At 37.2% G+C, this 72089-nt stretch overlaps 1 long non-coding RNA gene across 1 annotated transcript; it reads right to left on the bottom strand.

Moving 5' to 3' along the window:
• Positions 1 to 41050: 41050 nt before the first annotated feature.
• On the bottom strand, positions 41051 to 46479 carry LOC112635795. Its single transcript, XR_003122089.1, has 2 exons — positions 46428 to 46479; positions 41051 to 42131 (listed from the first exon to the last, which is right to left on the bottom strand). It is a non-coding gene; the product is annotated as an uncharacterized LOC112635795 (long non-coding RNA).
• Positions 46480 to 72089: the final 25610 nt, after the last annotated feature.

Consider the following 72089-nt stretch of genomic DNA (forward strand, 5'->3'; position numbering starts at 1 on the left):
TCTGCCTTACTTGCTTAGAAAACACTTGCTCTGAAACCACTCCTTACTTGTCTTTCTGCTCACTGAGAATGAGAACAAGAGAATTCCCTTGGAAGCTACACTGGAGATGACAGAACTGCCTTTCTGTCCAAGGCATGGCTTCCTGAAATAGAAGCCACCTTCCTGCTCTGTGCCATGAAGAGACACAAAATAAACTTTCGTTTGGCTTAACCATCATCTTTGGGTCTCCTTGTTTCATCAACTCAGATTTCATTCTAGTGGCTACAACATAATTGATTGAAATCTTATAATTACTCATTGGTTAACAGATCCAAATATTTCTCATTTTTTCTATGGTTTGGGTAGCTTTTTGAAGGCCAATTGTATTTAAATGAGACATAATTAAAATACTGCATATGCTAGAAATCAGTCAAACTTCTGCTTTGTTATTTGCCTCTCTTTGCTACTTCTTTCTCAGTAGGTAGGGTAGGGGACAGGGGAAACCTTAGGTGACACCTGTGCTTCATGGGCTGCAGTCAATTTTATCTTCCAGATATAATAATGATTGATTATCACTCAATTTTCAAGATGTGGCAATATGCTGACATGAGAAGCAAATCACTTGTTAAAGGAATCTGATTGACCATATTGCATTCTCACGGACAGATAGTGCATACATAATTTTCACAGCAACTGCTTGCATTTTTTTTAGGCAGCAGACATTGAATTAAACTGAAGAAGAAAGTACAGAAAGTGGCAAATGTCTAAGGCAAATGTCAAAGTAATCTGAGCCAATTATTATTCTAAAGGCTTCATGATTTTTAGACAATGATGTTCTTAGAAAGAATATAAGGAAATTCTCTATTAATGGTTCCTACTCTGTTCAAGACCACAGGCTGCCCCACGAAGCTGATGAAAGTTTGGACCCTTTTCCTAGACAAATGTATAAGGTAACGAATTTTGCAAACAATGTGAGATGGCTCACAAACACCCACCAGCCCAGGTACATCCATGGATCACAGATTAAGAACATACTTTTATAGGGGAAACATAAAAGAATAAATAAATCAATTTCTTCCATTCAATCACAATAATATCAAACTAGCATTTATCAGGTATTTGTTTGCCAGCAAAACCTGGACCCAATGACGCTGAGAGAAATAAAAGAATACGTATGTCCTTGTCTTTGAGTAGTTGAAAGTCCAATGGAGAAAATAGACCTGACAATTGATATTCACAATGAAATGTGATGGAATGGATATGTGAGCAGCATGCAGAGACAACAGAGGACTGGTTGAAATCTGTACCCATGGCAGCTAGAGAAAGATTTCGTTTTGCACAATCAATGCTTGAGGAAGATCTGAAGAAACTGACCAGTCCTGCAGAAGCAATACTTCCAAATCATTGTTCATACATAGTAAAAACAACAATCTTAATGAGCCACTTATTATGTGTTTGATACTATTTTAAAATATGTTTAATCCTCACAACAATTCAAGTGATAGGTTCTCATCACCCAGCTACTAAATGAGGCCAAATTTAATCAGGCCTCTGGAACCATGAACCCATCATACTGTCTTAGATCCATACGTAAAACAGTGAACTGGAAGTCAGTGAGGAATATGCTATTTGTGTCGACTGATTATACAAATACAAAAAAAGAGCTGTTATGGACCAGGCATTTTATTGGAGCGCAGCACAGTGGCATGTATACTATTTTCCAAACTTTATCGATGAGGCATATAGACTTTAAATCAGTGATTCAAAGCCACATAGTCACAGAAGGGAAGGCCCATGTATGAACACCAGCCTTCTGATGTTTAGTGTGTTGTCATTGCTACTACATCCCATTGCTTTCAAGCACCAAGGGGAGCAGATACCATCTGGAGTTCTAAACCTTTATGACTAGTATGAGAATCAAAATGGTTGTACCAAATGCAGATGCAGAATTTAGATCCACATCTATATTGTGTAATTCAATTCTAGACATAATCATTTGCCCAATCTAAGAAGACATTTGACTTCCCATTCCTATCCTCCCCTAGCAAATATAAATGAAAATAAGAGAGGTGAGTAACAGGTGCAATGTGAGATAAAGTTCAACTTAGCTAAATAATAAAAATATATTATGACTAACAGATAAATTAAAGCAAGTTAAAAATTTGAAGCTCAGAAAATCAGGTTCCAGAATCCAGCAATAAAATGAGATATTAAAAATCTGCACAAGTCTTTTCTGCATAAACTGACAATCAGTCTTCATAAGGTCTCTATAATATATATATCTAACATTTAGGGAGTATTGTCAAGTTCTATTAAAATGATAATATAGTTAATAAGGAATGAATGATGCAGCATAAAATATAGGACACAGTCTTTTTAATTTTAAATTTGCACTCTCAGACTTGATGAGATATTCCTTATCATGTCACTGTGCTGTTTCAGAAATTATCATGGAAATAACATATATTTCTGTTTATCAAATCAACCACCTCATGATAAATACTTGTAGACTCCCTCTCATTTAACTCACAGTTTGGGTTTTAGACCAAACACACTATGCCCACACTGTTAAATGTACATTAACACTTGCAATAAAGAAACAAACATTAGTTGATCCAGTCATCTCCCATTGACAGACCGTCATCATTCTGGTACACAGAGAAGTATACACTTCAGAAGCTCATGGCATGTTTCCTCCTTGATTCAGGTTCCTTGTTTATTACCACATGAACACTTCTCTGGTATATTTTTAGTACAATGTGTTATCCTAGACTGATCATATGTTCACAGATTGTGAGGAGCCTGTGAAAGACTTTTTGCTGTACTTGCTATTGGGCAAAATCCCGTCTGCTACCTGGTATTCATGTAGAGTAAACTGCAATGTGGAAACAGATGGTATGACCAAGTGGGAGAGAGACTCTGTCTGCAAAACTGGGAGAGCTTCACTCTGGCTGGGGGTGGAAGAGGAATGAACAAGTCCACCCCAGTGTGAAAATAAGATGAAAATATAAAAGAATGTCAGCGTTGAAGGTTACTGCTTTTGATTTTGACAGTATCCCAGAACCGTGTGGGCACATGAACATTCCAAAGAAGATACTTCCAGGTTCTTCACATGGTAAGTGGAGCCTTAGTGTTCAAACCACTGCGGCTTAATACATGACACTTTGCATGAGATAATTTGACCAACTCAAGGCGCCCAATATATCCTTTTTTGCATTTGAGAATGAAAAGGAACAATGTGTTTCCCTACAGGTTGTCTGTCAAATTATAAATGAGACCTCACTCGTATTTTATATTTTGTGTTATCTTATTTTCATCTGGTCACTAAAATTAAGATAAAATTATTTTTATTCTATTGAATTTGAAAACTGAAATCAGTTTTCTCTTCACAGCCCAGAGTTCTGACTATGGTTTAGCACCTTCCACGTGGTGAGAGGAAGTTAGATAAATTGGAATTTGTTTCCTGTTCCCATGTGAACGACTACCTCTGTGCACGATTCTCCAGAATATTTACCTATTTTTATAGCTTTTGTCTATGCTTATGTTTATAAAACAGATGTGTTAATTGAATTTCTTAAATTTTTAAATTTTTTATTTTTGTGGGGACATAGTACGTGTACATATTTATTGAGATGTTTTGATATAGGAAGGTAATACATAATAATCACATATATTTTTATTTATTTTATTTTATTTTATTTTATTTAGAGAAAGGGTCTTGCTCTGTCACCAAAGCTGGAGTACAGTGGAGCAATTATAGCTCATTGAAGCCTTGAACTCCTGGCTCAAACAATCCTCCTGCTTCAGCCTCCCAAGTAGCTATTAGTGTGTGTTAATTGGATTTTTTTAAAAACACAAAAAAACACCTGACCAAAATTAGCCCAGTTCTAAAGAAGTCAATTATGTATTTAATCATTGTATTAGTCAGGGTTCTCTACAGGGACAGAATTAATGTAATGTGTATGTGTGTGTGTGTGTGTGTGTGTGTGTGTATGTATTTTATATATATATAAAATTAACTCACATGATCACAGGGTCCCACAATAAGCCATCTGCAGGCTGAGGAGCAAGGAGAGTCAGTCTGAGTTCCAAAACTGAAGAACTTGGAGTCAGATGTTTGAGGGCAAGAAGCATCCAGCATCGGAGAAAGATGCAGGCTCAGAGGCTAGGCCAGTCTCTCTTTTCACATTCTTCTGCCTATTTATATTCTAGCTGTACTGGCAGTCAATTAGATTATGTCCACTCAGATTAAGAGTGGGTCTGCCTTTCACAGCCCACTGACTCAAATGTTCATCTCCTTTGGCAACACCCTCACAGACACACCCAGGATCAGTACTTTGTATCCTTCAATCCAATCAAGTTGACATTCAATATTAACCATCACAATCATGCATCTTCAGTTCTCCCAATTATATGCCCAGGTCACCAACCTGACTGAATCTGGGTTATCTAACCAAGGTACCATGTTAATGGCTGAAAAACAAATAAATAAAAAACAAGGTTGAGAAAAAAAAATGTTTGCTTTGGTTACAGGTCATTATAAGCGAATGCTTATTGCTAGAATAATTTATAACTGAATTAAGTGTTGTCTCTTACACTCTCCAGTGACATACACAATGCTACATTATTCTTGGCATCAGGAAGCCGCTAAAGTTTCAGATTCAGCCAATGGACTGATACTCCTAGAGCAGGCCTGGCACACTGGAAACAGCTCCAGGGCCTGCTGGAGTACCTTGCCCTGGTTATCCTGGAAGCAGCTAGAGTGGATGCTGATTCTACTCATGCCACCTTCATCTGTGAACCCCCAAAGATCTTGCAATGTAACTGATACACAGTTAGCACTAAGTAAACATACATACTCTGACTGTATGCCACTGGTTCAAAGGGCATTAAAATTATTGCATTAAGATGAAACAAATGTATAGGTTCAGGATGTCATTGGCTTCTGCTTTTCTGTGCAGATGCATAGAATAGCAGGGAGTGTGAAGAACTGCTAACTCTGTTGTCTTATGGGATCATCCAGGTTAGTGGAATGGTCTGGTTATTTGGAAGTTATCCAAAGATGCAGTCTTGAACAGCAGAAATAGCCAAGATAAAGAGGCAAGATCCTACGTGTCAAATTGTGCTCTCCCTTGCTTAGCTTTCTAGTGCGGGGCCTTTCTCTTTCTGGTGCACCTTTATTCCTTCATCTTTCTAGGCAGAGGGAGGAACATACACATCTATTCCTTCATCCATAAGTGATGACTTGCTCTGTTTTCAGAGATTTTCTGAGGACATATGTTTACAATATAGTGAATGTTAGTGTGCCCCAAAATTTGTATGTTGAAACCCTCATCTCATTATGATGGTATTTGGATGGGGAGCTGTTGGGAGATAACTAGGACGTGAGGCTGGAGCCCTCGTGAATCGCATTAGTCCCTTTATACGAAGAGGCCAGAGAGCTAGCTGGTTCCTTCCACCACGTGAGGCTAGGACAACTCACCAGTCTCCAATTTGGAAAAAGAGCCCTCACCAGAACCTGACCATACCAGTACCATGACCTTGGACTTTCACACTGCAAAACTGTGAGAAATAAATTTCTATAATTTATACCCATCTGGTCTATAATTTGTTATAGCAACCTGAACTAAGATGGCGTTCTCACCGTACTTAAACAATTAGACTTATTTTTTTAGACGGAGTCTCATCCTGTCACCCAAGCTGGAGTACACTGGTACCATCTCAGCTCACTGAAACCTCCAACTCCCTGGTTCAAGCAATTCTCCTGCCTCAGCCTCCCAAGTAGCTGGAATTACAGGCATGTGCCACCACGCCCAGATAATTTTTGTATATTTAGTAGAGATGGGGGTTTCACCATGTTAGTCAGGATGGTCTCGATCTCCTGACCTCGTGATCCACCCACCTCAGCCTCTCAAAGTGCTGAGATTACAGGCATGAGCCACTGCACTTGGCTACCAATTAAGCTTTTAAAGAATGTTTATCTTTAATCATAAAAATAAATATTCATTATGAAATGCAAGAGAAACAGAAAAACATAAAGTAGATGATAAAATTCATATTGTATCTTATTGTCCAGAAGTAGCCAATATCAAATAAGTAAAGGTTAAATTCCTGAAATAATTTCTTTTACAGTAACTTTTCTTTTCTGTGTATAAATTTTCTTATTTGAGAAAGTTAGGATTATACCAACCATACATTTTTAATCCTGCTTATTTCATTTTCCCAGCTCTGTAAGTTTTCTCTAAAGTCTGATATTTTAATGCCAGAATGATATTTGACATTAGTTGATGTACTATTTCTCTGATTTATCTGTTAATACCTTTAGTTCATATTATTTCCCTATGAGTTTTAATTTATAAAAAATACATTAAACGAACATGATTCCTTCATTATGTTTTGTTTGTTTGTTTGTTTGTTTTTGAGACGGAGTCTAGCTCTGTCGCCCAGGCTGGAGTGCAGTGGCCAGATCTCAGCTCACTGCAAGCTCTGCCTCCCAGGTTTACACCATTCTCCTGGCTCAGCCTCCCGAGTAGCTGGGACTACAGGCGTCCGCCACCTCGCCCGGCTAGTTTTTTGTATTTTTTAGTAGAGACGGGGTTTCACCGTGTTAACCAGGATGGTCTCGATCTCCTGACCTTGTGATCCGCCCGTCTCGGCCTCCCAAAGTGCTGGGATTACAGGCTTGAGCCACCGCGCCCGGCCCATTATGATTTTTATATACTGTATGTATTTTAACTAACAACTTGAAAGTCTTTTATTCAGCCTTATTTCAAGACTTACTATAAGGCCACCATAATAAAAACAGTGCAGCACTGGCAAGGAATCAACAAATAAATCAATGAAATAAAATAGAGAGCCTAGAAATATATTCACATTACATGATCATTTGATATTCACCAAAGGGACAAAACAATCTTACAAGAAAAGGAAAAGCTTTTAAACAAATGATCCTGGAACAACTAGCTATGCAAATTAAAAAATAAACTTTGACCCCTATCTCACACTATGTACAAACATTAATTTGAGATGGATTCGAGATCTCAACATATTAGCTAAAACTATAAGCTTTAATAAATAGTATATTTTTGTGGATTCCAAATAGACAAAAGTTTCTTTAAAAAACATAGAAAACAATATCAGTAAAATAAAAATACATAAGGTGGCGGGCGCCTGTAGTCCCAGCTACTCGGGAGGCTGAGGCAGGAGAATGGTGTAAACCCGGGAGGCGGAGCTTGCAGTGAGCTGAGATCTGGCCACTGCACTCCAGCCCGGGCAACAGAGTGAGACTCCATCTCAAAAAAAAAATAAAATAAAATAAAATAAAAAAATAAAATAAAAATACATATAAAATATATTTTTTAAAAATTAACAACTTTGGTTCATCTAAAGACATCAAGTAAATGAACAGGCAAGCTGTAGACTGAGACATACTTGAAGTTTACACACCTGACTTAGGACTGGTAACTAGCATACATTTTCAGAAACAAAAAATAATAAAGTTTATAAGGCAATCATAAAAAGAAAAAAATGGAAAAAAGATTTGAACATGCACAACAAAGGCTAATTTATAATTAACCAATAAGCACATGAAGAAGCACCGAATATTATTAGATATTAGGAAAATTAAAATTGAAACCCCAATGAGATATCAAATATCCACTGAAGTAGCTAAAATCAAAAGAGAAATACTGTTAAATGTTGATGAAGACTTGTGGCAACCAGAACTTTCACATATTGTTAATGGCAGTGAAAATGCTGCAATTTTAGAGAAAGCTCCCTTAGCATCTTAAAAAAGTGGATCAACCTCTCGTGTAAGACCTGGTGATTCCAAAGAAACATATTTCTACAAACAGGCTTGTACAAAATCATTTATTGGAGCCATATTTATAATAACCCCCAAAAAGAAATAGCCTAGATACCCAGCAATAAGAGACTGGATAAATAAAATATACTTTATTTTTACACTGGGATATTAGGCAGCAATAAAAAGAATAAATTACTGATATATACGATAACATGGATGAATTGCAAAAGCCTTATATAGAGTGAAAGAAGTCTTACACATTAACACACACTATGATTCTACCTGTGGAAACTTCTAGATCAGCAAAATTAATTCATGGTGTAAAACAATCAGAACAATGAATGCGTCTGTGGAAATGGGGGTAAGGATTTATTGGGAAGGAACTTTCTGGAGTGACCATCATATTTTGTTTATTAATAGTAGGTTGGTTTTCTCAGGTAATCAAGTGGTCGCATGATTTGAGTACTTTAGTGTATGTAAATATTACTTGAAAAGAAAAAACTCATAAATAAATGTTGCATTCTAATGATATGTATGCTGAAGTATTTATAACATGTAGTAAAGTCTACAACTTATTTTCAAATACATTTTCAGAAAAGGAAGGAGAGATACATGTGTGATAAAAACAAGTATAGCAAAATGTTAATTGTAGAGACTAGTTAGTGGGCATATGGGTGTCCCTTCTGAAATTCTCTCAACTTTTCTACATGTTTGCAAATTTTCATCATGAAACAGGACGGGTAAAAGGAACCTAGCAGAATGGGAGAGAGGATCTATTTCCACCTTTTTTTGTGTGGACAGTGTAACAGGTTGGAATTCAGTATAAAAACCAAATATAAGGAATAGGTTTATACATTAAAAACTTTGTAGCCGGGTGTGGTGACTCACACCTGTAATCCCAGCACTTTGGGAGGCTGAGGCGGGCAGATCATGAGGTCAGGAGTTTGAGACCAATTTGGCCAACATAGTGAAAGCCCGTCTCTACTAAAAATACAAAAATTAGCCAGGCGTGGTGGCATGTGCCTGTAGTCCCAGCTACTTGGGAGGCTGAGGTAGGAGAATTGCTTGAACCAGGGGGCGGAGGTTGCAGTGAGCCAAGAATGTGCCACTGCACTTTCCAGCCTGGGCTACAGAGCAAGATTCTGTCTCAAACATAAAACAAACAAACAAACAAACAAACACAACAACAACAATTACTGCAGCACTATTCACAATGGCAAAGACTTGGAACCAACCCAAATGTCCATCAATGATAGACTGAATTAAGAAAATGTGGCACATATATACCATGGAAAATTACACAGCCATAAAAAAGGATGAGTTCATGTCCTTCGTAGGGACATGATGAAGCTGGAAACCATCATTCTCAGCAAACTATCGCAAGGACAAAAAACTGAACACTGCATGTTCTCACTCATAGGTGGGAATTGAACAATGAGAACACTTGGACACAGGAAGGGGAACATCACACAAAGGGGCCTGTTGTGGAGTGGGGGGAGGGGGAAGGGATAGCATTAGGAGATATACCTAATGTAAATGATGAGTTAATGGGTGCAGCACACCGACATGGCACATGTATACATATGTAACAAACCTGCACGTTGTGCACCTGTACCCTAGAACTTAAAATATTAAATAAATAAATAAATAAATAAATAAATAATACTTTAGGGCATTCAATAGATTTTGTTAGTTCTAAGATTTTAGGGTTTTTTGATTTAAATATAGTTCCTATAAAAAATCATATTATCAACTAATATGATAATATTGTTCTTACCATTTATTAAGCACACATATATATTTCATAGATTTTAGTGCATTATCTAGAACTTGCAAAACAATATTAAATAGTAATGCTAGTATTGCTATCCTTTTTTCCTCAAAAATATCGCTAGTATATAAACAATATTAAATAGTAGCTCTGCTATTGATAACCTTTTCTCTTTGAGAAGAACACGGCTAATTGTTGACCATTAAGTACAAAGCTGACTATTGTTCAATGTATTTAATCCAGATAATCTTTGCCCTTCAATAGATTAGGACAATATTTAGTGTGATAACTAATACTTTGAAATTATTCTTACCATTTTATGGTGTGTTTTCTTTTTACTACCTCTTTCACTTTCTACCTCCCTAGTATCTATTTTATTAATAATATTTATTTTATTTCTGTTTCAAGACAAAAATTATATTTTTTAGTATTTCGTTTCTCTATCAATTTTAAATACACACTTAAATTATACCAACAAAATGTATTCAGTATTTTGATTCTTTACCTTAAAATGTTTCTCAGACTGTTCCTTTTACATATTCTCTTGAAAACCTTATTTCTGTTATTATTGTCAGAATGCTAAATGCAAAATTGATCAAGATGAATTATTTTAATATCATTGGTGATATTTATAAATACAGTTTACCAATATCTTTGCTTACCTCTTTTTCTCTGATTTTTCTTTTTGGTATTTGTGTTAGAAAAGACCAGTAGGGGCCGGGTGCGGTGGCTCACTCCTGTAATCCCAGCACTTTGGGAGGCCGAGGTGAGCAATTCACAAGGTCAGGAGATTAAGACCATCCTGGCTAACACAGTGAAACCCCATCTCTACTAAAAATAAGGAAAATTAGCCGGGTGTGGTGGTGGCAGCCTGTAGTCCCAGCTACTCGGGAGGCTGAGGCAGAAGAATGGTGTGAACTCAGGAGACAGAGCTTGCAGTGAGCCAAGATCGCACCACTGCACTCCATCCTGGGCAACAGAGCGAGACTCCATCCCCCTCCCCCGCCCAAAAAAAAAGAAAAAAAAGGAAAAAAAGAAAAGACCAGTAGGTAGTGACTTTATACTCTTTATATGCTTGAAAGTTTTTTAGGAAATCCGTTATGCTTTTTAATAACATTTACTATTATTTGTGTATACTCAGTGATCTATAGTTTAGTCTGGTATGAAGTTTAGATTTATTTGTATTTATTCTTCTCTAGATGGAATCTATTTTAATCTAAGGGCTTACGTTTTCTTTAATTACAGAAAATGTCTGCCAATATTCCTCTTCTGCCATTTCTTCTAGAATCTTCTGGTGGAGCACCTTCTGAAACTTTGTTGTGGTTTCCCATCTCAATTTCATGTCTTTTAACTGCTTTTTGAATACTTTTATCTCTTTATTTCAGTGGTTCTAACTGGGCGAGGGTTACTCACCTGGACATTGGACAATCCAGTTTTGGTTGTCAAAACTGGGGAGGGGGTGCTACAGGCATCTAGTGGGTAGAGGTTATAGATGCTGCTAAAATTCTGCAATGTACAGGACACTCCCCACAACAAATAATTATTTAGCCCCAAGTGACAAAAGTTCTGATGAGAAATCCTGCTTTATTTCTGTGCCCCACCTTCTAGTGAATTCTTGTGTTACTATTTTTCAGTTCACCAAATCTCCTTGCTGCTATCTTGAGAGTATTCCATATATTGACATTTTATTTGAAATTGAGATATTTTTAAATTTCCAGTCTTTCTCATTTTAATAACCCCTGGGTATCTCATATCTAGCCATGTTTGCTTCATAAATTCTTGTTCATTTACAGCATTCCAAGTTCTTTATTCATTACAGGATTTAAAGCACACACATTTCACAATTATTTTTGCACATTCTATTGTTTTCATTTTCCTTGGGGTGAATTAACCTTCAAATTGTTGGTTGTCTGTCTTAGCATTAGTTTACTTTTTGATTTTTAATAGTTTAGGTTGCAGGCTGATATTAAATGGAAATTTTAGTTCTCCTTTTCTTCCTCCATACTTTCACCCCACCCTTTTATTTTTTCCCTTTAACAATTTTTCACAGTTTCCTGAAGTCGGATAGTGGTCTGGGGCTAGATCTTATGCTGGTTATTGAGACTTTTCTCACAGTGATACTGAGAACAATGTTGATCAACTCACGAAACCAGAGGGCAGCTTGACCCAAGTCTTGGTTGCTAGGTAATGCCTGCTCCTTTGACGTCCCTGGTTTATAATTATAACTACAGTGTAGCTTCAGGCTCTAGTTAGACTTAGCTTGTTTTTTTCAACCTCTTTTCAAAGAGATGAGCTTCCTCAGCCTTCAGTTTTCAGTAAAGAGACTGCCTCACTGAACAATATTTATTCTGGTAATGCCACATGTATCATTTCAGAATCCCTGCATACTTGAAGCTTTAAGTTCATTTTATCTTTTTTCATCCACAGAAATATTTAACTTTTACTTGTGGCTCATATGAATAGTCATTTCTTCTTTTTATATTTTACCATTATGCTATACGTCTGGTGCAGATGGGGTCCTTAAATATCTGAAATTACATTATCCCAACTAGAAGTCTCCTTGCTCCTAGTTCAAATAATAAACTAATACTTAACTATTTGTATAGTTACTTTAAAGGTTTTATTTTTAATAACAAATATGAGTAGAATTATATCAGTTATCTTTCCAGTGACACTTAAGATTTTTTCCTTAATTAGCCTATTTAAATGAACTATAGTTTTATATAACCAGATATTGCTTTATAGTTACATTCCTGTCACAAATTCTCCTTGCTATTCCTATTTCAAAATATTATATTCAAAATTTTCAATGTAATATTTATACCAATATTTAAAATAGAGATTAGTTGTCATCTTTTATTTTACTCTATTTATTAAGTTTTATTTTAAACTTTTATTTATAAGATAAATTGATAGGTCCAATTGAAATATTTCTCTAGGTTATTGAAAAAAGTATGTTATATTTCTAAATACCAATTATTCAGAAATTTCGTGAATAAGTCTATCATTCAATCTGGCTCAGGACTATTTGGAGGATTTGTTCTTTTGAAATTATCTCAATGTTTTTGGCTATCTATTATAGGATTATTAAACCACAGTAATCTTTACCAAGTTATTCAAATATATTTCCCATATGTTATGGCATCGCTACTCATTGATTTCTTTTTTTTTTTAATCTCAGTATTTCCTCTTAGACTGTGTAGTAAACATTCTGAGGTATTTTATGCTATTATAACAGATTACATGCATATTTACATAATAATTTGGCTTGAAATAAAAGTGAGATAGAATTTCTTTTTCTTCATAATTTAAAAATATTTCTCTGTTTCTATTTTATACCCAGCATTGGTATTGAAAAATTTGGCATCAATCTGACTATATTGTTTTGCCGTGATTTATTCTTCCTCTATAGAGACTTCTAGAGTAATTTATTTCCCTCCAATGTTTTAAAATATTGCTGCAATATATCAAGATGTAGGTTTTTAATTCTCTCCAAATTGATACTCTAGGAGCCTTTTTAATGCAAGGTATGTAATCTTTGAAATTTTTAAAATGTATATTCATTATTTCTAAAGACATATTCTTTTTTCTGTTTTTTTCCTTCTTTTCTGAGACTCCCATTAACATATGTTGATTCTTTCTCCACCTTCTAGCCTGGCTTATTATTTTATTTTTCTTCATCAATTTCTGTTCCTATGGAGTTTTTCCATATGACTTTTCAGCTGGATAATTCCCAGCTTTTTCTTTAGCTGTATCCATCCTGGTGTTTATCCTTTCTATGCGTTCTTTGTGTTAAGTATTATCTTTTATTCCTAATAAAGTCACAGGGAGATTACACACACATACACACATATATCTGTCCATTTTCTCGTATCTCTTTGTGCGTATTTGTTATATTTCTTGGTTTACCTGTTCCAAAGTTCCGCTCTATTTTATATGTGTGTGTATATACACACACACACACACACACACATATATGTACATACATCTGAATATTTGTCTGTTTAATGATTGTACTCCACAGGTGTCTATTAATTTTAGTATTCCTGATAACATGTTTTGGGGTAGACCCAAAGGCTAGGCCCTTTCCTGTGTCTCTCCATTGTCTTTATAAAGAGGGGAAGGGACGTGCCCCAGGGCAGAGAAACCCAGGCCCCACAGAATCATGTTAACCACTACATAAGTCTCCTAGTCAAAGATTCATTTTTAAACTACTTTGAATAAGCAATTTCCTGTTTGGTTTATAAACCCAGTCTGGGGGTTTGGAGGAAGAGGACATGAAAAACGAAGGCCGGAGAGCAGCAGCAGTCCAGACGCACTGTCATCTGCAAATCTACCATTTGATAGCTTCCGTGGCCTGGGCTGTCCTATATGTTTCATGGCAAAGAAACTGAGTATGCCAAGGTGACATAGAAAGGGAAAAACAAAACTAAACAACTTTCCCCCAAACTACTCACCTTTATCTACCTCCTATTATCCTGTGCCCGTGCTGCAGACACACCACAGCCCTCTCCACACAGAGACTGTTTCCTGGTAGTCTTCAATCTCAACTTGTTTTATTGTCTTAATTATTGTTATTTTCCTTTAACTATGCTTTCCTTGAGCTTCTGTGGTCTCTCTAGGATTTATTCAGAAGAATAAAGTGTGCGGTCCATTCAAATTCACCATTATAGCAGGTACTAGAAACTTTTATAGCATTCTATGTCCGGTTATTTAGATTTTTTTCCTACTTATAACCTTTCTTACAAACTGAAATGTATCATATTTGCAAAATTTTTCATAAGTAAATAATTTAAGATATATTAAACCAAGTATATCTTTTTTAAAAAACTGTACTTATTTTCACTTTTTATTGGTGCTTTGTTTTGTCCTCCTTAAGACTTTGAGAGGATTCTTTGGTTACAGGCTTACTTTACATGTTCTCTATTTTTCTGTATGGGTTATTCAACTTATACAGAATTTGACACTATGAATTTTCCTCTGAATACTTCAGACAGATTTTCTGGGTTTTAGTATGTGCTATTTCTTTTATCATAAATAACTTGTTCTTTTTATTACTAGACACCTCAATTTGTACACCCCTCATGCCCCCACTGCCAAATAATAAAACATTTTGCTGATTAAAAAAAAAAAACTTCCAAGGCACTTATGGCTGGGGTGCCAGCCTTTATATAGACGCTCAGAAACCACCAATAACTAGGCATAACCAGGAAAAGAAAATTAATCACCACAGAGCTGAAACTGCCTGACTAGATAATTTTCTAACACCGCTGATTTTCCTCCTAAGTCACTTTTCCTATTTTAGCACAATAAGCAGCTTTTCACAAGGGATCTGTAGTGTTGTGTTCAAGCAAGCACGGCTGTATGAAACACTTCCTCTCTAGTTGCAATGTGTCAATCACTTCATGTAATTAATTTCCTAATGATCCTGAAACATTTGCTTTCTACCTGAATGATCTCATTCTGGCACCAGGCAATTTTCTGGAACATTTTAAATATAAAATTTATAGGTAAACCCAAGCAAATACCTTGTAGACAACGTGCAGAGGAAAAACTCAGGATCAAACCTTTTGCCAACAAAGTGTATAATATTTTCTTTGACAGAAGCAAAGTGATATATAGCGTGCCACAGCTAAGCTGTAAAAATACCATGACCTTTCATCAGTCTCAATTATTAGGAGTAATAGCCTCAGGCTGAAACTACTTGAGAATCCCTGACGATATTTAAGACAGAAAAACTATAGAATCTAATGCAAAGTCCATGGCCAAACTGTGCTGGGATAGGGTTGCCTAGTGGTCCATTCATCATTTTTTTTTTCTGCTTACACTGGGGCTGACATCTACTTATTAAGTCTTTCCCTGGGTCATTTCACACTGCTGAAGAGGCAAAGTAGAAATCCCATCAGGAGGCCTGCATTTCCAGAGGGAAGGGAGGGATTTTATTTTTGGTGCCATCATTATCTTATTAGGCAAAAGGAAAACTGTTGGTCCTGATAGGTCCCTTCCTGTTCTTTCAAAAGTCATATCCAATGTGGATAAGTGGCCCAATGCACAGGAAAGATCTAAGAGAAATAAAAGAGAAAACTGCTGTCCTGGGAAATGGTAATATTTTTTAATAGCTAGGGATCACGCCTTGCTGATGAGGGAAGTCAGGCCGAACTGAGCATTGTAAACAGACTGTGACAATCTACCAGGAGAAAAGAAGGGATGGGAGGAATCAATAGACAGAAGATTCAAGCAAAGGGTAAATCTTTCATTAAATTCTATGGACTAAACCTTCTCAGTGGAATGACTAGCAATATTTCACTGCAACAGGTAGTGACAATATGCAAACAGACTGCTTTCTATCCAGGATGGAATTCAGAAACCTTTGTTTTCCCTGTTCTCTAACATTTGGCACTTTACTTAACTAGGAATTTATGAAACAAACTGCAACCGTATTTGCAACACCTCTAACTGTGTCACCAATGGAAATCATGTATGTCATATCACATATCACATTTCAATTGTAGCAGATAATATGGAATACCATTTTCATGGACCAATACTTCAAAAATATAATGTTCTTAGCCCTGACACTAACTCTTATATAATATAGAAACACATTTTGTTCATGCCAAGTGAAGGCAAAACAAAAAGAAGAAAAAAAGAGAAACAGACATTACTATATCACTTTTTAATTATTTTATAACTATACTTCAATATAATTTATTTCCTTTGGGATCATTTGCATTTTCTTTTATGCATTTAAAAAACATTTTTTTTTTTCTCAGAAAGGTCTATAGGCTTTACCATACTGCAAAGTCCATAGCACAAAAAGCTTAAGAATGTTTGTCCTACTCTAAATTTGTATTCATTAGGCAAAGTCACTCCCGTCATTCCTTCAGTGTTTGGGTGTGTGTGATCTCAGTACACAGGTACAGACACATTCAGATCACTCTGATGAACCCAGTCAGTTTCAAAGATGGTTTTACCTATTACCAAAGTCTAGATGCAACACTGGCATCTAAAAATAATGACATTTAAAATCGCCTTAAGATGTGTTTTTAAATATGTCAAATATTGTGACATACTATGTTTTTAAATATGTCCCAATATAAAATTTAGTCAAGGATGGAGGCTCAAAATAGACCTAAGACCCTTCCTAGGCCTCCTATCAGTCTGTAGAAACCTTGGCTCAGGAGAGAAAGGTTAAGAACTAGATTTTACTTCTCTTATAGTAATCTCTGAGTTACTGGTGAGCAGCAATCCCACCACACGCTCACCCCAGAATAAATATCCTAGGTCACGAACAACTAGATGTGTAATGAGATTCAACAGAGACAGTCTGTGAGGGGTGGGCAGTCACGAGGGGTGAATGGAAGGTGTGGCCTGCATCATTGCAGCACAGTCACTTTTTTTTCCATAGAAACCTCTGCATAAACCAGGTAGACATTTACAAAGCAAGAGACAGCTTGAAACACTTGCCAGACCCAGAGAGTGCAATACCATCATACAGCAATACTGGTCAAGGGATACCTTCCTTTCACCTGTATTTTTGCCCTTAGTTCCCACCACACTCCTGCTGCTAGGGTGGATCCGAACCCAGTTTCATTACGATGGGGAGAGAGAGATGGAGGTAATGAGGACCACATCTCCATTCCTGGCTTCCTGTTTGAGGCAGGCTCCAACTGGAGGAGGTGAGAAAATTTTACTTTAATCAAGTTTGGAGTTTTGCATATTAAATGCATTTGGATATTCTAATTTCTGAAGGAAGATTCTGTTTGGTGACTTAAGAATCCATGGTACTTATTTGCATAGTCATCTCATACCCCAAGATACAGCTCAGGCAGAGAAAGAAATCCCTCCAGTGAATTTTAAAGAGACAGAATACAAAATTAAGTGGCATTATGGTTACACTGCACGAATCCTATACATTCAGAATAAATCTTATACTGATTTTTGTCTTTTTTCTCAGCTGTACAAATCTTCTTCTGTGTTTAATTTACTTTATCCCAGATCCCCAGTCAGTTCCTAGTATTCATTCCCAGGTTTGTTCTTGTCCAGAAAGTCTCCTCATTTCATTCCCTTGCAATATAAGCCCTACCTACCCATCTAGTCTGGCTCAAACCCATTGCTTCAGCTATGTTATATCTAAATGCACAGTCCACATTGATTCCTTTCTAATTTCTATTGCTTTTTGCAGTACCACTTATTAACAATGGCCATATTCCATTTTTATATAATTCATTTTTTTCTTTTAAACTTTTTGGCTCATGGGGTACATGTATAGGTTTGTTACATGGGTAAATTGCATGTAGCTGAGGTTTGGTGTACAAATTATTTCATCACTCTGGTTGTGAACATAGTAACTGATAGGTAGTTTTTTGATCCTCACACTCTCCTTAGCCTCTACCCTGAAATAGACCCTGGTGTCTCTCATTCCTCTCTTTGTGTCTATGTGCACTCAATGTTTAGCTTTTACTTATAAGTGAGAACATTCATTGGTTTTCCGTTCCAGCGATAATTCGCTTAGGATAATGGCTTCTGGCTGCATCCATGTTGCTGCAAAAGACTGATTTTCCTCTTTTTTAATGGCTGTGAACAACATTTTCTTTACCCAGTTCACTGTTGTTGGGCATCTTGGTTGATTCCATGTCTTTGTTACTGTGAATAGTGCTGTGATGGACATATGAGTGCATGTATCTTTTTGGTAGAACAATTTACATTCCTTTGGGTAATGGGATTGCTGGATTGAATGGTTATTCTGCTTTAAGTTCTCTGAGAAAAGGCTTTCAATAAAATTCAACATCCCTTCATGTTAAAAACCTTCAACCGACTGGGCATTGAAGGAACATACTTCAGAATAATAAGAGCTGTCTATGACAAATGCACAGCCAACATCATACTGAACAGGCAAAAGCTGGAAGCATTCTCCTTGAGCACTGGAACAAGAATAAGAATGTCCACTGTCACCACTCCTACTTAACATAGTACTGAAAGTCCTAGTCAGGGTAATCAGGAAAGAGAAAGAAATAAAATGCATCCAGATAGGAAGAGAGGAAGCCAAACTATCTCTCTTCACATATGATATGATTCCATACCTAGAAAACCCCATAGTCTCTGCTCAAAGGCTCCTGCAGACTGATAAACTTCAGTAAAGTTTCAGGACACAAAATCAACGTAAAAGATCGTAATATTTCTATGCAGCAAAAATGTCCAAGCTGAGAGTCAAATCAAGAATGTAATCCCATTCACAATAGCTACAAAAAGAATATAATACCTAGGAATTCAGCTAATCAGCAAGGTAAGAGATCCCTACAATGAGAATTACAAAATGCTGCTGAAAGAAATCATAGATGACACAAACAGATGGAAGAACAGTCCACGCTTATGGATAGGAAGAATCAATAGTGTTAAAATAGTCATATTGCCCAAAATGATGTACAGATTCAATGTTATTCCTATCAAACTACTAACATCATTTTTTACAGAGTTAGAAAAATCTAATCTAAAATTCATATGGAACCTAAAAAGAGCCCGAATAGCCAAAGCAATTATAAGCAAAAAGATCGAAGCAGAAGGCATCACACTACCTGACTTTAAACTATAATACAAGGCTGCAGTAACCAAAACAGCATGGTACTAATACAGAAACAGACACATAGACCAATGAAATGGGTTAGAGAACCCAGAAATAAAACTGCACACCTACAACCATCTGATCTTTGACAAAGTCAGCAATAGCAAGCGATAGGGAAAAGACTCCCTATTCAATAAATTGTTTAGGTGAGGGAGAAAGGACAAGATGGAGGAAGGTGAACAAGAAGGCACAATCCATGTTGCTTCCGGGTTCTTCCCCACCAACATTCCCGCGTGCGGGAAAATGCAGCCCGCCCCAGGAAGATGCAGATCAACCGAGCATGCGCCAGGTGATGTCAATCCGAAGAGATTGAAACTTACCCGGCCACACCTACAGAGACGCCCCTATCACGCCCTTATCATGCCCACTGCCCTCCCCCTTCCAGTACCAATGCATAAAAGTCCGCTGCCGGCAGGAGCCGGTGTGACTTCTTCGGCCCCCGCATTTGTGGACCGGAGAACATCACCCGAGAGTGCCGGCATGACTTCCCTGGCCCCGCACACCTGAGGACCAGAGAACCTCGCCCGAGACTGTGTGCATATTTGCAATAAAAAGACTGCCACTGTCTTACGTACTTTGGCCTCATGTTTAATTACTTAGCTCTCCTAAATTAAGTTAAATTAAATTAAACAAAACATAAATAATGCTGGATAACTGGCTAGTCACATGCAGAAGATTAAAACTGTACCCCTTCCTTTCACTATATGCAAAAATCAATCCAAGATGTATTAAATACTTAAATATAAAAATGAAAACAATACCAACCCTAGAGGAAAACCTAGGAAATACCATTCTGGACATAGACCTTGGCAAAGATTTCATGAGAAAGTCTCCAAAAGCAATTGCAACAGAAACAAACAAACAAAAAGACAAATGGGACCCAATTAAATGAAAGGTCTTCTGTACAACAAACGAAACTATCAACAGAGTAAACAGACAATCTATAGAATGGGAGAAAATATTTGCAAACTATGCATCTGACAAATGTCTAATATCCAGAATCTATAAGGAACTTAAACAAATCTATCTTTTTCTGAAGTTAACAATACATCATATTTCTCTTTATCTTTTTGGAATTGTAGGTAACTTCTAGTCTGGGAAAATATGATGGTCCATTTCTTATCATTTCTAGCATAAATGTAAATAAAAATCTTATTTCTAATCTTACCTGCATCTACACAGGACATAAATCTCGGAATATTATCTGTTTACATGTAAATATCCTAAGCCTGTGCTTTAAAGAGATTTCAGTTTTATTTAAAATTCATGCAAGGTTGGAAGCAGCAAAAAGGTGTCTCAAGGGTCTTGTGTATTTTAGCGAGGAATGTCAAGAATGCAGGCTTCCCAGCTTGTAAAACAATAGCTTCTTTGATTGGAAGTTCAGTTGTGCTTTGCCTGACATTTTCTGTTTTTAAACCCAAAGGTAAATTTAACTTAGGGAGGAGATATTTCTGTTTGTCAGCTTCAAAAGCGAGTGTTTTCATTTTGTTTCTTTTTTTTTTCCAAGCAGTAAATCTTTTGAAATTTAAACTCGACCCTTGTTTATCACTGCAGTTATTGCTTTAGAGGTTAAAGTTTGTAACATAGTCCCTTCTCTACCCACTGAAAGACGGGAGACAGAAAAGTCTATTTGAGAAATTCTGTTGGTAAACCTATTCCCAACGATCCTATTTAAGGCGGATTATGCTGTTCAAAACATGCCACTAATCTATATTTTCTTGATGTCATAATAAAATAAGCTGCCATCAACAAAATAGCCCCTTGTCAATCAGACAAACACTTGCTAAAATTATACTCCACTTTTGAACTCACGTAAAAAAAAAAAAAAAAAAAAATCCATTGTTTTGTGCCTTTCTCAAATACATATCAACTAACATTAGTAATTAATATCCTCTTGACATCTCTCATATTTTTGTACATCTTTCAATATTTGGGTAAATTCTTTTCCTTATGCATATTCCTAAAACATTGAAAAACAATAGAGAATTCTTGGTACCCATCCTCTAGTATGATTCTATCATTAAATAATTTTTTTTCCAATTTAAAAATTTATCAGGCTGGGTGTGGTGGCTCATTCCTGTAATCCCAGCACTTTGGGAGGCTGAGGCAGGTGGATCACCTGAGGTCAGGAGTTCGAGACCAGTCTGACCAACATGGTGAAACCCCATGTCTACTAAAAATACAAAAATTAGCTGGGCGTGGTGGCAGGTACCTGTAATCCAAGCTACTTGGGAGGCAGAGGCAGGAGAATCATTTGAACCTGGGAGGCAGAGGTTGCAGCGAGCTGAGATTGCACCATTGCCTCCAGCCTGGGCAATAGGGAGAGACTCTGTCTCACACACACACACAAAAGTATCAATTTATACTTCTCATTTCTTGTGGTAATATTTAAAAAGAAAACAAGAACACCTCTTTTTGAGTGATCAAATACGTAGAATTGAAAACTAAAGCTGAATTTTAATATTATAAATAGACCATTTTCAAATGATTCACTGATTACCAAAAAGTAAAAGTTAGATATGGGAAAATAACTTTTTGGTTTACTGAGAGACTGAGGACCACGGAAGGCTGGACTTGCCTCTAAGATATGGGGAGTGGGCAAATTACAGCACTTGGGCCAAATCAGCCAAAAGGGCTGACCACCTGTTTTAGTGAGAGCTAAGAATGTTTTCTATATTTTCATGTGATTGAAAAAAATCAACAGAAATTTAAAAGAAAATAGCACTTCATGAAAGACAGGAAACATGAGATTAAGCTCTCAGTGTCCATAAATAAAGTGTTTTTAGAACACAGTCATGGTCAATCATTTGCATATTGCCTATTGCTGCATCCACAAAACAGTGGCAGAGTTGAAGAGTTACAACAAAGACTGTCGGACCTGCAAAGCCTAACATGTTTACTAGCTGATCCTTTACAAAGAAAGTTTAAGATTATGTCTGTTTTCTGGAACAGTTCCACTGATAACAGCACATATATTTATGGACCATTAAGTTGTGATTAAATATGATTGCCATGAATCAAATCTTGGAATACCGTCTGTCTATTCTCCTAGGAATGATGACTTCAACAGCTCTCTGGAACAATACATGGTGATTTATTCTAATTATTTTTTTGTTTTTTTGAGATGGGGTCTCCCTCTGTTGCCCAGCATGGAGTGCAGTGGCATGATCTTGACTTACTGCAACCTCCACCTCCTGGGTTCCTGGGTTCAAGCAATTCTCATGCCTCAGCCTCCCCCATAGCTAGGATTATGAGTCTGTGCCACCACACCTGGCTAATTTTTGTATTTTTAGTAGAGACAGGTTTTCACCATGTTGGCCAGTCTGGTCTTGAACTCCTGACCTCAAGTGATCCACCCACCTCAGCCTCCCAAAGTGCTGGGATTACAGGCATGAGCCACTGTGCTGGGCCTTCTAATTCTTTTATTCAGTTTCCCTTTGACCAGCCAAATATTTATTTTTAAAACAGGAAAAACTATGAAATTTTCCCTCGGGTATGTACTGACATACCTGTTGATATGTATTTTGGTGAGAATACATACCAAAATTTAATATATACCTAAACTGGCACTCCAAAGAAGTATTTACTTATTTTACTTAATTTCTCCCTTCAAACGCACCTAATAAAAACATTCCTGATAAATTTCCCAAATACATACTGTTAGAATGTCAAGAAAAACTTCAGTACAGTACTATAGTTATTTTGTCAAAATGAGAGATATACACTATTTATTCAGCTATTTATTCAATCACTTGCAAGAAAATCTCAAACTGAGAGAAAAAGAGAATGTATTGGCACATATGGTTGAGAAATCCCTGTGTTAAAATGATGCCAATTAAGACTAGTTTTCTCTCTTTCTTTTGGTTTTGTAGCAGGACAAAACGCCTCAGACACGCAGTTAAAGAAGGAAGAGGTTTATTCGGCCGGGAGCATCGGCAAGACTCCTGTCTCAAGAGCTGAGGTCCCTGCATGAGCAATTCTTGTCCCTTTTAAGGGCTCACAACTCTAAGGGGGTCCACATGAGAGGGTTGTGATCAATTGAGCAAGCAGGGGGTATGTGACTGGGGACTGCATGCACCAGTAATCAGATTGGAACAGAACAGGACAGGGATTTTCACAGTGCTTTTCCATACAATGTCTGGAAACTATAGATAACATAACTGGTTAGGTCAGGGGTCGATCTTTAACTACCAAGTGCCGGGCTGTCTGCCTGTGGATTTCATTTCTGCTTTTTTACATCTTATTTCTTTGGAGGCAAAAATTGGGCATCAGACAATATGAGGGGTGGTCTCCTCCCTTATTCCAGCTTGTCTCTACCCATCTCTGGGTGTTGTCTTCCTCTTTAGGCTACACATAATGGGAAGAAGCTAGCAGTAGCTTTCTGTATTCATTCTCTCAAATTTAAGGCCAACAGAATAAGAGAGCATCTATTCCCAGTACATACAGCACAGAAACACAGATTCACTATGATTAGAACCATGTGGGAGACACGAGGCACTTACTATAAGGGGGATTGGGAGTTCTCACTGACCAAGCCTGGGTGCTATGCCCCACCCTGGTCATCACTGCTATCCCAGCCAATAACTGACTAAAAATATGAGAAGAATGGGTTCCCAAAAGAAAGTTGAGGGTTTTTGTTGTTGTTGTTGTTCAGAATAAGGAAGAAGAAATGTAAGACCAGGATATTTACTATTTGAATTAAATTATTCCTAACCACATTTAGAACTTTCACCAAATACTGTTCATGATATTTCTACTGCTAATTCATTTTTATTTTTCACAAAGGAAACTTCAAAATGTTATACATTAGGTGAGGCTGAGAAAAGAGAAACTAAAAGAAGTTTGGTGGAAGCTTTTGACCATGTTTCACGTATGCCTATCCCTTAACCACCTTCAACAGGAGGCCAGTCCATGGCAAACAATTGTTAATCATCTGCATACTGCATTTTGCCACCAGTCACCCTCCAACATGCCTCTGCAACACAACATCAGGCCAACGAAATGCTGCGTGATGGGCTCTCGAAGGGAATGGTGGCCACACGATTGGCCTTCCATAAGCTGACCCCAGAAAAGGAGTTTAATGAGCTCTTAGGTCAACCTAGGCCCAGCTGATTGACTTATGGTAAAATTCAGCTTCCATCTGCTCTTTGGGGTCTCTTTAATTGCCATGATCCTTTTTTCTCTAGTGCTCCATTTGTCTAAGCAAAACAACACAAGAGAACCTTTTCTTTATTTTGGACTTAAGTAACATTCATGCTCTGGTCTTCTGTCCCAATTCAGTGTTCTGTATCTTTCATATTATTCCAGCATGTTTTTTTTTTAAAATAATTTTACTTTTATTTTAGATTCAAGTGGTACATGCACAGGTTTGTTATCTGAATATATTACATAATGCTGAGGTTTTAGGCACGATTAATCCCATCACCCTGAGCATAGCACCCAATGGTTAGTTTTTCAACCTTTGTCCCCATCCTACTCTCTCCTCTCTAGTAGTGCCCAATTTCTTTTGTTGCCATCCTTAGGACATCATTAAAAAAAAAAAAAAAAAAAAAAAAGCTTTGAGAATACAATTTGTATCTTTGGGTTTGAAATATCATTTTAGTAGAAAAAATATGAAATAAGTTACTATAAATATATCCTTATTTTTAAAAGGCTAAAAACACCTTGACTCACCAATTGGGCCAACTATCTCTTTTTAAAAATAATAATAGGCCAAGAAACAGCATATTCTTATTTTTATCAAAGATCTTAGGATTTTATTTAAGATAAAAAGGAATATTTTACTTAACAGTTTGTGATGTAAAAGAATTGATTGGCCAGACATGGTGGCTCACACCTGTAATCCCAGCACTTTGAGAGGCAGAGGTGGGTAGGTCATGAGGTCAGGAGTTTGAGACCAGCCTGGCCAACATGGTGAAACCTCATCTCTACTAAAAATACAAAATTAGCTGGGCATGGTGGCAGACATCTGTAATCCCAGCTACTCAGGACCCTGAGGCAGGAGAATCACTTGAACCTGGGAGGCAGAGGTTGCAGTGAGCCAAGATCGTACCACTGCACTCCAGTCTGGGCAACAGAGTAAGACTGTTTTAAAAAAAAATTAATCTACCTTCCCAACACATCTTATTGGCCAGAATTCAGTTTCTCTAAGGCAGTCAGACTGCAGAACATAGTCCTCTCGTGTGCCGAGAAAGAAAATGTAAAGGACTTCAAGAACCACTCAGGATTGTCCCTGCTACAGGAAATAAGGAGAGGCTTTCTGGAAGAGGAATAAATCAATCAAGCCTAGAAAGATTAAGTAAGCACATTTCGTCTCTGGCCTGGAAATTCTAGTAGCCCTTTCAGGAACAAGAATGTCTAGTACTCTCTTAATATTGACTCTAGGATGTGAGATGATGGTTGTGACTCCATATTCAGGAGTGTGAGCAATCAGTAGCAGCTCCATTCCTGGAAACACAGTGGAGCCTGTCCGCTGTAGCTGACAGAGGTAGTGACTGATGGAAACTTGCCACCTTCACTTGAATCTGTCATAAACCGTCTGCAACTAATCAATTCCACTACACAGTGAAAGTTGTAATGATTCTGATTCCATTTTGCTTCTGAATAGATAGATATGTCTATAATCACACTCAACCTTTAAACTTTCTGCTTTCTCTGACTGTGCCATGTATATTTGTATTTGGAAGCATTTGATACATAGATGATATTAATGTATGGATGGATAGATAGATAGATAGATAGACAGACAGATAGATAGATAGATAGATAAAGCAAATGGAGTGAAGTAGCAACTGGCGAGACAAAGAATAAAAACCTACGCTTTTCAAGGACATTTTAATTCCCCCTTTTTCTTCTTCCTCTTTTCTTATTTATTTATTTTTGTTTCCCACAAAGGATTTATCAGGATTAGCAATCAACTGAGCAGTGGAATTTTATAAAATGCCTGAAGGTAACTATGTGGAATTGTGAAATGTGTATCAGTGGGATTACTGTAGTCTTGTCTAATTATTTGACTGCTATCACTACAACTGAGTGATAAATATTTAGAAGATGCTATTTAAATATTTTTCAGTGAATACTGAGAGGCACAGTCTCCTGATAAACCCCTTCCTATTCAATAATCATGTCGAAATATTAAACAATGTCATCTTAGGAAAAGGAAGAATGGAATTTTGGAACTTAAGCTAAAACTGCCATAAAGACTGCTATATCATTTCAAATAAGCTGTAGTTGCTTGCATAGATTGATATAATTTTGTTTTGGAAAAATTACTAATCTAAACAACTAGGGATCAGCCCTGGTACATAAAATTACCTGCTTTCAAAAATTCTGACCACAAATGTTCACAATGGATGCACAAACAAATTTTGCCAGCCACAATACAAAAGATTTTTGGAATCTTACCTTGTCTTGGCAAAATAAGTTGCTTGATTCTTCTTGATTGTCTTGTATTGAGTACTAAAATTAAAGGTGCAGGAGCAGCACATTTTATTTCTCTTCCTAACTTGACTATTTTTTGTTTCATGAAAAAAATATTGATTGCAAAGCGCTTCCTTTGTGCTAAATTTTAAAACTGCCTCTTTTAACATGCTGCTTGTAGAAAAGAAAAAGAAAAAAATGAATATGCAAATTGCAAAAGAAAGTGAGGTACCATGAGTAAGATCACAGGTGCAATTATCAGACTTCTTGGCAAAACCTCTTTACTATTTAGATGGGCCCCAGTGGGCAATTATTTTTCTGCATCTACTTTCATCAATTATAATATAAGAATAATATTAGTATTCACTGGTTAAGTGATGTGATAATTAAATGAAATAGATACTCTATTTAAAATACTGGCTATGATGTGTGGCAAAGCGTAAGTCTTCTATAAATGGTAGCTATCATTCTTTGATAAAATATATTCAGACACATCTCCAAAGTGATCTGGCGATGATCAGTTTGCGATGAAGCACAGTGACATGAAACCATCATGCTAGACTTGTGTTAGAATCTGTTCCACTTTCCACTAACCTCCTTATGAAACAGTCTTTAGAGAAATGTAGAAGACATGATATGAGTATTATTAAGAATATGCTAAGTCCTAAATATTTACTATCAGTCTTTTGAAATATTGCAGGAGTAATAGTACCTTAGACAATGTCCAAAAAGACTGACACATTTTGTCTTGAATTTTCCACACAATCCTTTCTACCTGAACCCCACTAAATTTTACTTCCATCTGGATCACGACTTTAAAAACTTAATCAGTAAGATACCCAGTAATCAATTGTGCCAAATGGACATTTCTGAACTCATCTCTAACTTGATCTTCTTGGTCGTATTGGTCCTTTTCAGTCCCACTTTATGTCACCAAATGAAGTGAACTTAACACTCATTGGCTGCCAACTGACTGTCAGGCACACTGAGGCTTAAACTCTGTGGTTCTTATATCTCCTAGTTTTTTTTTTCCTTCCTCTCTGATCATAGTATTCCAGTCTTCTTTATAGATACCTCTTCCTTTGACTGGCCTTCAAATAAATTTCCCATATGTGTGATCCAATGTCTGCTTTTCTTTTCATTCTAGATGTATCTTATCTGCGGCCCTGATTTATTGCAGGACAATTTATCAAGCAATCTCCAATATACATAACTATTCCAGCACTCTCTATTGAGCTCCTACCACATATCTACTCGAATATCCACTTGCAAAGATGTTTTGAACCACAATGTCAACATAGCTCACCCTGAATCAATGATCTTTCCTCCAGTTGGACTTCTCCTCCATAATTTCTTATTTTCATTAACAGTAACATATCAACCCTATCACTCAAGTTAGAAACCTGGGAACTCTCTAACCATATCTCTGTCCATCATTTTCTAACTCCAGTCCATCGATAGTTCATCTTAATTTTCATTCCCAAGTATTTGCTCATTTTAGTTGCCACCCTTCTTCTCTAGCACAACTGACGTAGTTCATTGCTTTTCACTGATATTACTACAACAGCATTATAGCTAGTTTTCTCTCATTAATTTGTCTTTAGTTAATTCAATCGTCATAATACTTCAGAGTAGTTTGTCTTAAATAAAAATGTGATCTCTTCAACATCTATTTTAAAATCCTTGTGTTCCCAGATGTTTTGGTGAGCCTTTATGTGCATGGGGCCATGATCCTGTTGCTTGACTCTCCAGTCTTATCCCTGATCACCCTTTCCCATGGATCTTAAAAATAATTTATTTCCTCTGAACTTCATCTCTTTCAGCCTCACCTGAAATAAATAGGACAAAACAATACTTTCAACATGCTTGGATCTTCACTGCCTTATCACTAACATTTTCCACAGTTCAACTTTTCAAAAAGAGTTAAAAACATTTGTTTTTCCTAGCTCCTCACTTTCTGTTCACTCATAAGTTCACCATAAAGTCTGGATGCTGTCACCAAGATCATAAATAGCCTGCCAATTGTCAAATGTAATAGGGATCTTGAAGTGTTTGCGTTGCTTGATGTACCAGTAGTTAACATTGTCGATCACTATTGTTTCTTGAAACTTTCAATATCCACAGTTTTCAGGACATTTCTCTGGTTTTTGTTTTGCTTGTGCGTATTTTCCTACATTTCGCAGTGGTACCAATCTTCTTCCTGAGCCCCTCTTTCTGTGCTAACTCTTAACACTGTTTCCTTTTTTGCCAGGGTTCTCTTCTTGGTCTCCACGTATCATTTTCAGCCCAGTGGTTCTCAAGTGTATTTCAAGCCGGGCACACTGAAGGCCCTAGTATGCAACAGCAACAGAAGCTCATACATTTCCAAAACTAAGTTGGAGGTGGGAGATTTTGTCTAATTTTAAAAGGCACCTCAGTGATTTTGACTTGTTGCCTTTCTCTGGTCTAGATTCTTACCCTTTCTGGCTGATCTTATCCTTGCCTCATCCTTCACTACCACCTATGGTTAGATGATTCACACATTTTTACCTCTAGTTCTTATCTAGTTTCTCAGTTCCAAGTCCATATATTTTCCTGCCTCTTGCCGACTCAAACTACATGTTCTACCATTACGTGTAGCCCAAACTCTTCAAGTTGGACTGATTATTTTGTTTTCTCCAAAATATTTGTTAAACAGAATTTCTGTCTCTATAATTATCCAAGCAAAAAATCTGGGGTTCATTTACCTCCTTTCCCCAACATTATTCACAATATCCAATAGATCCTCTAGCCCTGTCATTTTTTAAAAATGTCTCAGTCACTCGCATTAGTTTACACTTCTCTCTCTTCTCACTGATATTTTCATTGTTTAGTCTTCTTTTGAATCTATCATTATCATTCTCTAACTAATTATCATGCCTACAGCTTGACTGCCTGCAATCTATCTTCCATTCAGATCTCAGAGTAAATTTTCAAAATACAACTTTTACCATGTCACTGCCTGAATTACAACTCTTTTGAAAGCCCACCATTTACAGGATAAAGTCCAAATTCCTACCCTGATGTTAGATCTCCTCTGTCAGATGAATAAGAACAGAGTTCACTGACCTAGTTTCATTTATTTATTCAACAAATATTTATTGAGTGTCACCAGGCAATGCTCTAGACACCAAGGATACGGAATGGAAAAGGTCAGAGAAAATAAAATAAACAAAACAAACATAAATACAAAGTGGTAAGTTCTATGTTAAAAAAATTAATGATGTAATTGATATTAACTAGATGGCTATTCTTTTTTGTTGTTTTATATGCATCTCAATTACAGCACACAGTATTTGTGTTATTTAAACAGCTGTATCCTACACTAGATTCTCAATGCCTTAAAGAAAGACAAGTCTTACTGCGTTTTCAACCTCAGCACTTAGCAGTGACAGCACAGAGTAAGAGCGTCATCAATGTTAGTCGAACATACTCACTCAGGAGCATTTGCAAATGTTAATGTTGACTGACTTTGGGATGTGTAAAATATTTGGCAAGGTAGAGGGGAAAGGAAAAAGAAAAGGAAAGGGGTGTTTTAACATGCAATTCCATTAAATAGACCAGGATACAGTAAGTAGAGTTTCAATGGCAAAATATATATCCCTAATTTTATAATTTAGTGAAAAAAAGCTCAAAAATAACCCATTGACATAGCACTTTTTTGTCCAGTAGAATCTGTCCATCTGCCAAGTAGGTCTTGATCTTTCATGCATTTTATGTGCTATTTAGCTGTCTACTTATCGTCAACTACCAGCCTCTTACTTTACACACTTATTATTCAGAGTATGTAACATTAGCTGCTATATAGACAATCCCTCAAATCTCAGTGACTTAACAAATCACAGGTTTATTTCTTGCTCATACCAAATCTAATGTGTATTAGCAAGGAGCTTAGCTTTGTATAGTCATTTCAAGGCCAGGATTCTTCGACTGTATGGCTCCTGTACCTTTTAAGGCCTTAGCATATTCCACAGATCTCCTACAGTCAACAGATATCGGAAAAGATGAAAGGATGCCCAGGAATTTGTGGAAATCAGATCTAGAAATGGTATCTACATTCCATTACCCATATTCCTTTGGCCAAAACTTAATAATGTGGCCACAACTAACCTCAAGGAGCCTGGGAAACAAAGTCTGATTGTGTGTCAGGGAACAAGGGAAAAAAACATGGCTACTGATGGGCAAGACTTGATAGGGAAGGAGTACTTTGTTTAAGAGTGATTCCTTGCAGATTAGCCACTCATAAAGTGCCATGGGTACCATCTATAGTCAAGTTTAAAACACTCAATCCTGGAAGAATTCTGAACTGATTAATTCAGTTATCCATTCACTATGTCATGTGAATTATATCCACTAGGCTTATTTCCAGCCCACTGATCATAGCACAGTAGGAGCTGAGTCTGCTGCAACCATGCATGCTGAGCCAATGGAATTAGGCTGGAACCAAAGTTCTGCCAAACGATCTAATATTGATCCCAACTTCTGATCACATCAGGAAAGGGATGTGTGCTCAAAAACTCCATAGCCCAAAGTTTAAGGTTTCTTCCTTGGAGTCTGAAGCTGGTCCTGCTAGTTGCAAGACTATAGTAGAGGACCTGCATTCCTACTAATGCTCCTGCTTCTTTTATTTAACTCCTGGAAACCAGATCTGCTGAATACTGTCCAGCCTTTTGTCTTTGTTTACTCAACACAGGCATTCTCTGCTACAATATTTATGTTTAATCTTGGGCTTCCACATAGTTTCTGGTCCCGTGTCTGTCTGTGTACAGCCAGGTCTGCCCAACATATTCTTCCTCCTCACATTCAGTCTCCAACTAGTCCCATACCAGCCCCATATGGCCACACTACAGTATCAGACACTTTTCCCAACATACTCCATCCTTTTCCGTCCAGAGAGGCACTAGGCCTCAAACATAAGAGAGTTAGGCTTTGTGCAGACAAGTCCCCCAACGGATTGTTTGAAATTGCTTTGATAGCTTGTAATTTGTGATTATATTTTTTAAGCTGAAAGACTAAAATACCTGGTAGTTGAAAAATCATTTAAAAGATTTTACCTTTCACTATACTGCTGGTGCAAAAATGCATTAATTCTACCATCGGCATTATTAAAAATAATGTCCCATATTTATAAATTAGACCATTTTTTAAACTTATTTAACAAATATTTACTGTGTATTTATAATGCACCAAGCACTGAGGGGCACTTGGGATACAAGGTATTTTGGAAGATAATAATGAAGTGCAGACAGTTTAGATGACCTAGCTAAGGGAGCCTTTTTTTTTTTTTTTTTTTTTTAAAGAAGTTGCATGTAAGTTGTAACATGAAAGATAAGTGTGAGTTTGCCAGAAAGCAGGGAGGAGGGTATCCTAGATAGAGGCAAATGCGTGTCAAAGGCTAGTTGGAGAATTATAAGAATTTAAAGATAGCCACAGTGGCTGAGTTGAGTCTGTAGGTATGGTGGAGGATGTATAAGGGGTTGATGGAACATGACACTAGAGAAGGGCAGGTCTTGATAAACGTTGTCAGTCATATCTTAAAAATTTAGATTTATTCTTAAGGAAAATAAACATCTTTAAAAAAAGAGTTTAAAACAGGTGCCTCAGATAATCGAACATGATAGCTGCCTCAAGCATAATAGGTTTGCAAGAGAAAGTGTGGACATAGGGTTTCAGAGCCTGTTGCAGTAGCCTGGGTAGGAGATGGTATATTTTGTACTAAGGCTGGGACAGTGAAGATGGTGAGCCATTAACTTATTTGAGATATTTCTGGTTATAAAATGAATCATAATTAAAGACAATAGGTCATGTGAATCCTTGAGAAAAAAAGCACCATTAGGAATAAATTTAATAATTATCATAAAAATTGGCCAGGCATGGTGGCTCACACCTGTAATCCCAGCACTTTGGGAGACCGAGGCGGGCAGATCACTTGAGGTCAGGAGTTCAAGACCAACCTGGACAACATGGTGAAACCCCATCTCTACTAAAAATACAAAAATTAGCTGGGATACTTGGGAGGCTGAGGCAGGACAATCACTTGAACCTTGAGGACAGAGGTTAAGGTGAGCTGAGATCATGCCACTGAATGGGCAACAGAGGGAGACTGTCTCAAAAAAAAAAAAAATTGTCATAAAAATAATGATATTAGAAACACATCAAAGACATTGTGACCCTACATAGCTGCATTATTGTCTATTGGCATTGCCATTTTTCATTGAATTTTTGTCCCGACCTAGGAATAGTCAACAATTATTTTTTTTCAAATGGGGTCTCCCTCTGTCACCCAGACTGGAGTGCAGTGGCATGATATCACCTCATTGCAACCTCTGCCTCCTGGGTTCAAGCGATTCTCCTACCTCAGCCTCCCAAGTAGCTGGGATTACAAGTACCCACCACCAGGCCCAGATAATTTTGGTCTGTTTAGTAGAAACGGGGTTTCACCATGTTGGTCAGGCTGGTCTCGAACTCCTGACCTCAAGTGATTCTCACACCTCAGCCTCCCAAACTGCTGGGATTACAGGTGTGAGCCACCATGCCCAGCTAACAATTCTCATAAAAGTACTACCATCAAAAAATCTGAAAAAAGCACTATTCCAAAAAAAAAAAAAAAATCACAATCAGACCAGAACACAATGAAATATAACGAATGAATCTCTCTGAATGGTACACTCCCACAAAAATGCTGTGGTTGGGAGTTTGAAAGAAAAGCCAACCATCTGGGCTTGGGATTTAATTTGTGTTTTCAGTGACACTTGAAGGTGAAACTCTCCCTTGTAACTAGAGAGTTACAGATCCTTAGAGAAGTGCTTCAGTGAGTTTCATTTCGTGGTTACTGCAAAAGCTGTCCAGGTAAGTCCCATGACAGCCTCACGGGGTCCTTTGAAGGATCAATCAGTCCACAGGATCAGAGACTACTTTGCCCTCAGCATTTTCAGAATTTCAGCGACAGGGCATAATACATTATTTTATTATCTTAGCTTAGTATATCAAAATCCCAAGCTCTTCAATTCCTAGTAATATGGGGTTTTTGTTTTTGCATTTTTTTGTGTGTGTGGTGATTATTACGTCATAGGAAACTTCTCTCTGCTGGTGTTTTGGTATTTTGCTTATCTCCACTGGGGCTGGGTTATAATAGGTTGGAGATGTTTGTTTTCTGTTTGTGGAATGTCTGACTTTCCAGCTCACTTTGCCCACAGGTTTGAGCCTGATACTCAGATTCCAGGAAAACAGAAAGAATTCCATTCAAAATACCATAAAAATGGAGCAGGCTACAAGGCTTTTGAGATAACACTACTGTTAAATTTTTTAAAAGAAAGACATTCTGAACCCGAGAGTCTCAGTTTCATGAAGTGTCCTGGCAGGACACTGAAGGCTACCAAGAACCCTGACTCCTATTAAATCAGGTGGTACGTTATTGTTATGTCAGAGCATTTTTCTACTTTCTCTCCCTTATGGAGCTAGCTCAAAGGTGTATTTTAGCTCCTGTTTTCTGAAAGCCCATGAAAGAGAGACACTATCAGTTTGCCAAAATTATCCTTTATGTAGCACTTTTATTTTAGTATTCTCATGGAGTGACAAAGCAGGGCACCTTACCTGCAGAAAGTCAACAAAGGGGAGGGGAGATACTATTGTCTTTGAGCTGGGGAAGGGTTCTCTGTTGAGAAGTTAGACTCCAAAAAATTTGAGCCCCGGATTGAGGTAGACTAAGAAAGCATCGTCTGTGTCTGTTGCCATATAAGCACAAAGAATTTTACAAGAACAATTCATAATAAGCTTTGTTAAACTAAAATTTTATCTTTTTGTTATGATTTGCAGTGCCATTAGCCTAATGATGTTAGGCATAAAACTCATTCATTCCAAAATTTTGTATAAATTATACTTCCCTTGCAGCTGGTAAATTCTTAAGGTGAGTAATATCACCTTTCCATCTGTTTCTCATATTCATTAAATAAAAATCATATTTTGTATACTTACTTATCATTTTTTCTAATGATACTCACCTATACTCTTTTGCTTTTAATCTACCCCATGTATATCTGAATTCTTTTTCTATGAAAGGCCAAAATTTCATAACATAGCATCATACAGTTAAGAGGCAGGAAAAACCAGTACCTTGGCCTCAATAGGTAAACTGAATATTTCCAGGACACAGACATTAATTTGCTGGGTTCGAGTTCAGTGGTACCTTATTGATTATTTAGTAAAACTCCTTCCTTTTAACAGATTAGGTAATTTAAGTTTTTCATCGATAAATATTTATTTTCAGCCAACTCTGTTCCAAATGCTATACAAATGTAAGTAAGGCATAATTCTTGTCCTTTAGTGTCTAATACTCCACAACAAGGTTTCTCAACCTCTGGCCAGATAATTCTTTGTTGTGGGACACTGTCCTGTGCATTGTAGAATGTTCTGCCACATTTCCTGCACCTCAAAAATATCTCCAGATTTGCTAACAATCCCCCAGTTGAGAACCACTGTACTAGAAGCAAAAACAAACCATGCACATAAAGACTTAAAATGTAAGCAGAAAGTGCAATGAGACATATTAGATATAAGCACAGCCTCTGGAGTCAGTTGGCCTGAACTTGAATTCTGCTTCTACTGAGCAGGTTACTTAACCTCTCCATTCTTCAGTTTCTTCAACTGTAAAACTGGGCTATACGACAATATCTATCATATCTTGGGTTCTAGTGAAAATTAAAGGATATTTGTATTTTTGTGTGTGTGTGTGTGTGTGTGTGTGGTTTGTGATTAGAACAGGTGTTCACACCACATTGTCAGCACTGAATAAATGTTAGCTCTTATTTTTCCAATAAAGAAATGTTCCACAATTCAAATTTAAAAGAGGTATTTTGGAAGTAGCAGGGAGAGAATCTTTCCAGACAGCTGCATCTTCAATTAAGGCTTTGGGTTAGAGAATTACTGAGTCACCTATAACTTATAGATGAATGTCAATGTGAATGGATGATTCTAATCCAATCTCTTTGTTTTTGAAAAGTGAACAGAAACTGCTTGAAATAATTTATCTAATAATTCATCACCAAGCTTCTCCCTCAAATGTTCACTTCATCCCTGTTATTTATGATAGATAAGAATATGGGATGGTCACTCCACAACATTGTTTGTGAAAATCTTCAGATTTATTTTACTGAACAAGGTAAATAATGCAATTGTACCCTTGTCAGTTTCAACAGAGAAATCACGCATCAGTTGTATACGTTCCTTCTTGCCTTCTTTGATCACTCCCTCCTTTTCACCTTCCCTACATATTTCATTCCTTTCTTCCTTTTCCTTACCTTCTTTTATTTAACAAATGTTTATTGAATATCCACTAAAGCCACTGTGCCATGTGCTGGGCTATAATTTCATCAGGAAAGACGTAATCTTCCTCCTAGACTTCTGTAGTGTGATTTATATTTATATATTAATAATTAAAATAGTCAAAGAAACAAATGATAAATTAATCAATTCACATAATCATGGGTTTATTTTTCCTTATGTTTCCTCATATTTACATTCTAATTCTGTTCGGCTACTCTTTCTTATAAAAACAAACAAACAAACAAAGGCTTTTCAGGTTTTGATCTCTAGATCTTGATCTCTAGATCAAAAATTAAATTTCTCTCTTGCTTCTCCCCCAGCCCATTCTGATAGAAAGATATTCTTAATGAATGGAGAAACATATTCCAAAGCCATGAGAATACACTAATTTTCCACAGGAGTCCAGGCAGTTTCCTTCCTGATCAGAGAGGAGCTGCAGGAGTGCCAGGTGGCCAGTGGCTGCTCTCTTCCTTCCCTTCTGGAAAGAACAAGACATTTTTGCTTCCGAGATAGACTGTCCAGGGCATACACCTGGTTGTGTATTCTCCTAAAACTCTACCTCCTGATCTTTTAGTGTAAAAAATATTTCAACAGAATACTCAGCACCAAAAAAATCTTGAAAAATATTGAAAATCAAACTGGAACTAGCATTCTATCCTTCACTGGAGTGTTGTGTGTCTTCACCTCTTTGTGGTGTGATCATGGTGCCTTAGAAAAATACAGGCAACAATACAGGTAAAAATACAAGGTAACAATAATTTTTCAATTCATTAATCCAGACTTTTACCTTTTTTTCCAAATGCGTGATGCTGAGGGGAAAGGGAAGAAGAAAATAGGGGAGCAAACAGTCTAAGCAAGTTGTTTTCTTAAAAATTGTATAATAGCCAAATTTCTAGGGGGAAAAAAGGAAAAAAAATAAAAATAAAAAACACCAGAAAAAACCTGAACTGGCACGGGTTGAAGTCTGATGAATCTCAGACCCTGGTTCAGATCTAAGCTTGCAAACAAGGGTGAAATAGCCCCAAATGTGGGGGCTAAAATGGTGTGAGTAGAGGAAACCAAGCCAATTTTTAAAATGTCCTTTAAAACACAGCATACTGCTCCTGTGTGGGGGGGGAAAAAAAAAAAACCCTTGCAATACACTTTTGAGTACATCTTCTTAATTATTTTTTTAAGTTTCATAAGGCATTATCCCTGTTTTATATGTAAGGAAACCTTGGGCCAGAGAGTTAAAATGACTTTGTCAGGTCATATAACTAGTCAACTATAGAATTATAGAACAAAGACCCTAGCATTTAATTGTGTCCATTACAGCTCTTGCTTTTAGGGGGATTTTCTTCCCCTTTCTGTTTTCTAAATCTGTCTTTCTATGATAATTTCCTTAAAAGTTTAGATTATTTCATTTGTTTTTCTTTGAAACTTGTAATACCTAAAACCCTTCAATGGGTCCCATCTTACAGCTTTACAAGTAAGCCCTTAGCATGAGACAAAAGCTCTTTATGATGTAACCCAGTCAAAATATGTCCACACGCTGCAGATACTGCAGCTAAAATTCACACCCAAGCAGGCCAAGTGCATATTCTACCCTCCAAACCCCAAAGTTATCCTGTCCCACTTTGTGTCCTTTTTCATATCTCTAGCTCAGTGCCTAGCACATGGCAGCATGGAACAAAACCTTGCTATTTGCATGTGTGTTTGCATGAAGGAAGAAAGGAATGGTTCTCTCTGGGCTATCTATCTTCCCCTGCCCCTGTCTGAACTCTGAGTTTTGGCCTTGCTCATTCTAACTCATCCTTCTACCAGCCCTACACCAGCCTGAAAAGCCATGCTGAGTGGCATTATGTCATGCTGGTCAAAATTCAGAAATTCTAACTTGTAAAGTACATTTAAAATAAATAGCAGGAAGCATTGAAACTTGATTTTAAAATGGGCAAAAGACTTGAATAAACATTTCTCCAAAGAGGATATGTAAATGATCAACAAACATATGAAAAGATACTCAACATCATTAATCATTAGAGAAATGCAAATCAAAACCACAATGAGATATCATCCCCACCCATGAAAATGGCAACTATCAAAAAGAAAAAAAAAAAAAAAAAAAAAAACCAGAAAATAGTGCTGGTGAGGATGCAGAGAAATTGGCACCTTTGTATACTGTTGGTGGGAGTGTAAAATTGTGCAGCCACTGTGAAAAACAGTATGGAAGTTCCTGAAGAAATAAAAAGAATAGTCATATGATCCAGCAATCTTACTTCTTTATATTTACTCAAAAGAATCGAAAGCAGGATCTTGAAGAGATATTTGCATATCCATGTTCATGGCAGCACTGTCTACAATAGCGAAAAATAAAAGCAACCCAAGTGTCTATCCATAGCTGAATGAATAAACAAAATGTGGTATATACACACAATGAAATACTATTCAGCCTTAAAAAGGAAGACAATTCCGGCATGAGTTAAACATGAATATATCTTAACAACATTATGCTAATTAAAATAAGGCAATCACAAAAAGGCAAATGTTGTATGATTTTAATTACATGAGGTTATCTAGATTTGTCAAATTCATAAAAATAGAAATTAAAATGGTGGTTGTCAGGGACTGGGAGTAGGGGAAAATGGGGAGTTATTTAATGGTTACAGAGTATGGTGAAGCCTAAAGCTGTCCTTCAAATCACTTCTGTTTTTCGTTGTTTCACTGATGTTTTCTCTATTCCCAAAGCCAATGTTTTCTCAGCATTCCCAAAGCCAACACTGGATTTAAGTGTGTTTCTTGAGTGGGAGGATCAGCCAGTACTGGTTGTCATCCTATCAAAAAATTGTCACAGCAGGCTTTGCCATTGTTCCCCAAAATGTTTATCTAACCAAGTCCTTCAGTTTTAAGGACATTTGGGATTTTTTTAAAAAGCCTAAAATGCAAATGTTATCCTAGAAGATCAGGAACAAGTAATAACCATTAACCTTAAAAATAACAATTAACACCTCAATCCAAATGAGTTTATAACATTTTCTTTAATAGTGAATGGATCAGTTGTTGTTAAATTTTTCTGAGTTACTAGCACTAGAGCTTAGGGTGACACTGAAGGAATTAAAAAGTAAATGCCAGTTCTTTTGAAAAAATGTTTAAGATATACCATTATAGTCCTTTTCATTTGATATTCTTTCAGTACTATTTGGGAGCTTGAGTAGAAATGCTTATTTCCCTGACCTTGTCCTATGAAAGAAAATACAAACACAAAGAAATTAAAAGTTCTAGTGGATTGTAATAAACAGGGATCCTTTTGGTGGCACCAGCTTATCTCTGACCTAAAGGGGCACATGCTGCCATGCCCCACCCTACATCTCCCAACTCAATCATCCGACTCAGTTATTGTGACCAACATTATAATATATAGTATGAATTCTCAGCTGTTACGAAAATGTATTTCCACATTGATCAAAATGTATTGAAAAAAGCTATGGCATTGTTTTTATATATTGTTTCAGATTCCAGTGGAAAGAACTAGAATAAACTATAAATTTTTCTAAGACAGGAAAAAAAAAACAAACAAACAAAAAAACAAAACAAAACAAAAAAAACCTCTCTGTCATCTTCTGCCACCAGAACTCTATAATTCTTGGCACAAGAGAGACACTCAAATATTATCTTTAGTAAGATGATTTAGTAAGAGTCTGGTAATAGAGAAGTTTAATGGAGAGAAAAGGTTGGAAAGTCTATTGCTTGACATGGTGAAGACAGTAGTAGTACTGCCCTATGGTGTTGGGAACCATAGTTTCTGTATTTTCTGCCAAAAGAACTAAAAAATTAAGAGGGGTAAGGTGGTTTCCATGACCATATGGAAAGGCCAAACATGGAAGGATATAGAAAATCAACTCTCTTTTCCTTATAATTTAATTTATGAACAATTTTCTCTTACAAATTTAAGAGAAGCTTAAATGGGGATCTTTCTAACATAGCTTTGAATGAGGTTCCAATAATTAACATCAGATAACAAGATGTGTATGAGAGAGTTTACTATAAAAAGATTTTACAAAGGTTAAAAAAAACTGTTCCATAATTCTTATATCTCCTCCTTTTTTCCAAGGCTATAAGAGTCTTTACAGAGGAGAGGGAAAGAGAAGACAGTGGAGAGATGCCTTGGGAGAGAGCTGTTACTGGCCATGGTGCCATTCTTCTTCCACAGGTAGTGGTAACCCTTCTATCCCAAGTCTGGTGAGGAGTGACTACGTAATGATTCCGAGGGCCATGGAATGTGTGGAAAATTAGGGCTCAGCTTGACTCATGACTGCCAAAAAGCACAGTGGCTTCAGGTAGAGGAGTAGGGGTCACTGTCCTGGGGAGGGCCTGTCTGCACTTCAGAGTGCTGGAATAAAGGAGCAAATTTGCTCCCTTCCTTGTTTTATGTGGAAGAGAGAACCAAGATAGAGTCCTTAAGTCCTTCTAAGAAATCCAAGTAGATGGGCCAGGCATCCCCCCAGGAGAAGATAGGAGTGAATACTGTGTCCCCGGGAGCTGCAAAGCTTTGCAATCTACCATCATAATTAGATACATCTATCTGTCCAGGTGAAAGGGACTTCAGCAGTGGGGTCTTCTGCAAATCCATGAAAATGACTCTCGAGCAGAAACATCAACCTTAGCCATCTGTTGAACCCTGAAAATGTGAAGCCTGATAAGGAAGGTCCAGTTCAAATAAGACTTTTCTGCTGCTCCCTGCTCCCTCAAATAAGTCTCCCTGCTGCTAGGATCTGAATGACAGACACTGGTGAGCTGTTAGAGGGAGGATTAGGATCACAGTGTAAAAGATGGAAAGGAAATCAGGTGCCTCTGAAGCCCTACCCCCACAGCCCTTTCCCTGTGTCAATTTCCAGTGAGAAGCAGATCCAAACTGAGAAGGGAGAAGATGTGATATTCGATAACACAACAAACTTGAGTTTTGATTAATATCTTGGACAGGACATTCTATGTTCCAAATAGAGATTGTGTGTTACAAAGTGACTGTAGGACCAAAAGTGAGTAGCAAATTCATGAACCTCTTAGATTTTTTTCATTTAGGCCATGATGAGATTACTGCCAATGACTCAACTTTCAAAATACAAGTGAATAACTAAATAAGTAAGGTAAAATTGCACTTTTATTTGTATTTTGATGACATCGTGAGCCGTGATTCAGTCACTTCATCTCGTAGAACTTCTGCTGGTGGTAATCCCATTTAATATTGTTACAATCACCCCTTCCTCTCACCTTGTGGATGTATGTCCCCCCAGTCTCCTTCTGAAAGGTAAGTGAATACAGCTCATTAGGGTGTTACATTAGAATCACTGTTTTGGAAAAGTCAAGCATGGTGTGGGCTTCTGGTGTCAGATGTGAATGTGAGAGATGAACAGCCAAGCTTTGCAAATAAAACACAGCCTTACTCATCCCCCTTCCCTCGCATGCACCACCACCCCATCTTCAAAGTCAGGGCTGCCTCAGCATGTCACAGGAGGCAGGGAATATCATCTTGTAAACACCAGCGATGAGCATGAGCCGAGACCCCCAGCAGCAGAGGATACAAACCGTCCTCCTGAAGCAGGATTTAATTACATTCTCCGTCAGGAAAGGAAGTTGGATTTGCTTCAGTGGAATTGCATTTTCTGCATTCGGGTGATTTGTTTCTCCTATAAAACCATTTCCCGGTACCACTACTGGAAGGCTGGTAACTAGAAACCTGCGTGGCTCACTCTTTAGACCGAAGGCCACTCCTGTCCCCGTGTGTACATTTCTACCTTTCACAGCCTGGCATTCCCAGAGGCCTTTGTGAAAACAGCGCAGAGTCCTCGGGGGAAAGCGCTCAAGATTAGTGCTGTACATTCTGCTCCATGGCTCTGCTACTTCATGTTCTGTAATATTCCTGAATTCCTGCTTTTCTGAGGTCAAGGGTCCTGTCTTGTTGTCCAGTGTCTCCTACCGAACAAAATTCTCATCTGACTCCTTTGCCCTATTATGTTTGGGGTGTCGGGCTGATTCCCTGATGATCTCAGTCACAGCCTCCTCTATCTTCTTCAAAAACAGCACTTTGTGGATGAGTTGTGTGCTGGCAGTATTTTCTTTAAACAGTTCTCTATGGCGAAAATGTTGCCAATCAAAATATCCTCAGATATAACAAATGTTAAAGTACACAAGAAGTCCTCGGTTCAGGGCTTCAAGGAACTCACCTGGATGCAAATCAAAGAATGAGTTGTCAGACTGGATAAAGCCAAGAGGAAAAGAAGTGGACAGTTTGGACCTAGTCCTTAAGGAATAACCATATGGATGATTTCATGCTCAAAGTGCCCATTTCTATAGCACTTGGGAAATATTTGAGTGTAAATGAATATTTGGCATCTCATCTTTGGGAATTTCTGAATATCCTCAAATTGTAGAGATTCCAGCCATGTGGGTACAGACCCAAACTATGAATACGTGTGTTTAGAAAAGAGAGCCTTTCTGCCCTAGTCCCAGCCATTGTTTCTGGTGGACGCAACAACATCCTCCTACCCCCTCTCCCTGATTCTGTCTTTTGCCACCTTCAGCACATTCCAGTGGTGCTCAAGCAGAATGACTTTGCCCCCGATTTGGCAATGTCTGGAGACAATTTTTGTTGTCATAACTAGGGGGCAGGGGATGACGTTATAGCTTTATTAGGGAGAAGCCAGGGGTGCTGGCAAACATCATACAATGCAGAAGAATATCTGTTACAACAAGGAATCATCCAGTCCAAAATGTTGTGCAGAGAAACCCTGGTATATTCCCACACTGAAGCAGGAATGATCCTTTTAAAATTTACAGCCGGTAATGTTACTCCTCTGCTCAGAACCTCTCAGTTGTTTTCAGTGTCTGCTGGAGTATCAGTCAGAGTTCCTCACAGCTTACAAAGGCCAAGATGACCTGTTCCTGCTCCTCCCTGACCTCACCTCCTGCTGCTTTCTTTTTGCTCTCTCCACTCCGGCCAGGAATTTCTCCTTGTTCCTCCAACCACTTCTCCAATCCATTCATGCTTCTGCTCAAATGTCATTTCCTTAGAGAGGATTTCCCTGGCAAATTTACATATATAAAAGCAAATACTCCATAACTTTTCCCAACCCTACACCACAGGGAAACACAGTTAGATGAATTATAATCCATGGTTCACGGCATATATTCAATGTTAACCCTGTAAAATGCCTGCCCTCCCTCCCTCCCTCCCTCCCTTCCTTCCTTCCTCCCTTCCCTCCTTCCTCCCTGCCTCCCATCCTTCCTTCCTTCCTTNCCTTCCTCCCTTCCCTCCTTCCTCCCTGCCTCCCATCCTTCCTTCCTCCCTTCCCTCCTTCCTCTCTGCCTCCCATCCTTGCTTCCTCCCTCCCTCCTTCCCTCCTTCCTTCCTTCCTTCCTCCCTCCCTCCTTCCTTCCTTCCTGCCTTCCTTCCTTCCATTCTTCCTTTCCTGCAAATAATATAATTAAATCCAATAATCCAACATCCAACATGAAGCTAGAACACTCACAGAAACCCATGTGACTACCCCAATAATTTCTTTGCCACTCCTCATTCAAGACAACTACTACCCCGATTCTTGTATTAACAATGTTCTTGATTTCATTTGATATATGTTAACACATCTATTTGTACTTCTTTAAAAATATTAGTTTGGGTTGCATGTGTTGGCTTTATGGAAAATATAATGTTTTAAATATAAACTAACTTATTTTGTATTCCTATTATATTGCTATGATCCATCTTCAATGTTGCATGTAGTTATAATCACTCAGTTTTCATTGCTACATAATAGTCTCTGTTTGAATATGCCACACTTTTCTTCTCCAGTCCCCACTATATAGGACTGTGTTTGTTTCTAGGTGTTTGCCATAATGAACTTTGCAACATGTTAAGGTTTCTCTAGATATAACTTATCATCACCTGATATTTTATGTATGCACTGGCTTATTTGTTGATTGCCTGGCTCTTCCCAGTAGAATGCAAAGCCCCTGGGAACACAGCCTCTGTTTTCCCCCTGATGTATCCACAAAGCCTAACATAGTGCCTGCTATATAGTAGGAACTCCATTTATACCTACTTTCTCCACCTTTACCCTTTGTCCTGTTGCCTGGCTTACTATAATAGCCTTCCAACCTGTCTCCCTGCTGCTTCCCTTGCTGCCCTTAAATCAACTCTCAACATAACAGCCAGGATTATTTTGTTACAAGTTATGCGAGATTCTGTCATTTTTCTGTTCAAAAATCTCCAGCAGCTTCCCCTGTCTCAACGTAAAAGCCAAAGTCCTTAAAAGAAACTATGGTTTTCTAAGATCTGGCTTCCTTCACTTCTCTAAACTTATCTCCTAATATCTGTACGCTGGGCACACTGGCCTCCTCGGTACTCTTGAACACTCTACATTCATAACCCCTAGGACATTTGCTATTGCTGTACTATTTGCTTGGAGAGATTTTCCCTCAAATATCTACAAAGCTTATATCTTAGTTCCTTCCCTTGTGTGCTCAAAAGTCACACATTGAGGTCTTCTCTTTTACTCCATGTAAAATTGAAACTCTCTCATCACATTCTGTCCCTTTACAGTGCTTTTTGTCCTTAGAGCTCATTGCTATTTAACCTTTTTTACTTATATATTTTATTCGTTTATGTCCTCCTACTGAACTGCAACCTTTATAAAACTAAGATTTTGAGTTCACTGCTGCGTCCTTGGTCCCTAGAATATGCCTGGCACATATGAGTTGTTCAATTAATACTGAATGAATAAATGAATAATGGGGAAAGTGAACATGATAAGTAGTTGTTATTATGTGACAACTTATTTGGGCATTCATTAGATCATAGTTATATTTTTGATGGTCTAGTGGATGTCAGAATTAAAACTTTAAAAATAAAATATTCCCAAAGCTACTGATGCAACCATCTGAAAAAATAGAAGATGATGTAAGAGATGCACATGACTAGAGTCAGAACACTAATTCTGAAGATCCTAATTCCTGAAGCCAGTTTTAAAATATTAAACATAATTTTTGCTTTGTATAAATCAAGGCACAAGAATTCCTAGAGGGCAAAATCAGATCTAGACTTGTGTGGTGCATTTATGGAGGAGCGAAGCACAGACCCCCTTTGCTGGAGTCTGTCACACGAGGAACTTCTCAAGACTCCAGAGGAACAATCACGCCTCTTTGCCGCTGGTGTGGTCTTGTGGTTCTTAAGGAAAGCAACGGTTTTGCCAAAGTTATTACAAATACTTCAAAATTATTCAGTTCTAAGTTTCAATGTGTGTTTTTAAAAATTACTTCACTCTAGCTTAATAACATTTCCAAAGAAATCTCTAAGAAAAAATGACTTCTGGAGGGAGCTAGATAAGAAGGACTGAGGAGAAGATAGATGATTTCTGGCTGCCATGTTGTTATTAACCACAAATAGAAGAAAGGAAATGCACAAGGAATAACATTAAGGTCCTTAAAAGATATGGATACATCTTAACATCAAAGAATTTTCAGCTCAGGATATGTATTTTATAATTTTAGATAAATCTTGAATTATATAAATCTTTAAAATGTCAAGATGTGGCAAAGCCACTTCACAATCATGGTTTGTCATCTTGTCAATGCTCTTGACTTTTGAGTTCTCATGTAAAGAAGGCATTCCTTTTGCTGTCGTCCTTCTGATAAAATTAGCTGTGTGTGTTGTGTAGTAGTATTTCCATCCACACACAAGGGTGTGACTTCACATTCTTTGTTACAACTGCTACTCAACCATTTATTTAAAATGAAAGTCTAAAACTGAAATCATCTAATGAGTTGGAAAAGTTTTGCTTTAAAAATGATCCTTTTAGAGTGATTTCCAGTGCCATTCAGGGGATATAGGGAAGGAAAGTCCAAGGTGTCTATATTTTATCTACAAATAAAACGATCAAGTGAACACATGCCTGTTTGATCTGTGCCTGGTAGCTTAGCATGGCTACAGCAAGTGATGCACTTGTAATCATTTCAGCCCTCACCCAACCCCAACCATGAACATTTCTCATCAAAGGAGGGCATTGACATGCTCTGAAAGATCGAATGAAAATAAGTGAAAACCTCTTCAGATATTTGTTTTAAAAATTCTTTGGGAGTACATAGAGTTTGGATCATGAAAGCAGAGCTCAATTCGTAGTTTTGATTCTTCCCAGTTTCACATTTTTAAAAAATGTTCTTTCACCACCTCCATGTGCAGAAGGCAATGAGCTTGCTTTGTTTCCCAACTGACCTATTCATATCAAGTTAGTTACACCCACTTAAGTCTCCCCACCACCTTTGGCCAATCCCACAGAGCCCTCCTATGGAGCTGGAAACTCATATGGAGACTTTTGTTTTTTATAGAGAATTCAATTGCTCGATGCCGCAAGACACCCTTTCTTATTAAAACGAGAAAGAAATGCATGGAAGTTGTTAAAAACAAATCATTTTCCATTAGTAAAAGTTACATGATTGGAAAGAGAAGAGCACATTGCTGTAATTACCGGTACATTAAGCAGGGGATGAACAGCTGCGTGAACTTGGAGTCAGTAGAATAACAGCCACTGAGCCAGCTTCCCCATATGGTCCAAGCGAGGAGGTGGGGCTTCTAGCTGCCTGGGGGTTGGGGAGAGGTGAGGAGGGGGCAAACGAATCCCATTCAAGTAGGGAATAGGCGCCAAGAAATGTCTGGCTTCCCAATCCAAACCCAGCTTTCTCTGTGCTGCACTGGAAAAATCCCCCTGGCCTCCATAACAAAAACCTCTAAAATCAATGTTGTCTTTTCCTAAAGAGAGCAAAATGTGAGCGTTTTCAGACTTTTGGCTACATTGCTACTAATAGAAAAGACGACCTCAGAAGGACTTAGTCACTTCCTCAGCTCTTTTGGGGTGTGGCTATGACTTGGAATTATTGGTGTCACTTAGTAAACACTGTATTTGATCTAGCATTTGCCTTCTCTCCCAATTAAAAATAGAGTCTGGCCAACAGCGACAGGTCCCCATCACCAGGTACTGGCCTCAGTCTGTTCCAGTGAAAAGCATTAGAGACTTCTAATTGGCATTCTCTTCAGAATTTGGCAAATTTGGTCAAAGCAGACCAGCACTATAGTAACCTTTCATTATCAATGCAAATCCTAACAGAAAAGCATTCCATTCTTCTTACATTGTACATCATAAATTAAACACAATAAATTTTATTGTGAAACCTCCTAGGAAGACATTCCTGAATAGACAAAGCAGAAAATGCTTGCCATTATACTAAACAGAGCTAAAATTTGATAGTTGCTGGAAGGGTCGGCTATAAGGAATCTAGCTATTTACAGGGGAAATACCAAATAGGCTACATCATTTGCAAGGAGATGTTTTTGTAAGTACCATGTCCAAAACCGTTTGGGTTTCAACTATATGAAGGTTATTATTACAGAGAATGGTGACCAGCTGTTCTTCATTGCCTCTGAAAACAGAATGAGAGAAAAATGGCATTAAAATGGAATTGGAAGAATTCAAGCTTCCTTAAAATTTGAGTTTGTTAACAGGAGAAGGATCCACACTAGGGAGTTATAAAATGAATGCCTTTCATTTTCTGTTGCTTTTAAAAAATAAAAAGTGGCACTTTTAAGACAGTTCAGGTACAATTTTGTCCATTAGAAAAATACTGAATTTGATAATCTTACAAATTTCTAGTAAAAATAATTTCAAAAATATTTAAGAAATATGACTATTGGAAATTAGGCTATGTCTGGAGAATAATTCATCCAGTCATGCTATGGTGTCAGGGAATCTTGTAAACTGAGAGAGTATTACTAAAGGAGTCCTGTCGGAAGTGTGTGCATTTCATGCCATAGATTTATGCAGGCATGTTTGAAGAAGAAGGATAATGACTCCCCTGTCAATTAATATTGTCTTCAGAAATACCTAAATTTACAAATAAAAGAAAAACAGGCTGGGCGCGGTAGCTCATGCCTGTAATCCCAACAGTTTGGGAGGCAGAGGAGGGTGGATCACCTGAGGTCAGGAGCTCAAGACCAGCCTGGCCAACATGGTGAAACCCTGTCGCTGCTAAAAATACAAAAATTAGCTGGGTGTAGTGGTGCATGCCTGTAATCCCAGCTACTTGGGAGGCTGAGGTAGAACAATCACTTGAACCCAGGAGGCAGAAGTTGCAGTGAGTCAGATTGCACCACTGCACTCCAGCCTGGGTGATAGAGCAAGACTTCATCTTAAAAAAAAAAAAAAAAAAAAAAAGAAAAGAAAAGAAAAAAGAAGACAAAGAAGAAAAGAAAAACAATAGTATTCTACTCAATAGAATAAACACACCGCTATCTCTTAAAAAATTATTAGATGGATGAATACATAAACATAAAAACATCATTTGGTGGGTATCAGGATTTCCGCTGATAGTTAATTTGTGGACTCTCAAGGAATTTATACCTGTATTCAAACAGGTACTGTGATATTAACTTGCAGGACTTTCTTAATAAACCAACTGTGGGAAGGACACACATTCCTAGACTTTCACTCACAGGGCAAATCCATCGTTGCCAGACTTCTGCTCTCCGTAGAACACTCGCTTTTCTGTTTTCCATTCAACTTGAATGAAAATTTCTACTAGATCTCATTCTAAATCCTCCCATGGGACAGAGCTACCTTTCAGCAGTCAGTGCTTTACCAAGGGCCACACTCAAATTTGAACATCTCAGCAGACATGGAATCAGAAGTGAGGGATTACTGAATTTCACTGAAAGCTTTTCTCAGATACTGTAATAAAAAAGCACCACCTTCATCTCGGATGATATGAAGCTTTTCTGACAGCTAATGTTTATCTTTGTGATGCTTGCTTTCTAGGGAAATATTACAATTTGTAGATAACTTTAAATATTTAAATTTTTTCCAAGCAGGAAGAAAAGGGTAAAACAACCACACACACACACACACACACACACACACAATTTCACTACATAAATACATCTTAACTTAAAATTCCTGGGCACTTAGGCTGTATGTCATGGCCCCCTGCATGAGTTAAGTGGAGTTAGAGATTTCTGCCAAGTTAGAGAGCTGGTTACTTACTTCAGGAAATATTCAGTTATTTCATTTGAAGTATGAAATTGCAGAAGCATCCAAAAGTTTACCAGGGTCTAAAACTACAAGTGAGCTTATTATTGTCTCTACTCTTTATCCTTCTATGGAGTAGTTCCAAGGGATCCTTTGAACCAGCTGCCCAGTTTTCATCCCTGTAAATAAATTTTCCTTCACACAGTACAGGGTCAACTTCTGAAGAAGAGACCGTTTATCACGGTAGTTAAAAGCACAGACTCAACCCAGACTAAATGGGTTCTAGTTTCAGTTTTGCCTCTTTACAGCTGTGTGCCCTTTGGGTAACATACTTAACTGCTCTCAGCCTCAGTTTCTTCCCCTGTAAAACTGGGATTTAATAGCATCTTTCTTAATTGGTTGTTTTGAGGATTTAAAAAAGTACTCAGAATCTTACCAGACTATTTGTCCGCAGCTGGATATGCACAGAGGTTGAGAACAGAAGGAATGAAACAGATCATCCCAGAAAGACCACATAATCAAAAATCACCACTTTCCATACAGTAAAACAAATACAATGCTCTTTGATATTTATCTTGGTGAAGCAGTGTATTAAGCCTGATTTTATTTTGAAGCAGAGGTAAAACTTATTTTATTTGCAGATAAAAAACACTGCATAAAATGGTTCATGATCGCCAGTTGCTGGGAAGTGGGGAGGATATCATACTAGTAATTGTCCACACTGTCTACTTATCATGTGCCGTTTCTGAAAACAGTAGTAATAAATAGATGGGAAGGAAAAAGTTACATAAAGGTCTGATGAGTCCATTGTAACCAATTTGTACTATGTCCAAGGGAACGAGTCCGTAAAGTTTGGACCCTTCCTTATCCTTCATTCGTTGACTCCCTCCCAGAGTTTAGAGGCTGTCTTTATCCTCCCAAACCTTTCAAGACCAATTATCAGTATGATTTTCTTTACTCCTCACATATTTATCCAATCATTCATTTAACCAAAATTAGTTGAGCACCTACAGAGTCTTGGACTCTGCAAGACAGAGCAGGGTTCGGAAGTTTGGAAGGGAAAGGTGTGAAGAAAGCCTTATATGCACAAGGGTGAGTAAGATACAGTTCTCACCTTCAAGGAACTCATGGTTTATGTATAAAACAAACACTCCAAAGCAAACAAAGATTAGAAGAAAGATCACATGATGCATTATAAAATGGGGTGTGGGCAAGAAACCAAGTAGGAAGGAAGTAGCCAGCTCTGCTTAGAAAAGGTAGGAAGTTATCTCAGATAAGAAGGTGCTTGATTTTCAGGGCTACAAGAAAAGTCGCGATTCACCAGGTGACGACAGGGAAAAGAAGAAGCCAGGAAGCAGCTCAGGCAGAGGAAATGTCACATGCAAAGACACCAAGGCCTGGAAGAACATCAAATGCATAGTGCATGTCTTATTATGTTTATGGTTGGAATGCAGTGTGTGTTGGGCAGCACTGGATTGGCAAACATAGCAATGGCCCAGGTTTCTTCAGAGAGTCACAAGTAACAGTAAGGTAGGAGGCCACTTATGAAGTCTCGCTACCATCCAGGCTTATCTGATTTCCTGCCTGAAGGAAGGGAGGAAGAGTCCACAGATGCAACAGCCTTTGGGCATTTGAATGAAGAACATGCTGATTTTCTTTAAAACCCAGCTTCTGGGAATGCTGGAAGATAGGGAGCCAGATATTGTCTCCTGTTTGTCCTATGTTATATCCAAACATCTTAAAAGAGACAATTCTTAATGTTACAAAGAAAGTATATGAACTCATAGTCACTTTGTTCGTCTCATAGTTTCACTGGATATATATACCATTTACTTACACATTACCTAAATCAATTAAAAATAAAAAATATATTGTGCTAATGACATAGAAATTTGCATTAAATAGCCTTTAGTCTAATAAATATTGCTATCCAGCTCAAATCCTGCCAGTCAAGTATCCTGAAAGAGAGACACCATAAAAAAATAATGAAATCAGCCTTTTGCACTTGTGACTCTGTCAAACTAAATGCAAGACTTGTCTCCAGAGCTGGAAAATTGTATTCTCATGTATTTAATAAAGAGTTACTGCTGACAGAGGCATCACAAGGGTGGATCCGAAGACCCTTTTCCTGTCCTCTTGGAATTTATAGGATAATGGATTTAAATAAAAAATAATGGAAAGAAAAGAAAGGCCCTTGAACAGATGTCACTGATGCCTTTGCATGCCACTGAAGCTCCCATCCGAGCAGGCATTTAAGAAGCTGGGCCTTGAAGAAGGAAAGATGGAAGCACATTCAGGCACAGAAAAAGCAGTGAGCCAAGCCTGTGCAAATCAACCCAGAGGGTTGGACAGGTTGCTTCTGAAACACTGTTGAGGCCACTCAAAGAGGGCTTTTCATGGCTAAATTTCAGATCAGGAAGACAAACAAACTCATGCAACTTAGAAATAGAGTTGCCCAATTAGGAGAGGTAAGAGTTGAACGTGGTGATTTCTACCAGATAGACCACATCTTGGACCCTCACGCATCCTATAAGCTCCTTCTCCAATGAAAATCATAGAGCTCTTCAAAGTCATATTTGAAACAACAGCAAAATCTGTAGTAAACACTGTGATATTTGATCCTTTTCCATCTGCATAATAGAGCTATAAAAAATGATCTGGATTAGGCCTTCCAACATTAAATTTGATAGGACTCAATCAGTGCAGGTTTTCATGGCTCTGCTGTATGGATGAAAAAGGGACAATGATCATAGCATTTACTTTTCTTCTCCAGTTTCTCAGAAAGCAGCATGAGTCAGCCTTCTTCAAAGAGTGAAGATGGAATCTGAGTCGGTAAACACATTGTGTGGTGGACTTTTGAGCGGCACTGTGCCTCTTCTCACCCATTAATAGAGGGCAAACAAACACAACAACAAAAAGAATGTGTGCTAAATCTGAAAGTATTGTTCATGAAGCTAAACTACCCAGCAGGTGAAGCACTTTAATCCCAGAATCCACCACCTATAAAATCTGCCCAATTCCTTCAGCATTTGTGAACAACACTGTAAGAGGAATTCGTAGGACAAATAAATGGGGGTGGTGTGAATTAAAAGAGAATAACACCTGTCTCTGCAGCTGGCCAACAGACCTCACTTTAATGTGCTGTCTACTGGGAAATGGAGGCATCTCATGTTACCCGGAGGCCTTGGCCTACACTGGAGTTTGCAGAAAGGAATTCTGTGACCAGAAGATGTGAGGCTTGGTCCGTGGCCAAAAACAATGGTGAAAGGTACAAAATGAAAAGTTCTGTCAGGACAAAAGCACTCAATCACAGAACAACACACAACCTGGCTGTTTGAAGAAATGAACCCCAAACCAAAGTCACAACTGGATTAACAACTGGTTGATCCCCTTTTACCTTCTAATGCTTCTGTGGCTGCCAGATACTTATTGAAATCGGAATGAAGAGAGTACAGCCGCCAGCAGCATACAGTGTCTTCATTTAGGGCTGGTTCTGGCTGGTCACGCAAAAGCAACTTGTAAGATTTATGCTCCTCGCCTTCTATCCATATTTTTTTCCATTAAAGGCGGAATTTAGAGCAAAGTTACCAATGTAACTCCAACCCAGTGCTGGAGAAGTCCTCGCTGACTTGCAAAATAACTGTGGCTTCAGCAGAATTGTGTGCCCAATGGTAACAGAGGTGAAGCCCATAAAAATTGTGTGCACATATTTTTTTAAACAGGAGAAAAGACCCTATTATTTGGTCCACATTGGCTCTAGTGGTTGGTTTGTCCCATAGAACACGTCTGAGTTTGAATAATGGGAACAAATAAACTAAAAATGAATTGCTCTTTCCAAGAAATATTTAAAAGGGTTTATATCTATACATGTAGAGAAAGAAAGATGATTATGCAATGCATATACCACAGATCACAGAAACTATTAAAGTTATTTGAAGAAATACGGACTATGAAAGGACCAAAAGTTAAAGGAGAAAAGAGCTGCTGGTGGTTTTAGGTCACAGGGACTTGAATGTCCATCACAGGCCTAGGAGTGAAGACAGGCTTGTGTGGTTAAAGTGTGGGCCCATGACTTCTGTGGGCCAGGAAGAGACTGTTGCTTTCTCCCCTGGACACGGATGCCTGGAAATCCTCTACTAGGGACAGAGCTATACACGTACGTATCGGAGCCTGGATAAAATGCAGAAACGTTAGAAAGGTACCAGTAAATAAAAATCACAATGACCCCTAACTGACTGAAATTGATCTGAAGTACAGAGGAGGGTGGTACAGGATATCAGGAATGCCTCAGCCTCATGAAAGGAAGGAGCTTTACAGGGCACTCCAGAGTGGAGTCCATAAAGCAGGAAGTGAAGCTGTAGACGCCATCATCAAGGTTTTTTCTTTGACTTTGGATGGATGTGGGTTCTGACTGTAACAGACGGAATTTATTGGGTCAACACTACATGAATTGAGAATAAGGCCTGCACCCAAAGAGGAAGCAAGTACCCCAAGTGTCCAGTCCCAAATATTTTGGCAGTGAATTTAGACAAAGGAAAAAAAAATTATGTATCCTTGGAAAACTCTCAATGAACTGTTTTAAAATGCCAAAATATCTATTGCTATTTTCTACTGTAAAAAGATATAAGCGAAGTTTCATTGTTATCGTGAAGAAATGATTTCACTTCATTGCAATGTTGTTTAATATTAGCCTAAAGGCATTAATGACAGGGAACTCATTCATTAAAATACATGATTATAATTCCAACAAGAAAACAAGTATTTGTTTTCCAATGACACTCTCCTCCTTGTGTAACACTTGAGGATGTTTAAGCCATTTTAATAACTCTCTTTCTCACTCACACACATACACACACACTCTAAAATACAGAATATAAATTCTGTTCATGTCTCCTTTTGCATCTGTGAGGATATCCTACCCCTGCTATCATAAGAAATAAAGTTTGCTCTTTACTCTGCTTCCATAAATATACTCAAAGAAAAAAAAAACTATTATATTAGCATCAACTCTACTGACTGAGCTATTGATCAGCTTGGGCATTTTCATTGAGTTTGAAAATGCAGCATTGGCCGGGCGCGGTGGCTCAAGCCTGTAATCTCAGCACTTTGGGAGGCCGAGACGGGCAGATCATGAGGTCAGAAGATCGAGACCATCCTGGCTAACACGGTGAAACCCCGTCTCTACTACAAAATACAAAAAAACTAGCCGGGCGAGGTGGCGGGCGCCTGTAGTCCCAGCTACTCGGGAGGCTGAGGCAGGAGAATGGCGTGAACCCGGAAGGCGGAGCTTGCAGTGAGCTGAGATCCGGCCACTGCACTCCAGCCTGACTCCGTCTCAAAAAAAAAAAAAAAAAGAAAAGAAAATGCAGCATTATAAGTCTACCTAATTGATGAATTACAACTATGCATTTGATATACATCATTTGCTATATGCTCTGGTGGGAAGAGGAATGGAGTCAAATAACAATTAAAGCATGGGCACAATTCAAGAGTTCTTAGCACTTTCCGGTATTACTTATTTTCATCAAGTCTTCTGCCAAATATCAGTTTGCTCATAGAAACGCAGTATTTTGGAAAGAAAGAAAAAAGTTCAGAAATTCATGATTTCTTTAAGGCTAAGCCTACTTTGTAAACTGACATATTTCTCATTGGTATTCAGCTTTTATTACATTCAGGGACCCTGATAATTCATTTGAGACTTGAGAATGGATACATATTTCAAATATTTCTCTACTACAGAGAAAACATGTTACAAATTCAATATCACATTGGCAATAATCAGCTTAAAGTACCAAACATGACTCTTCCAGATTTGAGACCATACAAATAAAATTATATTTTTAAAAGGCATAAGATCAGCAGGAAATGTAAACCTCATTTAGTCACAAGCTTAGAATTTCTTTCCTTAGGAGCAAAATTGTATGACTTATTCAGCTCCAATATGTCCTTGAAGGTAAAGATTGCAAAGTAGACCATCACCCCAGTAGCAAGTCACTTATTTGTTATATCGATATTGCTGACTGTCCAAAGCAAACCTAATTTACAGGCAGACCCAAGATTACTGTGCATTTTTCAGAATGCTGCCCACAGACGATAGTCACAAAATATTGAGTCCAATTTGCTCCCCTCATTCAAGGAAGTATTCACTAGGTCTTTCTCACATACAAAGACTAGAGCTCCAACTTCAGAGCTATACCTGAAGAGGTATTCATAGTATGAAACAGAGCAAAAGTGATTTCAATTGTCTCATAGATTTTTTTCCCTGTGAAAATGTAGTCCTCCTTCATGAAAAACTAAGTCTGAACTTTCAAAATAATTTATTGTGATCAGGCAAACCATGGCATGTAAACACTTCAATTCCATAAACAAGGAAAATATCTCAACTTACTAGATAAAATCTGGGATACAAACAGGGGAAGACAGAGCTACATATGTAACTGTGAAGCAAAGTTTTAAATGCTTTTTGAATTTATACAAAGAAATTTGAATTTATAAAAGCATTTACGGTTCTTCTGAGAACACAGAAGAACGAGAATTCTCTGTTGAAGTGAGGGCATTTTCAGGAGGAAGTAACATTTGACCTGCCTCTTGAAAATGAATAGAATTTCAATAAAGTGGAGATAGAAGTGGGTCTGTGCCAACCCTCAATGGCAGGGAGCCCAAGACAATCGCACTTGAAAGGAAGCCTTGCTGCTGCCTTCTTTTATAAGATACTTGGCACATCAATAGAGGCAGAAATGTCAAAGTTGCCTTGTAATAACGCTCCAAGAGAGGAGTAAAGTGTAGTGGCCCGTGGTCTCTGTACCTCCTTACCTCCAGCGCCAAAGGCAAGGCTAGGGCTGCTGCCAAGGTGGCCTGTCCAAGGGAGGGACCTAACAATAGGTAAATGAAGAAAGCAATGTAGCTTCCATCTCAACCTTCCACTGAAAGTGCTCTCACCAAACTCACAAATGATATCCTCAAGGCTAACTCCAATTTTTAAAAATTTTTAAAATGTAACTCCTATTTCCACCATTGGCTGCATTTGACATTTCCAACTTTTTCTAATTTCAATGGCTTCTCTGAGTTTCCTAGGACCACCTAGTCCTCTTCTTTTGACAATGCTTAAAATATTGGCATTGCTGCAGGTCCTGTCTTAGGTACTGTACTCACTCTACAGACCCTCTCTGAGTGATCTCATCTGCTTCCACAGCTATATAAACCTGTATGCTAATGAAGCTCAAATCTACATCTCCACTCCTGATCTCTTTTCTGAGCTCCAGACAGTATAACCCCTACCTATTGGCCATCATCCATTCTACTTAATTTTGCATCATCAACAATAAAGCAATCACGAAATCTTGTTTTGTATGCCTGTTTTCTAAGTCAGTTCACATTTCTCTGTTCATGTAACAAAGAATCTGCTTTGAAGAAATTTAGCAACTATTTCTAAATATTTTCACTTCCTCTGGTCCTGTCTTTCCATTTTATCCTTCACATGGCAGCCAGAATAATTCTTCCCAATAGAAATAGGATTTTATTTTATTTTGTTTTTGAGACAGAGTGCAGGGTCATGGTCTCAGCTCACTGCAACCTCCACAGTTGTTGTCTTACTATTCTTGATATATTTGGTACATAGCATAGAATCCAGCATAGAGCAAGTGCTTAATTATTATAAGCATGAGGCAAGCTGCCTTATTGTATATACTTCAGAATCCTATATTTCCTCTAGCATAGCATCTAACATGCTATATTTTATTATTTTTCTGCATTAGGACTGTGAAAATTAAGAGAAGTTTTTGTCTTATTCATCTTTACATCTTTGGTACATAACATAGAATCCAGCATAGAGCAAGTGCTTAATTACTATTTCTAATAGGTAACACGGAGCTGTGCAGGTCAACTTCTAGAACAGTTAGGCTTTTCCCATTTCCCCCTACTCTCTGGTAACCACCAATCTATTCTCTATTTTCATCTCCATAAGATCCACTTTTTGGCTCCCACATATGAATGAGAACAATCTTCGTCTTTCTGGCTTGGCTTATTTCATGGAACATAATGGCCTCCAGTTCCATCTGTGTTGCTGCAAATGACAGGATTTCATTTTTCTTAATGGCTGAATAATATTCCATTGTGTGTATATGTCATATTTTCTTTATCCATTAATCCATTAATGGGCACTTAGGTTGATTCCGTATGTTGGCTATTGTGAATAATGCTGCAATAAACATGGGAGTGCAGATTTCTCTACAACTAGTGTTTTCATAATTTTGAGGTATGACTGGAAAAAATGAAGTCTGGAAAAAGAGACTGATCCAAATTATGATAATGCTAAGGTATGAACTATGAGGGGGTTTACAATTTTTAAAAAATATTTTAACCTTATTTTATTAGCAATCAGAAAAGAAAGCAGATTTGTGTGTAGAAAAATGATGTAAACAGACCTAAACTTTTAGAAAGAGTAATGATGGCAACATAGAAAATGGATTGGAGAGAAGAGACACCAATGAAGCATCTAGTTAAAAAGCTTAAAAGAGAGATTATGAACTGGTGTCATGGCAACAGGAATAAAAAAGAGGAAACGACTGTATGGAGATAGGATTGGAAGCACTGAGAGATCACCTGGGTATGGAAGATGAGGAGAAAAGACTATTCTAAAGATGAATTTAAGGCTCCAAAACATGATCAATACGGGGGACACAAGAGAATGGGTCATTCAAGAAAGAAACAATATAAGGATTTATTAGGTCCTTTTCATACTTTTTCAATTCGAGAGATGCCCAGCAGGTCATTAGAAATACAGATCTGGTCTGGGCATGGTGGCTAACTCCTGTAATCCCAGCACTTTGGGAAGCCGAGGCAGGTGGATCACAAAGTCAGGAGTTCAAGAACAGCTTGGCCAAGATGGTGAAACTCCATCTGTACTAAAAACTACAAAAAATAGCCAGGTGTAGTGGCAGGTGTCTGTAATCCCAGCTACTCGGGAGGCTGAGGAGGAGAACCACTTGAACCAAGGTGGCAGAGGTTGCAGTGAGTTGAGTTCACGCCACTGCACTCCAGCCTGGGTGACAGAGCGAGACTCTGTTTCAAAAAAAAAAAAAGGATAGATAGATAGATGGATGGATGATAGATAGATCTGAAATGCAGAAGAGGGAAAGAGATAAGTTTTAAAATATGCATTTGAGTTCTATCAATAAAGAAGAGATGATTGAAGTGACAACATAAAAAAAAATGAGAAAAGGAAAGTGGATTGTTCCTTTAGGACCTTCCTGCATATGAGGAAAACAGAAGAGGAATAAGTGGAAAAGTAGGAGAAGAAGTGTTAGTAGATACAGGAGGAAAAGTAAAATGGTGCACTATAGATTGACTACATTAAAAAAGATTTTCAGAGAAGAGAAATGTGCATTAAGCACAATTACTTCAGAGGAATTGTATAGGATAAGGACAATACAATCCTTGACTTTAAAGTCAGCAGAGTATTGGTGACTTAGAGACAGCAATTTCAATTATGTGCTGCTATTAGAAGTGACATTACAACAGACTGAAGAATAAGTAGAAGGTGACATAATTGAAGCAGCAGATGTAGCCTACTTTTCTTTCTTTTGTGGATGATAAAAGAAAGAAAATAGATGACAGTAGAATCAAGGAAATACTTTAAAAGCACTTGAAAAGGAAGAACACATTTGGAAGCTGAAGGGAAATATCCAATGGAGCTAGAGATCATGCTTGTGGACAATAGCAAGGGATAATTTCAGAAGCCAGATCTTAGGGGAGAAGAGATGGGCCTGAAATGAGTCTTCTATGCAGAAAAAGAACATGGAGCAAAGAAGAGAATAAAATAACTTAATCTGTAGTTATATGTTATAGGATTTGAAGTAAAAGTGAGAGGAAGAGAAACTTTGACTCTTCAAGGATAAACAGAAATTTTACACATGTGAGAATGTAGCATTCCAGGGAGAAGTACTGATACTTAGCAAAAACATAAAAGCAAGGAACATCATGTTGGGCATGCTAATGATAAGTGGGTCAATGTGGATGCTGATTAAGTGCAAAGTAGATGGTAAAAAGAGAAAACGTAAAGCATAATAGGGATCAAGTTATATTGGAGCTGTTAGGAAGCATGGAGTTTAGTCCTGTAGGTAAGAGGAAATTACTGAAAAGGCCTTGGCAAGTGGATTAGTCCATTTTCACACTGCTATAAAGATATTACCTGAGACTGAATAACTTATAAAGAAAAGAGGTTTAATTGACTCACAGTTCCACATGGCTGGGGAGATCTCAGGAAACTTACAATCATGGCAGAAGGGAAAGGGGAAACAAGGCACATTTTACATGGCGGCAGGAGAGAGAGAAACGAGGGAAGTGCCATGCTTTTAAACCTTCAGATCTCATGAGAACTCACTCACTATCATGAGAACAGCAAGGGAGAAATTCACCCCTATGATCCAATCACCTCCCACCCGGCCCCTCATCTGACATGTGGGGATTATAATTCGAGATGAGATTTGGGTGGAGACACAGAGACAAACCATACCAGCAAGGGAGTTACATGGACAATTATATACTGGGAAGATATTACTCTGGCAGCTATGGGGAGGAGGGATTGAACAAGTATAGGAAGAGCACATATCCAATTATAAGTCTGCAACAGTAGTCTAAAAAGAAGCAATACAGAATAGAATGGCAAAACAGAGTCAACAAACATTTGGGGGAAAAATCCGTAAGACTTTGTGATTGATTAGGGATTCTGGAAATGTGAGAAATCAAGAAAAAATCTTGAGTTTCTATTTCAGATTATTAGACAGAATTTTGTTTCACAAACTAAAGGAACAGAATAGCAAGTCAAGTCTTAAAGGGCAAAGATGAGTTCAGTTTTGAGCATGTTGGATTGGAAGTTCTTTTTGGGCTTTTGTATGAAAAAGTTTAACAGGCTGTTGGTTTATAAGTCTAAGATCTATAAAAGTGGGTAAGATCAGAAAGGTAAGTAAGTTGGTAGGCTAAGAATGTAACCCAAGAAACACTACAAATTAAAGAGAGTAAACAGAGGGAAATTAGAGGATTGGTCAGAGAGAGAGAGATGGAAATCAGGAGCATGGGAGATCTAACAACCCAATTCATGTAGAAAGATCTCCCAGATAAGGCCAGAATTCACAGTATCAAACATAGCAGTTGTGCCAAGTAAGCTAAGCTCCAAAAAGGGCCCATTGGATTTGGCAAATTGAATGTCATTTTGGGTTTGGGCAAGAGTAGTTTCAGAGGAATAGTGAAAGCACAAGCCAGATTACAGTGGACTGAGAAGTAAACAAGACATAGGAAAGTGACATAGTGGGACAATAAGATTAGACTGTCTTAGGGATTCTGTGTGTGGGACCAACCCACAAGAAGATGAAGCCTGAATAGCCTTTGAGGGAGGATTAGATATCTGCTAGATGGACTGAAGAGAAGGCTTTACAGGGGAGAACACAAACAAAGCACAGAGGCATTACACAGCTTGGTTTGCTTCAACAACACAAGAAGTTTAGCATTGTCAAGGCATTAATGCAAAGGGAATGGCTGGGTAGAACAAGAGATATCCTGTGGAACAGAGACAGGAATCAGATCAGAAAAGCCTTTCATGCTATGCTAAGGAAAAGGAATTTTATCCTGAGGCCATCAGGGGGACATTGAAAGACTTTAATCATTCTATTTGTGACTTGCACCAGCAGAATAAGGAAGGAAAGAAGGCTGGGGACAGGATGAGCAGAGTAGGAAGGCAGATTTCAGTAATAGGGGAGGGATATGACCACATAAATCAATGGGAGAAACAGGATAGAGTAAGAATTACCAAGAGTTGGTGATTAAGTCACATAAAGAACAAAGTCTGGAAGCAGGAATCAAAGAAAATACCACTATTTCTGGTTTAGTTGATTGAGGAGAGGGGAATTATCACCAATAATGAAAGTGAACAGACAGGGAAATTGAGTTTGGAGCCTCATAAATCATGATTTCAGTTTGGAACATTTTACATCTGAGATTCCTCTTAATATTTAAAAGGAAAAATCCAGGGAAGCCTTTGGACCTAGTATACCTAGTGTATTGGACAGGTCATGGAAATTTAGAGCCTGAGATAAAAGATAACTAGAAATCATTGTGGATGTCTGGGATTTAATTCACTGCCTTGAGGAGCTTCCCAGAGAGAAAGGATGGCAATGCTTAACTACCCTGGACACGGTTGAAGCTAGTTCAAACTCCCTCCATAGGGCTGAAGAAGTGGTTCTGGAAACTGAACCTTCAATATTGGATTGGGGGAGATGGAATGAGATCAACTATGGGTTGGAGTAATTGAAAGACTTGGAATCAAATAGGACCTAATCAGTCCTTAAAATCTCTCTTGCTCTACTCCCTGTGGCTACTTACAACAAGGGTGTAGGAATTGGATTATGAATCTGAACCCAGAGCCTTTGGGAACTCCATAGAAACTGAGGACTAAGGAGCACCTTGAGGAAGTAGCCAGTAGAGAAGAAGGTCTCATAATCGCAATATATTGCCAAAGTAGCCTAAGATTAATCTACCTGCCATCACCAAAGCAAAGCAGGTCATTCTGCCCTTGCATTTCTACATAGCCTCCTTATGCCATGCTGTGACCCTGATATTCATATTAACCTGATTTCAACTGCATACTCATTTTGGGAATAAAAGACTCATGTCATGAGTTGGCTTTTACACCATTATTTCTCTTTCCCCCGGGCTTTTCCAGGTCACTGTGAACCCTATGGTGAATCTTCAGATAGAGGGTATAATTTACTTGGAGCCTAGGGATTGAGCAAGAAAGCAACTTCTTCTCCATTTTAAACACAAGTGTCATTTTGCTCCAGAATAACTCAAGGCAATTTCTCATGTGTTTTTCTCCAGGCATCCTTCTATCCACATACCCTGGTAACATTTCCAGTGGGAATTTCAGAGACTCTAAGTTACAGTCAGAGAATAATTTTTTCATTTAGAAGGATGAGAAGCACTGAAAGATTTTGGGCCATCAAAGACCAAAGAACAAACAAGGGTCATATGACTGAAGTAAGAATGTCCCAGGGAGATGTTTTAGGTCACTGAGCAGAATGAAATTCATTTTAGGTTTAAGCTCTTGGCCTTATCTTGGCATTACCTTTATAATTAAAATAATAATACAAAAAGAAATCATGAAAAAGATATTGTCAGGATATGTCAGCAGTTGATGAAACCAAGCTCATCTATGCTTTCACCTGTTTTAATACAACATTTAACGTATATACCCAAAGAACATCACTGTATTTTATACTAAGCATGGCAATATGAAATTTTACAAACTTAAAACACAATAGCTATCATTCTGGCAAGATTTAAAATTTATCATTGCCAAATACTTTCCACTCTAACCTCATTTCTTCTTGGTTGAAATTTGTACAAATGCTTTCTCTCTCTAAGGGGCAGGGGTTTCTCTGCTCAGAGGTGAGATGAATGTCTAAAAAGATAATTTGAAGTCTTCTGAGCCACTTTTTAGTCATAAGCACAAAAAACAATCACCCGTACTGAAACTTTAAAATATAAAAATCCTTGAACTTTAAACACAAAAATGAATGGTGTGGGAATTATTTTATTCTTCACATAAAATTTTAGAAGTTTTAAGAATGGCTCAAAATTACATTAGAATATTAGATGTAGTTATGATAACTGAGTTTAATTTTAAACAGTTTATAGAGATTGGTAGGTGCATATACTTAGCAAAAAGAATCCTGTGTGAAACATATTTTTGTAGATCAAAATTTCAATAAAGTTAAAAATAAAAATACTAAATTAGACTAGCAATTTTCGTTATGTTATTGTATACATATACAGATTTTTCCATGTCAAATTATTTTAGGAACCTTATCTAGAAATCAGAAGTCTCTGACTTCACTTTAGTCTGGCCTGCTTCTCATCAGAAGTAACTACTGACAATTCTTTAGTCAGGCATATGCTTCTACAATTCTAAATAACATGCTTTTCCTGTTACCTCTTGACTTATAATTTTTAGGTGTTATCTATTGAATTTCTAAACAGAACAAGAAGCATCCTTACATCCCTCGTCCTCAAATCCCTTTCTCTACATCCTCCAGGAGTTATGTCATACTTTTGTGATGATCATTTGAAGCATGATTTATTTCACTTTTTCTGCAGCTAATAATCATATCTATTTGTTTGCTTTCATGACTTTTTGTCATTATAATTAATGCTTCCCAAGCTCTCCAAGTGAATTAAAAACACCCATGAATTCACCTTGTCACATTGCCAAGCGTATCCGGGAAGCTAACAGTTCCATTGTTTTTCTTTTTTCCTTGTAGCCTCTTCCTGGTCCTCTGTCCTTGCCCAATCTGGAAATTGCTCTCTATGTCTACTCAACAGTTGCTGTTCTCTAACTTCACTTACTCTGGATTCTCTTAGGTCTGGTCTTTCTTGTTCTTCCTTGTTTGCTTCCTTGTCTTGGTGGAATACATCGTCTAATACAGTGTGCAGACTAGAGAGTCTGCAAGCCATTTCTGGTCCACAGACTATCATCGTTGTGTGATGAGAGGGATCTAGAAATCAATAGTAAGCATTCGAAGGCTTTTATAATACTTTGATAGTGCTACTCCATGCACACATTTGATCAAGGGCCATGTTCGCAATTAGCACATAGCAAATTCTAACTTGGAACAAATCAACCCAGCGAGTATTTTCTTTTTTAAACCTTTTTAGTACAAGTTGAGAATTGGTCATATATGGCTAATATAGTAATTATTTAAAAATATGTGAAAATTGAAGAAAGCTTTTCCAATGCAGAAAATAATTTACCTGGGTTTGCAGTCTAGAATATAGACTATAAAATATTACATTTTGTATCAATATGTCTGTCAATGACATAGCATCTTTCACTCAAAGCATCTTATTGCCAAAAAAAAGCTATCAACTGTAAGGTTAATGTATTATATTCCGCCTATTCTACTAATTATGGAATAATAAGGAAAGTAATTGCAAACAGCTTTTTTGTATGCTGAAGTAAAATCGTTGTCAAGAGAAAAAACTCACTCTAGACTAAATTGAAATAGGAAATCAACTCTGGTGCTCCTGAAAAAGAAGAAATTAGTTGGGTCCCCAAATTTAAAGATATAAATTGAACACAAATTTTACAAATTTGCTTACGTGTTTAATATCACTGATATTTCTAATTATCTGACTACTACATGAAGAAGGAATGCAACATACTTTTCAGTGGTAAATCAGATTGAAAGGCAATGGAAAACTTTACAAGTTAGAGAATTTTTGCAGGTTGTTATGATATATACTTCATAATTTAACACAATTTTCAATAAAGTAGAAGGTAATCTTGATTTTACATCTGAAAAAGTTAACACTGAACACCTCACAAATTTGATAGAACATTTTAATCTTTATTTTATATCACAAAAAGGCAACAGGACATTTATGAGTCTAGAACCTTGTTATTTCATTGGAAACAAAACATTTACATTTTAAGGCATAGATTGTTGTAACTGTCTATTAGTAAAAGATTGAAAATGATTGTTGAAATACAGCATCATTTGCTTCATTTTAAATAAAAAGTAAAACTGACTATCCTGAGCATGCTGAAACTATTTTGAAATTTCTTCCTTAGTTTTTGTCACATATTCTGGAAAACTGATTTTTCTATTACGAATGTAATTTTTAAAAAGATAGAAACATTTTAGGTATACATTTTTCCCTAGAATACTGTTGTAACCAATTCAACCTAGAATGGATAAATGAACAAGCAAAAAGCAAGCACATCTGTGGCACTACAAACATTAAATATTTATATATGTAGTGTTTATTTCATTATAAATACAGATGTTTAAAATAAGGGATTACTATTTCAGTAAAAACTTTAAGTTACAAATGTGCAGCAGCTACAATTTTCAAGTGTAATAACCAGGAAGTGTTATATTTCCAGCTTTGTTCTTTCTTAAGATAGCTTTGACTACTCTGGGCCTTTTGTGGTTCCACCATATGAATTTTAGAATTGTTTTTTTTTTTTTTTTCCAATTTCTGTGAAAAACACCATTGGGATTTTCATAGAGATTGCATTGAATTTATAGACTGTTTTATGTAATATAGACATCTTAAAAATATAAATTCTTCCAATCTATAAACATGGGATCTCTTTCCATTTACTTGTGTCTTCAATTTCTTTCATCAATGCTTTAGTTTGTAGTGTACATACAGATCTTTCTACTTCTTGGTTCAATTTATTCTGAACTATTTTACTCTTTTTAATGCTACCGTTAAAGGTTTTTTCTTTTTTATATCATTTACCCTTAGTATATAGAAATGCAACTGATTTTGATATGTTGTTTTTCTATCCTGCAACTTCACTCGATTTGTTAGTTCGTTTTTAAAATGAAGTCTCTTTAGGTTTTTCTATATACAAGACCATGTCATGTACAGAGACAATGTTACCTCATCCTTTCTGATTTCAATGCCTTTTATTTCTTGCCTACTCTGGTTAGGACTTCCAGTGCTATGTTGAATAGAAGTGATGAGAGTAGATATCCTTGTCTTGTTCCTGATCTTAGAAAAAAAAGCCTTCGTCTTTTCAACATTGGGCATCATGTGAGTTGTGAGCTTGTTATATAAGGCCTTTATTAGGTTGTGATCATTCTTTCCATCCCCAATTTGCTGAGACTTTTTTTATGAAAGGATGTTGCATTCAGTCAAATGCTGCTTCTGCATTTATTAAAATAATCACGATTTTTAAAATTCATTCTGTTAATATGCAAGATCACATTTCTTGATCTGCAGATGTTGAATTATCTTTGCAAACCAGAGATAAATTCAATTTGATCATGATGTATGACCCTTTCAGTGTGCTCTTGAATGCAGTTTGCTAGTATTTTGTTGAGAATTTTGGATCTACATTTATCAGAGATGTTGGCTTGTAATTTTCTTTTCTTGTAGTGTCCTTGTCTGGCCTTGGTATCAGTGTAATGCTGGCCTCATAAAATGAGTTTGGAAGTGTTCCCTCCTCTTGAGTTTTTTGGAAGAGTTTGACAAGGATTTGGTGTTAATTCTTTTTTAAATTTTTGGTACAATTCGTCAGCGAAGCCATCTGGTCCTGGTTTTTTGTTGTTGTTGGGAGGTTTTTGATTACCGATTTAATCCCCTTACTTGTTACTGAACTATTCAGATTTTCTATTTCTTCAATATTCAGACTTAGTAGGATTCTAGAACTTTTTCATTTCTTCTAGGTCATCGAATTTGTTGGTGCAAAATTGTTCATAGTCCTACAATCCTTGGGATTTGGGGGATATCAGTTGTAATATCTCCTCTTCAATTTTAATTACTTTTACTTGAGCCCTATCCCTTTTTTTCCTTGGTTAGTCCAACTACAGGTTTGCTTATCTTTTCAAATAACCAACTCTTTGTTTTGTTGATATTTTCTATTGTCTTTTAATTTTCTATTTCATTAATTTCTACTCAATCCTTATTTGTTCTTCCTTCTGCTACCTTCGAGCTTAGTTTGTTTTTTTACTAGTTCCTTGAGGTATAAAGCTAGACTGTTTATTGGAGATTATTTTTCATTTCTTAATATAGGCATTTGCAGTTATAACCCTTCCTCTTGTAACTGCTATTGCTGCATTGAACAACTTTTAGTATGTTGAGTTTCCATTTTCATTTCTTTCAAAATATTTTTAAATTTCCATTTTGATTTTTTCTTTTACTTTTTGATTGTTCTGGAGTGTGTTTAATTTCCACATATATATGAATTTTTCAATTTTCCTCCTGTTATTAATTTACACTCACTTTCTTTTTTTTTTTTTTTTTTTTTTTTTTTTGAGACAGAGTCTCCATCTGCCGCCCAGGCTGGAGTGCAGTGGCCGGATCTCAGCTCACTGCAAGCTCCGCCTCCCGGGTTTACGCCATTCTCCTGCCTCAGCCTCCCGAGTAGCTGGGACTACAGGCGCCCGTCACCTCGCCCGGCTAGTTTTTTGTATTTTTTAGTAGAGACGGGGTTTCACCGTGTTAGCCAGGATGGTCTCGATCTCCCGACCTCGTGATCCGCCCGTCTCGGCCTCCCAAAGTGCTGGGATTACAGGCTTGAGCCACCACGCCCGGCCTACACTCACTTTCAATGAACAACACATACAGATGTTGAGACCCTTTTTTCCCGATGTTAGGTTTGTTCAGATCATATTTATTGGAATGTAATTTAATGTGTGTGCTTATGTCTTGATAAAACTTTAATTTTTCCAGTAATTCATTTTTTACTGAATTTCACAAAAGAATCATATTTGAGGCACTGCTGTCATAATTTTGGTGGAAAAGAGGGAGAAAGCATGATGGAGGAATGGAAGGTGAGATCTCATGAAATTAAGTGAATTTCTGGAGACTGCAGTTCTGAAAATATTTCTATTCTATCCTCTTACTGTCTTGATATTTGTCAAGGTACAGAATTCTAGGAGAAAATAATTTTTCTTGAAGATTTTGAAGTGATTGTTTTATTTATTTATTTACTATTTTTCCCCCATGGTGCTCTTAGAAAATCTAAAGACAGTCTGATTCTGAGCTTATATATTTCCTTGTTATTTATTTCTTTTTCTTCTTTCTTTGTAAATGTTTAAAATCTCTATTCTAAAATCTCATAATGATGTGCACTGGAATGGGCTTTTTAAAATTCACTGTGCAAATCAATTGGTGCATCTTTTCATTCCAGAAATGCATGTTCCTTGTTTATAATTTCTACTTGCCTGTTTGACTCTTTTACATCACAAACTCCCAACATATGTTTGATGATATGTAGCTAGCCAGTCACATTTGAGAGGCAGAGATTTTTAAAATTTTGATTAAATGGTTTAAAACTATCTCAGCATCCTAGGAGCCTAATGGACTATCCTAAATCTAATAATATCTATTTTTAAAACCTAAGCAAACTTTATACTTATTGATAAAATATTGCAAATATTCCCCTTGATATTGACAATGAGACAAGGACACCTATTGTCACCACTTCTATTCCAAAATACGCTACAGGTTCTGGGCAGTGCAAAAAGACCAGAATACAAAACCAAAGTCACAGGGACTAGAAATGAAGAAATAAAATAAAGTTATGATTATTCATGTATCACATGAATGTATAAATTAAAAAGATTAAGTGAATCTTCAGACAAACATCTGAAATAAATAAGTAAATTTACTAAGGTACCACATACAAGGTCAATATAAAAAAGTACAATGTATCTCTATATACCACTTGGAAAAACTAAAAAATGATATTTAAAATTTAAAAAATTCATAAAAACTTTAAAAAATGAATGGAAATAAATTTAACAAAAGGTATGTGGGATTCCCACCCTGGAAATTATAAAACATTATTGTGATAAATTAATGAAGTCCCATAATAAGAGGAGTGATATTCTATGTTCTTGGATTGAAAAATTTATTTTGTTAAGGTCCAAATATAACTAGGGCCATCCAGAAAAGAATAAATTTAGTAGACTAACACTACTAAGCATCGATAATTATTTTAAAGCTGTCTATTTACTTAATTTATAATAATTAAGACAATGTGGCAGTGAAACAAGGCTAGACAGACTAATGGAACAGAACAGAGTCCTAAGACAGACTTGCAGCTATATGTCACCTTACTTATTGCAAAGGTGATACAGCAGAACAGTGGGAAAGGGTTGGCATTAATTTAAAAATAATGGTGCATCAACTGGATATACTTACTGGGAAAAAAAGTGTTTTCACCCTCTAGTCTCATATCATAAACAAAAATGCAATTCTAGATTGTTTTGTGAAAACCTCATAAGAATATAAATTGAAAATTCTAAAACAAACAATTTTACATATTGTTGACAGTAACAAAAAACACTTTTACATATTATTTCATTTTATTTTTATGCAAACCCAGCGAGGGATGTATGGTAGCTATTCTTATCTCCATTCCACAAATGAGGAAACCAAATTTTAAGGAAGTTAAGACACTTGTTGAAAATTAGTCTTAAATGAATGAAAAAGAGTGTCACCCAGTCCAATCGCAATAAGCTTAGAGAAAAAGAGAAACAAGCAGATTCAAATAATTTGCCTACATCTAAACCCTGTGCTTCCATTTCTTCTTTTGTAGTATGTTTAAAAAGGTTATAATAAAAAATAATATGACAAATGTGAAGATGTCTCCTATAATGCCTCCCACTTAGCAGCCACTTGACAAATGTCCTCATTTCATCTTAGCCCATCCTGAAGTCCGGTGACCAGTCAGGAGTTTAGATAGCCCCAGAAAGAATGTCTCCAGTGCAAGGCAACATTCCCTGCTGCTTCTGATAAATGATACTGATAAGGCTCAAGAAACTATTTTTAGTGAAATTGGCCACCTGTGCAATGTGAAACTTGTCACTTATCAAGCAGCAAAATGGAAAGTTGTTAGAAGGTGACAGGATATTTTATGGAACCAAATGTTCCAATTTTCAACACATTTCACAAAGTGTTTTCCTCACATGTCTTCATTTCTTTGTGCGTGTGGGTCTAATTTTTTTTAAATGTGTCCTTTGTCACTCTTGCTCTGGCTTAGACTTCAGAGCTTCTCAGCTTCCTCTCCTGACCTTCCAGTGACAGCGTCATCATTGTCCTGAGACTGTGATTAGGACTCGTGATGGTTGCATGACAAACCATCCCAGGGGAGGGACACTTACTTGTTCCAGAGCATTTGTTCTACTTCAGTGAACAAGACCAAGAATGACTTCAGAGCAGAGCTGACCATTACCTAGAAGTGTTGACTTATTTTTAAATGGGAGGGAAAAAAAGAAAGCTTTTTTCCCCTTAAACTCAACACATGAAAATCATCTGTATATAGATAAATCTGGGGCATTTTCTGGAGATGTATAGATCATAAAATCATTAAATTTAAAGATTACAAATGACTTGAAGAAATTTCTAGTTCAAATTTGCAAACTCAAATGCCTATGAGAGCCAAACAAGTGACATGAGTGAAGCCAAGTGTGTGACAATCACAGCTTTCTGGGAGTCGTTGTACACAAAATGTCCAGCATAGCCTTCTTTATTAACAGAACTCTTACTTCCTTTAACATAGCAACTTAGTTAAAATAGTCCCCTCTTGCAACTGTGGCAGTCATGCGACATGCTCCTGATCAATTTAGGAGTCTGCAGGGTAGACCTACTTGGAAAACAGTGGTTTTCCAAACACAAAGGACAGACCCAGCAGGCACGTGGCTTTTGCCTTTTGCCCATTTTTATCTAGAATACAGTTATGATGCCCGGAAGCAGGGGAGCCATCTTGTGGACTTGGGGCCAAAAGCCAGAAAACAAACACAGGCAACAAATAGTTTTTCAGTATTTACTATGTGGCAGGCACTAAGGAGACAGCAACACTCAATTCTGAGAGACCTTAAATTCCAAGGGGAAGTGAGGAACAGTCAGTAAGAATGCCAGGTACTGAGTTCTCTGAAGAAACAAAAAGTGAAATGAGAGGGTGGAAACTGATGTGGGTTTGACAGTAAGTTAGTTAGGTGGGAACAGGGGAAAATCTCTCTGATAGGGTGGTGTTTGAAGCAGAGACTCCTTAAGATGTGGCAAAGATCCCCAGGCCTGTATTCCTGACGACTCTGAGGAAAACAGGGGTTGTAGCTCACTATGTTTGAGAAACCCTGAATAAAATACCCTTGAATACCCTTGACTGGGGAGGAAGTCATAGCGTATACTAGTATATTAAAGACTCTAAGTCATGCTGAGGAGAAAAAAAAAAAAACAAAAAACATATTTAACTTTGTTTAATATAGAATTTCCCAGAGATTCATTGGCCCTAGAACAGTTTGTTGGGGATAGGCCTATCAGTCACCTCTGGAGAAGCTCCAAGTCACAGTCTTTGGGAAATGCTGCCTATGATTAGCATAGGAGGGAAACAATCACTATTACTGAGGCCCTCTCAGGAATTAAGTGAAACTGACTGATTTGTGTTTAAGTTCTTATACATAAACATTTTTATTCAAGTAAAGTTAAGGTCCCATTTCATGGAGTTCTGTTGCGTAGCAAACAAAAATAGGCAAACCAAGAAAAGAAATTAAATGAAAGCTAGTGATACTGTGGTAAATGTAAGACATGTAGGGAGTTAATCGTGGTAAAAACAAACAAACAAACAAACTACTAAAATATCTAATATTTCAAGGAGAATAATACTGTTCCATAATTGTCAACACATATTCTGCATTCATTTCCTCCACTGCATTTTCTATTGTTCCAACTTTCAGGGGAAGATCGACAGGTTTGACTACATAAAAAATACAATTTCTCTATGATGAAATGCATTTTAAATAAAGTCAAATGACAATATGGGGAATCATTTGTAACACGTTTGAAAGATAAAGGTCTAATACGTTTAGTATGAACATATACTTTTATAAATCAATTTGTAAAAATATAAACCCAGATTAGAAAGAAAAACAGCCTACAAATATAAATATTCAATCCACACAGGAAAATGTAAGTAGTCCATAAACACAAGGCAAAATTTCAAACTCACTAGTAATTAAATGTAACATTTTTAAGATGAGATATTAATTTTAGTCCATCAGATTGCCAATGATGAAAAAGAAGAATTATATCTAGTGTGGGTAAAGATCTGTATTTTCTCATTTGTCTCTAACTATGTGTTCTATATATATATATATAACTTTTTTAATATGTGAAAACTATAAAACATGTAAATAGCAGCAAAATCTATAAATGTTTATAGGAAATTAGAACTAATGAGTTAACACTTTTGACATTAAAAAGTGATTTTTTTTGCATTCATATAACCTGTCCATCCCTATGAAAAAAAAAATATTGTTGAATACAAGAGTAAGAACTGTACATTTTTCCAGTGAATTTTGTTTGCTTATGGAACCAAGGTTAATGGGAGTACAGTGATTAAAAACCATGCCCAGGAAATAATACTTCTGTTTAGTATGCACCAAGGGAGCATAATAGTAGATTTAAATTCCCCTATATCTTTATATTTATTTCAGTACCAGACTTTTCTGACTACCATGGCTTTTCAATGAATTTTAAAATTTCCTTCAACATTCATATTTTTCAGATGTTTGTGTATAATCAGATATTTTCCTTTCCACA

This window comes from Theropithecus gelada, chromosome 12, assembly GCF_003255815.1.
Source record: "Theropithecus gelada isolate Dixy chromosome 12, Tgel_1.0, whole genome shotgun sequence".
In the NCBI taxonomy this organism is placed as follows: domain Eukaryota; kingdom Metazoa; phylum Chordata; class Mammalia; order Primates; family Cercopithecidae; genus Theropithecus; species Theropithecus gelada.